At 38.2% G+C, this 72089-nt stretch overlaps 1 protein-coding gene across 1 annotated transcript; it reads left to right on the forward strand.

The window, feature by feature from the left end:
- The first annotated feature begins 38414 nt into the window (after nt 1-38414).
- LOC147621053 (S-adenosylmethionine decarboxylase proenzyme 3-like) lies at nt 38415-40902 on the forward strand. The gene is made up of 2 exons (XM_086825299.1): nt 38415-38865; nt 39353-40902. Exon 2 carries the CDS (start codon nt 39507-39509, stop codon nt 40641-40643), a length of 1137 nt encoding a protein of 378 aa, XP_086681425.1. The 5' UTR covers nt 38415-38865; nt 39353-39506; the 3' UTR covers nt 40644-40902.
- Nucleotides 40903-72089: the final 31187 nt, after the last annotated feature.

Below are 72089 nucleotides of genomic sequence, written 5' to 3' on the forward strand. Positions count from 1 at the left end.
AGATAATGCAAAACTTTGTATGCTCTTTCTGACCATTGCTTATGAGCTACAACCTGTTGTTGCTGTGTAGGTTGTCGGGGTAGTTTCGCTCCGGCTCCGCACCTGTAACAAGGTTCCAAAAACCTTTTCCTTCAAAAAGCTTTTAATCCTGTACTTCCATGTCTGGAAGTTCTTCCTATCCAATTTTTCACCCACAATCTGTATTGGGTTATCTGAAATATTTGCTCAATGATGCAAATGCACCTTCCACACACATCCAAATCTGTAAATGAGCCTTCCTCAGCTCAACCACACTCTAATGAGTGTTCCGGATACTCCAAAGTACTCAACAAACTTCACTTTTGATGTAGAAAATCAAACTGATTGCATCCAAATTGAACTGGGTGATGCAGTCTAAGATACCTTGTTTTGGCGCGCTTTCCAAGGCTTCAAATTGCAATGTAGTGGTTCAATCAAGTGTGGATAACTTGCATTGACACCTAAACAAGCTCAATGTTGTATATCAACACCAACCAAGGTGCGTACATACCAAATTTATCAAATCCCCTTCTCTATTTTGTGAAAAAATAGTAAAACTAGAAAAGACTAGTAGTAAAATTGCTTTACTTCCTTTGATTCTTGTCCAAATTGAGAGACCGGGCATTCATTAGCTTAGCATTTATGTCTACTAACTCCATGTAAAAGGAATTAGACCAATTGTTTAAGATGAGAGAGTAATCAGCCGATTAATCACCCTCTATTTCACTAATCACAGTACACAGCCTGCTTAATCAGCTCATTTCCAGCTCCATAATGCATAATTGCTTCAACCAATCATATAGCAACCTCCTCAAGTACGTGTATCACATAATTGCTAAGCAAGTTTTGGGTTAATCAATCACACAAGTAGTATTTGGCCTCCACTTATCAAAATGGTGAGAAAACTGCTATGTTCCTTCCCTACAGGCTGCGCCGCCTTCTCCTGAGGAGAATTGGTGGGTTCATAAAGGTATTTGAAGATAGATATGGGTGCCCAACACTCCTAGGCATGTATTCAATCCATCAATTGAGTGATTTTTGCAAAAACCTAGCTTTAATTGCATCCACAATGAGCATCACTTCTCTGTTTTTGTGAAGGCTTCAAACCAGTGATTTTTCTCTCACATAAATGCATCAACTTGGCTCCAAATTCAATGTAGGGCTCGCACATGAGTTGCCAATACATTAATCCTTTGCCACATTGCATCTATTTTCACAGTACATATTCCTTTGCCAGATTATATCTATTTTCACAATACATCACTGCTTTCAAGCTACAATGGAAAGCTTGCAAAAAAAAACCAAAATTTTCTTTTGCTTTGGGCAACCCTGATTTGCCTTGTTTGTGCTTGAATCACCTGCAATCCGCTCAAGGGTGTTTAGTAGTCCTTACTCGATAGGCCAAGCTCTCAAATTTGATAGAAATCGGTGTGCTCTAAGCTTCACAGCATCAATGGCAATCTTCACAGCTTCTTCTCCCTCTTCTCTCACTCACTCATAAACCCTAATAGAGAGCACCAAGCTCTGATACCATGATGAAAAACAGGTAGAGGGAGAGGAGAGCCACACACACAGGAGCAAACCCTAATGTATATTGCAAACCCTAACCATAGAGGGAAGCCATCTCCCTTCTCACACAATGCATGAAGCCATCATCCATAATACACAACACACTATGTGTTGTGTCCACACACTACTAACCCTAGCTAATGTCCACACACTATGACCAACTGGACGCGGTCATTTATGTCTCACACATGCTACTACCTAACATGCCAGCACATGGTGCAGCTGGCACAAGCTGACATCGAGCTTGAATCTCAACAGTCTGGACCTCCGTTCTTTAGTTTTCACAGGCATTCACGAGCAGATAAGTTTTGATTCTCTGCATAACTCTATTTTGAGAGCTGCATGAAGGGTGATTGGTTGTGCAAACATTGTGTGTGCTGCAAAGAGGTCTCAAAGTTGCCATTGGGTGTATGTATGCAAATTGAGGTCACTGGTTGTGACAGTTTAGGTGCAGTATAGTACCGCTGGCTGCAGAGAATACAATAGTTTGTGCATGTCAAGAGTGCTGTTTTTGGTAAATTTGTGTTGCAAAAAAGATGAATGATGGAATAAACCAGATTATTTGCAGAGAAGCTTGACAAGAATAGCTTCCATGCTTGGAGGTTTAGATTGACAAATTTCTTATTGGGAAAAGGTTACTGGGACTACATTGAAGGTGAACATGAGGAGGCACTGAAGATACGGGAGATTGATCCAACTGCTACGATAAAAGAGTTCAAGGATTGGAGTCAAGGAGCAAGGAAAGTCATTTATTGGCTTTCTATTAGTATATAAGACACCATGATTGGGCATATATACAGGATGCCAAGTCACCTAAGGAGGCATGGGACACCTTGGTGAAGCTGTATGATGTTGAGATATCGAGCTCAACTAGTGCTACAGTGGACATTGATGACCCGCCTGGGTGATAGCTTTTGCATTTACACCACTAGCATGGTTGGTGAGATTATGAGTGACAGGCTGTGTGTGAAAGCCATTTCGAATTACTAGAGACTGGCATATGCGACCAATGGGATGACAGGCTATGTGTGACAGCCATTTCGGATTACTAGAGACTGGCATAGGTATAGCGCCAGCTCATTTAGTCGGGTTCACATTATGGACCAACCCTTGTGTATGTTATAGTAGTTGATTACGAACCCATATAGTGCGTACTTTATCTTTATGTTATGTTGGTTGAGTAGAGAAGAAGAAGATAGAAGAAAATTCAACTATCCATCTCTCTCTTGTGTCTTGCTCTCTCTTGTGTGTGTGTGTGTGTGTTTGCTTGCTAGGGTTTGAAGCTCTCCCTCTCCCCCACATTCTCTTTATGGTATTAGAGCCTAGTTCATGTGAGAGCAAAGGAGGCAAGCAAGAGGCAAGAACAAGCAAGGAAGGAAGCAGTACTACATGGGTAAGATCACCATCATCTCTTTTCCCTTCTTGGTTTAGATACAACACCCCCTTAGCAGCTCTCTGGGAGCTATACATCTTCGATTGAGGAGCTGTCTTCATGGGAGTGGAGCTATAGGGCAGGTATAATGCCTTATTGCACAAAGTATTTTTGGCTAGATTCATGTTTTTGGTGCATTACAGGCCCCGTTTCGTCTCACTGCAGGGTATTTTCAGTAGTTTTTTGGAAGTTCTGGTAAAGAACTGTTTCTGCTTAAAATCTGGTTATTACAGCGCCGCAATGCATTTTGGAAGTGCAAGCAAGGTTTGCACATATATTGTTGATACTGGGTGTATGTACATGTACTTTGGTCACATTTGGTGAGACAGAGGCTGTGCTGAAGTACAACTGTTGTAGCTGTGTTACAGGAGATACTGCTATATTACAGGTTGCATACAGAAGTTGTCTATTTGCAGGTTATTTGATTGCTGCAGGAAAACATGTCTGACAGAATTAATGAGATTATTAGTGAGAATCTGGATAAGAATAACTTCCATGCCTGGAAGTTCAGAATGACTGAGGATTTTGGGATTATGTAGAAGGAGACAATGAGGAGCCTCTAGAGTTGTCTGAGGAGAATGCCACTCCTACAGATATAAAGGCATTCAAGGATTAGAATCAGAGTGCAAGAAAAGTCGTACTGGCTTTCAATTAGTGTCACAAACACTATGATAGGACACATACATGATGCAAACACTCTAGCAGTTGCATGGCAGAATTTGGTTTAGATGTTCCAGACTAACACAAAGGCAAGGAAGTTGCAATTAAAGCAAGAGTTGCATACTGTGGAAAAGAAAAGCATGTCCATCAATGAATATGCCTTAAAGATCAAGGGCATTATTGAATCCCTTGGGTTTATCAATGTATGAGTGAAGGAGGATGATGATTTGGTGAGTGTCTATCTAAATGGGCTTGGTGAAGAGTACAAGCCATTTAAGACCTCCATTGAAGTTAGAGAGAATATTCCCAACCTTCGAGACTTGATATCTATGCTGATCATAGAAGAAAAGGATTTAGGTGAGGATTCTTCTTCATAAAGCAAGAACACATCGAAACAGGCCTTCTACTCTATGCTCATCATAGAAGAAAAGGCTTTAGGAGAATGCCACTCCGGATATAAAGGCATTCAAGGATTGGAATCAAAGTGCAAGAAAAGTCATGTACTGGATTTCAATTAGTGTCACAAAAACTATGATAGTACACATACATGATGCAAACACTCCAGCAGTTGCATGGCAAAATCTGGTTGTTCAGATGTTCTAGACAAACACAAAGGCAAGGAAGTTGCAATTAAAACAAGAGTTGCATACTGTGGAAAAGAAAAGCATGTCCATCAATGGGCTTGACAAAGAGTACAAGCCATTCAAGACCTCCATTGCAGTTAGGGAGAATATTCCCAACTTTCAAGACTTGATATCTATACTGATCATAAAAGAAAAGGCTTTACGTGAGGATTCTTCTTCATAAAGCAAGAACACATCGGAATAAGCCTTCTACTCTAATTCAGGTAGAGGCAGAGGTAGAGGCCGTGGTCGAGGCGGCCAAAGTGGTGGCTGACAAGGAAATTAGAATTCTGGACAACAAACGTCTAATGATTCACAGCATCAATCATACATAGATGGAAGAGGCCAGCCTAGAGGCAGGGGGAGCCAAAGAGGCCGAGGTGGTTGGGCAAAGAAATCAAAATGCAAATAGCATAGAGTGCTATTACTATGGCAAACCAAGACACATGGCAAAGGACTGCTACAAAAAGCAGAATGACATTAAAAGTGGGAAGTTGTAGAGCAAGGCAACTATGCATCACCTAGCAAACATGGAGGTGATGACAGAAGTGAACACAGCTGTTTGTGATGATATGGTATTCCCGATCTCACCCAGTCACAAGATATGACTGCCTTTGCCTTCGAGCATATCGTCTCTTCTGCTGCTACGACTGGAACGAGCTGAGCCAGACTCGTAAGCCATTTCGATGATTTATATTTCCCAGATCCAGCGGAGAAACGGCAGCACAAGTGGCACATAGGGCAATATGTCCATGCCTCCTGCAATCAGCACATGATGTTGAGGGAGAATATCTCATTGGCCATGGTTCTGTTGAGGTTAAAAGTGATTCATGGTGTTATTCTGTATCACCCCACACCTCGAGATTTCAGACTTTCCTGCCATATCTATAGACTTCTTAGCTGCTTTATTCCAAAGAGTAAGATAGTAGCTCCTTTTGCAGCGAGGGAACATTTGTATTGGGGCATGTCTGTAGCCCAGTATCACTATCTTATGCATTTCCCAAGGAGGTTTTGACTTTATGGAGCCGAGATGCTCTATGTACATATTACAACCTTTATATAAATAAAGAATTTTTTTGTGAAAAATTTCCTGTTACATAAGTGATTGTTTATTATACGACGAATTGATGAAGCAAGATCTGTTACTACTCGGACATATATCATAGATCTCCAATTAAGATCGTTTATCTTGTTTAAGCAATTATTTTTTGAACCTCTTAAGTCTTAGGATCTCGTTGACGAAATCAAAATAAAAATTTAATAATGTATCATTTTTGGCATAATTCATGAGGCGAGCAACAAACCGTTGGCCAACAACCAGATCCTCTCACTGATGAGAGGAAGAGCTTAACCGCAACGTTCGCAAGGCCCTTCACAGAACTCAGCCAGGACCCTTCAAAGGTGAAGAGGAGAACTTAGGCAAGGCTGTGGAGAAGTGGGTTGAGGCCATGGAGGAATATTTTGATATCACCGGATACAACGAGAGGAGAAAAATGGCTCTCGCTAAGCTAAAGATAGTGGAAATAGCCAGGGTGGCATGGAGAAACCATTGCGATACCAACCATCTGGATAGGAACACCCAGTCCTGAAACGATCTCAAAGCTTATCTAAGGAAGAGATTTTGTCCCCTTGGATTTTTAGAAACCAAGATAAATGAATTCTTAGAGCTAAACCAGGGGAGCAAAACTATTGAAGAATATCATCAGGCATTTGCTCTTCTCCTCAAGTACTCACCACCGCTAGATGAAGAGCAACTCATAGCCACGTTCATTCGGGGAATGAACAAACCTTTAGACACCCTAGTCAAGAATGCCAAGCCAGTTTCCATAGCTAAAGCTGTAAGAATGGCGAAGGACTTCGCCAAAGCCTTTATCATTAAAGTCCCGTCAAAGCAGCTCCCTCATCCTTCAAGAGATTCCAAAAACCAGGAAGTTCTTCCAACCTTCCGCCTGTAAAGAGACACCAAGGTCCCAACCAGAATCTGGAGACTGAAAGTTTCAGGAGTGAAGGAAGACCTTTTCCTCGAAGCTCTTTCTCAGGAACTCCGGCTCTTTCAAGAATGCAGAGGCAAGAATGCAGAGGGAAGAGCTTCGAAGTGAAAACATGTGTTTTGGATGTCAAGGGTTTGGAAACCAACTCAAGGATTGCTCATCTCTTTCTGTGGACCAAGGAAACTCTCCTAGCATCTCTTTGTCGTTGTCCTTTGGCTCCTTGTTTGCAAGCCCACTTCACTCTCCTAGCATCTCCTTGTCATTGTCCTTTGGATCCTTATCTGCAAGCCCACTTGACTCTCCTGGCATCTCGCTGACTATAGTAGTTCCATTGATGGTTAGAGATGCCTCAATATTTTGTTTCAAAACACCTTGCATAATGGTTGCAACTTCCCCACCACTTGAAGGATTCAAGTCTATGCTCTCTTCCACACTTGCACTAAAAGATTCTTGCCCTACTTCATCAACACCATTGAAAGATTTGCCAATGATGCTTTGGCCTAGCACTTGATATATTCCATTACAATCTCTAGTTATAGCATTGGTTTCCCTGTTGTTATGGCTCTTTCAAACCCCCTTCGAAACACATTCAACAAGAAGATTACTTGGCAAACCACAACTGTCGTGGAGATCTTTCTATTGGCCGAGCTCGTAACCCTTGAGGTCTCCAAGCTCCACAACTCCTTGAGAAGCAATTCCACCGTGCCTCGCGCGAGCGTTGTTACACTGCCGCGTTGCACTACGTGTGCTCATCCCTCCTCTCAACTCACTTCACTCACACACACTCACTAGCATGGATTAGAGAGAGATTAGCAAGAGGAAGACTCTATGGGAGAGTTTTTTGTATTATGAGAGATTTTCACTTATAGACATGGCCATAAGTGTTTCCACTCACTTAGATTGTAGGCCGACTGGGCACTTTAGGCTCATAAGAAGCCTAAGGCTATTACAATGACTACTCTCACATAATACATCCATGAAGTACATCACTTGGGACTTCATCCTAACTTTCTACCACACGCTCTTGAAGCGAAAATCGTCATAAGTATTCCATCGGACCATACCATTATGGGTACTCGTCCAAGTACATTGAGATTGAGAAAGTGATTCTTTCCATTTTGTGAACATCTCTCTATGAGAAATAGTTTTTGTGTGAGATTTCTTCTAGACACTTAGAAAAGAGAGAGCGATCTCAATCCTTGTGGTGAGCTAACTAAAGGCGAGCATAAATGAGCCCTATGAGAGCTTTTGCGTGGTGAACTATGCAGTTGTGTGCTGCAAGAAGAAAACTTGAAGAAACCGATTGTGTGAGCTTTGAGTATTAAGCACAGAGGCAACCTCATCCTTGGCAAACAGAGGCAACATGTTTTCTATCCTTCATCGATAGCACCTCAAAGCAGCTCTATTGCAACAACTTTAGCATCGGTTGTAGATTGTGTCTGGCTCTAAGTAAGCTGAAGCAAGGTCCTCTGTATATGCCATACCTCTGAGCTAGAGGTAGCTTGGCGCTGCAGAGCAAAAAAGCAGCAGGTGAGCTCTGTACAGCCTCATCCACAGTCGACATCTCTCACGGGCGGCCTCAATAGCAGCAGCTCAAGGTTGAGCTTCCAGCCAGCAACATCAACGGCACAATGATCATCAAGGTGCCTGACATCCAACTGTTTGGTGCGCAGGTTGAGGAGCTAGCGTGAGGTGGCACTGAATTTGAGGCAAGTTTAATGCTCCTTTAAACAAGGGAGAACTCCTTTTTTTTTAATTAAAACCAACACCTTTGTTTTGAAACATGACCTTTGTAATGGCCTAATGCTATAAAGGTCTCCAATGTCATGTGCTAGAAATTAAAGTTAAGTGTGTATCTTTGTGAACATCCAGGCTTGATGACAATGAAAAGTCCTTTATAATGCCCTAAGTGATAAAGGGCTGCTTGACATTGTGTGTGTGGTTTCCCCCAGTGTGTGTGTTTGTCATAATGTCTAGGTCATTACACACTTAATCAAAGCCCAACTTGCATTAGCACAAACATCTAAGATAATTATGAAGAATACATCAAAGCCAACTAATTACCATCATTACAAATTCCTTGGGTGGTTAGAGTTTATGTGTACACATCTTCACTTATTTGGTAAAGGGGTACTTCAGTAGAGCATTTCTGGGTGAAAGACAAGCTCCATTGTAAAGTCCTAGAGCTATAAAGGACTTCCCTATTTGTGTAATTTGGGAACATTGTGTGTGTGTGTGTGTGTGTGTGTGTGTGTGTGTGTATACCATGGAAAATATGGAGGGAAAAATGTTTGATAGACAAATTTGATGGATCCAAGTACCACACTTGGTGCATCAGAATACAAATGTATCTTATAGAGAAAGACAGGGGAGAGTGGTCAATGGCACTGAAAAGAGGCCAAATAGAGATCCAAATCTTATTACCAAATAGACCAATTTAGACTCCAAAGCTTTATCCCTCATCATTTGTGGGCTAGATAATAGCCAAATCCATTAGGTGAGCTTAGAAAAGACTTCTATGAAGCATGGCTTAGGATCAAATCCATTTTTGGGCAAACCAATGCAGCTACTAGGTTCTTCTTAAGGAACAAACTTTACAGGATCAAAAAGGATGACAAAACCAATGTTTCCTCTCATGTCAATGATATGAGATGTATGATTGATCAACTAAGTGAAGCATGTGTTACATTGATGAGTGAAGAGGAGGCCATCTATGTGTTTCTCTCTAGAATGCCTCCTTATTATGAACAGTGTGTTAAATCAAACAAATCTTACTCTTACCTCAGTGACTTCTGCCCTCATTCTAGAGGAAACCCGTATGGAGGGTTCCAAGGCTTCAACTTCTTCAACACAAGTTCTAGTGGAGCATGCCTATTCCACCACAGTCAAGGACAAAGAGAAGAAGACCAAGGCCCCTAGGACTCTTAGGAGAGGTGGAGTGATTCTAGGCCTCTAGGCACCCTCGTCTCATGAGCCTATATAAATAGGGTATTCTACTCATTCACTAGAGAGCTGTGTGGAGAGAGTAGGGTGCATACTTTGTGTACTTGCTTAGTGCTTAATATACTAAGTGGTCCTTTGTGGAAATAATCTCTTCTTTAGCATTTCATTACCATGTGTTTATGGTTATACTTAAGTGGTGACTCTTGAGAACATTCCATTACTCATTGGTCATATCTCATCTTAATCTAAGTGATTGCATGTGTTGCTTCATTGGTGTGAGTTTGCTTATGTGATAATCATCTCCAATGTGTGATTCACTTAATCATTGCCAAGCTTAAGCTCACACCATGTCTTTTAACAAAACTAGCTATACCAGCAGATATACCTTCACGATATGTTTTGTAAAGTTTGTGGGCATGTCCGCTACCCATGTGGGTTCATGACAAGTGTTATGTAGGATGCTTCCTAATCTGTAACTCTTTTGCCCCCTTCAATCAAGCTGCATTTTTTCTCATCATGGTGCACTAATTAAAAACTTCCTTTTATAAAACTTTGCTTTGTGTTTTGTAAAATGGTCTTTGTATAGGTCAATCACCAAACATGGTAATGCCAACAAAGTTGCTAACTTTTTATGTGAACGGTGTGCTTTTAAAGCATTGGTACAACGGAGCACGAGATTGTTACAGAGGGCATGTCTATAAATGTGGAAGGCATGCGGTGTCTTTTTGGACCAGGGCTGATGCAGTTTCTTTCAGAATTGTTGAGAAGACCTTTGAGGTTACAATCTGGTCCTCTATTGAGAGATGTCAACTTGTGGCCTCTTGTCGAGCTTATAAAAAAAGAGTACAATTTTCGAGGGTTTGGCAACGTTGAGTTCGTTTGTTTTTTCACAAGGGCACTGCAGGTAGATGAAAGGCCACACACATTTGAGTTGTCCTTTGGACCTGCTTTTCTTGAAGCCATTTGTAGTGCTAGCTGAGTTTCATATTGCTTAGTTTCATATTTCTTTTCATCCAAGGCACACTTTTTTGGTGGACGACAATGCTCAAAAAGCAGTGCTTAATCGAAAACATACTTGTATATCTCCAAGTAGTTATGAAGGGTAGGTTGATGATAATGAGTTGATGAAATGTGTGTTGTCGTACTTGTTGGTGGACAAAAATGCTCAAAAAGTAGTGCTTAATCCAAAACATACTTCTATATCTCCAAGTAGTTATGAAGAGTAGGTTGATGATGATGAGTTGATGAAATGTGTGTTGCCGTACTTGAGGGTGTTGTCCACTCATACTGGGACTATTCCAAAGTTTGTGGAGAGATACAATTATGCTCAAGTTGTGGAGGCAGTTACTTGTTGTAGCATTATATGGTAGTGATGTCTATAAACACACTTAGGACCGTTGGGGCATTTTTTCCCTCACTAGGAGGTTTTTTCTCCCATGCGTATGTACACCCTCTTATCTACTCATTTTGGGTGTATACTTATCTTTTGTATCTAGCACACATTTGTTCATTCTATTCTAGTGAGTTTGTGTGCTCTCAAGCTTCTCTATCTTGTGTGTGTGCATTGTTAAAACCCTAACCCTTATTCCAACAATTGGTATCAGAGCTAGCTTGCTTGATGCTTGATCTAGTAGTTTGCCTCCCTCCTCTCACAACCCTATTTTTATGTCTCCGATTGAGATACCCTCTTAGGAGAAGAAGGTGTATACTGTAGTGTGTTGTATACAATGTATACAAAACTTTTCGGGGTTTGTTGCGCAATTCGGGTGTGTTTTGGGCACCGCAAGTTTTTCGCGAACGTTCTAGAGAGGCGTCATTTTGGATTGGTTCTGCTTAATTTTGGGTGTTTGGGCTATGTAGAAGCAGCAAAGATTTGGTGTGCAACAGCATCTATAGTGTCTTTAACAACATTGACCATCATACTTTTTCAAATAACACTCTATTCTCTACTTTGTGTGATTTTTCATACACTTTGCAGGTGATTGAGTCAGTTTGGCAGCCATCCAGGGTTGCATCCAGTGATACTGAGTACTTGCAGTGTGTTGAAAGATTTTACATTTGGTAGAAAGTCATGGCTAGCAGTATTGATGTATTCAACATGTTGGGACTAACTACCCATTGTGGTCCTATATGATGAGGCATGTACTGGTTGCTAAAGGCCTTTGGAATGTGGTCAGTGGTATTGAAACTCATCCTATTTCACAACTACTAGTGCAACCAGGTACTGCAGGTACATCTAAAGGAGAATCTGATACAGATGTGGCTCCTCCACATGCACCACCAGTACCTCCCACTGCTGCTCAAACGAGATGGGATGGAAGAGATGCACAGGCACACGCATTGCTTGCACTTTCTGTGAAGCGAAGCATTATTCCTCGTATTCGATCATGTAAGACTTCAAAATAGGCATGGGATGCGCACTTGCTACATTATACCAGGTGTGCAATGAAGCACATGTTGCATATCTGCGCAAACAGTTGGAGTTTGAGCACATGAAAGAGGGAGACTCAATGGATAGCTTCTTGACCAAGATCAAAGATTTTAAGGAGGAGCTTGCTAGTTTGGATGAGATATATCCTGATAGTACATTGGTGTCCACAGTTCTCATTGCATTACTGGATTCTTATCAGAGTTTTGCCTCTACCCTTAGACTCATGATAAAGGGAAATCCAAATGCCCTTACATTTGATGAGCTGATTTCAGTACTCTTGCTGCAAGAAGAGAAGTCTAGGCAAAACAAATCTAATATGCGAGTTGGTGACCAAGATTTTGTTGCCAATCAGAAAGGCAAAGGTAAAGCTTCTTTGCATGGTAAGGATGCAGAGAAAGAAGGTGATAAGCCTAAAAAGAAGGGTAAGTGTCACTATTGTAGGAAACTAGGGCACTACATACATGAGTAAAAGAAAAGGCTAGAGAAGGAGAAAAAGAAAGAATCAGGCATGGTTGTGGGGCTGATGCATCTGCACAAGTGCCAAGTGCAAAAAAGGAATCTGTAAGTTTTACTCAAAATGATTGGGCATGGACTGTACATTGCACTTATGACCCTTCTGTTCACATGATGTATGCATGTCCGTGGTAGAATCGGATGCTTGGTACTTTGACAGTGGTGTTGGTAAGCACATTACTTCACAAAAAGGTTTGTTCTCATCTCTGGAATTTGTCCTCCCAAGAGAAGGAACCGTCACATGTGCAAATGGTTCCTCATATCCTGTCAAAGGAGTTGGTAGAGTTGTGCAGTTCAGGATAGAAATGATGGTTATTCTATCATTGCCTCAAGTACCTTGTGTTCATGGCCTGTATAAGATGGATGTATTTGAGAAGTTACAGCATGATGCTTGCTCACTCTCTACGACTAGTGCTATGAGTGATGCAAAATTATGGCATGCACGATTTGGCCATCTGATTATGGTAGTTTGTTATGCCTTCAAAGGCATGCTATGGTGTCTGAGTTGCCAACTCTTGAGACCCCTACTAGACATGTATGTGAGGGGTGTATTCTTGGTAAAATGCATTGGGCATCATTTCCGAAGGATGGATCTGTGAGAGCTGTTAAGAAATTACAGCTTATACATAGTGATGTATGTTTTCCTATGAGGACACCATCTATTTGGGGATATCTCTACTTCGTCACTTTTATTGATGATTACTCCAGATATAGCTGGGTGTATTCATTAAAGCACAAGTTAGAGGTTTTTATGTGCTTTAAGCACTTCGTATCCATGGCTGAAAATGCATGTGAATGTAAAGTTGGCACCCTTCAAGGGAGGGAGCATATGTCCAAGGAATTTCATGCATATATGGCTGAAAAAGACATAAGGCATCAATGTATAGTGCCATACACACCTCAAAAAAATGGTGTGGCTGAGAGGAAGAACAAGTCTCTCATGGAGATGGCATGATGTATGGTGAATGCCCAAGATTTACCTCATGGGTGAGGCAACTATGTACACAAACTATGTGTTGAACAAATGCCCCACCAAGGCCTTGCAGTCTAAAACTCCTTATGAAGCTTGGCATGGCAGGAAGCCTTCTGTGGCCCATTTGCATGTTTTTGGTTGTCTTGCTTATGCTCTTGTGCCTGAGCAACAACACAGTAAGCTTGATGAGATAAGGCAATTAAATGCATATTTGTGGGATACAATTCCAAAAGCAAGGGATATAGACTCTACCATCTGGCCTCAAAGCGGAATTTAGTAAGTAGAGATGTTGTTTTTGTCAAAAACTAAGTTCAACCCATGCTTTCATGCAAAAAATAGTAAAATGTATGCTCACAGGACATGTTTGATTCACTCCTATCTTTAATGGAGGGCAGCCATATGTAGAGCAATTTAATGCTCAACCAAGTGTTGAAATTCAGTCTTTGCAGGTGCAAAATCAACCTTTTGATGAGGCAATTATTGGATGAGGAGAGAGCAGCCATAGAAGAATCTAGGCGTATGCCAAAATGGCTTGTGTAGACATTGAGGGATAGCAAGTTAGCAACTCCTTTACCTAGCAGAACTCATGTGCAGGTTCTCATCATGTAGATTATTCTCATGTGGATCCTATTCTCATTTCTACTTTATGTAATGAGGAGGAACCTGTTTCCTTTGAGGAAGCACAAGATGATGATCATTGGATGCATGCTATGCAGGGTGAGTATAACTCTATACTCAATAATGACACCTGGTATTTGACAGATCTACCTCATGGCAAGAAGGCCATTGGTACTAAGTGGGTTTACAAGTTAAAATGCAAAGCAGATGATAGCATTGATTGCTACCAGGCCAGACTTGTTGCAAAGGGGTATGCCCAGCAAAAGGGCATTGATTATGAGATGAGACCTTTTGCACCCACATCTCGTATGACTACCATTAGGTGTCTCATTGCTTTGGCAGCACATCATGGGTGGAATGTACATTAGTTGGACATTAAGACTACATTCTTGAATGGTGATTTACATGAGGAGGTGTATGTATCCCAGCCTCCTGGTTTTGATGTAAAAGGGGAAGAGTCTAAAGTATGCAGGTTGAAAAAGGCTCTTTATGGCCTTAAGCAGGCTCCTAGAGCATGGTATGAGAAGATTCATGCATACTTGGTTGCAAATGATTTTTGCAAACAGTCCAACAGAGAGTACCCTCTATGTGAAGAGGAGTAAGGACACATTTTTGGTCATCGTTCTATACATTGATGACATGCTGCTCATGGGACCCAATATAGATCAAATTTTAGCCTTTAAGGCTGATTTGCAGTCATCATTTGAGATGTCAGATTTGGGGCCCTTGCAGAGATCAGCTTGATCTATGTGCCTACACATATTTTTAGAGAATATTTTGCTTGCTTCTTTATCTTAGAAGGAAGCCCCCAACCAATCAATTGGTTTAGCGTGTTGAGAGGAAAGCTCCAAGAATTGTCGAAGAGAGAGAGAAGCTCCAATCTCTCCAAAAGTAGAGGATTTTTAAGGGATAGTAAAAAATATGAGTATTTTAATATAATACTAGCATGGTATAGTTCACATATGAGAATACAAAAGAATGAGGGTCTATTTATAGGTGAGGGAGGCCACTAATTGAGTCCAACTAAGTTCTAGAATTTTTCAACTTTAGTTTGGCTGAATTTGGACAAGATTTGGACCAGTTTGGCTCCCTTTTTATTTAGTTTGATCCAGGAGAGAGGAGATATAAAAATATCTTAATATTTTTGAATTAAAAACCCTCCCACACATGTGAAGGAGGCGCCTACCTCAAAGGTCTCCCCTTCCTTTACCAAGGTGTCAAAAATTCATCATTCCTCTAAAATATCTCATTTTTTTAGTAATATCTCTTAATTTTTAACTAATAACCCTTGTACTCAGTCAACTCTTCATCTTATGTGAGCATTTACTCATTTTTGGGTATTTTCTTTTATTCATTGGATTTATCTCATCCCAACACTTGGATTAATCTTATTGGCCCATAGGAACCTTAATTAGACCATATCCGAAAATTTCTAAAAATCTAGACCCTTAGTAATTGATTCCTAATGCACATTAGAGAGTTTATTTTGTATTTCTATTTCAAGAAAATATATTTTAGATATTAGGAGAATTTTTATATCTAAAAATATCTCAATATTGAATTACCTCTCTCTAGAAATTTTCTTCTCCCTCGACAAAAACAAGGAAAAATAATATTTTCTTGCATTCTGAAATAGGGAATGATAACAGGGGATTGAGGTAAAAGCTTATTCATTATTCAGGCTAAGGAGGAATCTTACATAATGTATGGATGCGTGTCAAGCAAGGTATGTTTACTCTTTTCATTTATCTCCTATGCAAACAAGCTTTCCATGAAAGCTTTCTTATGAGTATTTCCTTTCTCTTTCCTCTCTTTTAAGTTTTTCTTTTCTTTTTTTCCCCTTCTTATTGAAGCTTAACCATACAAGTATTTTTTCCTCTTCTTTTTCCCTAATAAAGAGCTCTCCATTAAAGCTTCATATGGTAAGAGATCTTGTTTTTTCTTAATACTTTTTTTTTCTTGACTTGGTTTAATTTTGTAGGTTTTCAACATATACAAGCTTCACAAGATAAGAGATCTCTTTCTTATATGTTTCTTCTCTTATGTTTTGACATGTTATAGGGTTTGTAATTTTAGGGTTTGTTATTTTTTCCATGCTTCATGCTCCATGCATGTAGGTAGCTTCCAAAATCGTACTAATGTACTAATGAAGAACTATGTATGAATGCCTCATATGTATTATTCTATCTAAATGGTTCTAAGTACTAATAGAGTATAAATATAGTACTAAGCACAATTTGTTGTTGTACTATATCAAAAGTGATACAGTATTATGGACAAATATCTCATCCATGTCTTACACTAGCTAAGTTTTGCATTGACATTGTTTTATATAGTGAATACTAATATAGAACCATGTACTATTATAGTACTATGTACTAACGGAGTATTACACACAACTAAGTCACACATGTACTATTATAGTACTATGTACTAATGGACATGTGTAAAGATGTATGGACAAATGTCTCATCCATGTAAGATGCACTATCTAAGTTTTGCACTGGCATTGTATTATATAGTGAATACTAATATAGAACCTTGTACTATTATAGTACTATGTACTATGTACTAACAGAGTACTACACACAATTGAGTCACACATGTTTAAAGATGTATGGACAAATGTCTCATCCATGTCTTACACTATCTAAGTTTTGCACTTGCATTGTATTATATACTAAATACTAATATAGTACTATGCACTATGTACTATGTACTAAAAGAGTTTTATACATTGTATTTTACTAATAGAGTACTACACACAATTAAGTCATACATTATGTAGTATGTATAGGTAGAGTACTATGTTCAACTACATCCTCCATGTTTGTACTAATTTTTTTACTATGACTTGCTTGCAAGAGAGCAATAGTAATAAAATACTCTGTTAGTACAATACACTATATAAAACTCTTTTTGTACTATGTACTAAAAGAGTTTTATACAATGTACTATACTAACAGAGTACTACTACACACAATTGAGTCATACATGTGTAAAGATGTAGTATGTATAGGTAGAGTACTATGTTCAACTACATCATCCATGTTTGTACTAATTTTTTTACTATGACTTGCTTGCAAGAGAGCAATAGTAATAAAATACTCAGGATAAGTATCAAAATGTAAAGTACTCTAGGCTACTAAACAAACTCAAAATTATACTTTGTCCCATGCACTTCTACTATATGCATATGATAATGAGACACTACTATGGCATGTGAAAAAAGATAACAAAAAAATAGAAAGGATTCAAACATGTGAAAAAAGAGAAAAATTGCTATTGTGTAATGATAGAGTACTATATAGTGTACTAATGGAATACTACACACAATTGAGTCATACATGTGTTGGACTATTAAAGATGTAGTATGTACAGGTAGAGAACTATGTATAACTACATCCTCCATGTTTGTGCTACTTTTTTACTATGACTTGCAAGAGAGCAATAGTAATAGAAAACTTGGGATAAGTATCAAAATGTAAAGTACTCTAGCCTCCTAAACAAACATGAAATTATACTATGTCCCATGCACTTCTACTATATTTATATGATAATGAGATGCTACTATGGCATGTGAAAAAGACAACACAAAAAATAGAAAGGATTCAAACATGTGAAAAAGAGGACAATTGTAACATCAAGGCAAATCATGCATAAGGTTGGAGATATGTACCAATGTCACATCCAAAAAATGGACAGGATGGATTTCATAGTGTTTGCGACCAACCCGCTTTCTCCAAATGTCTTTCTTATTTGGAGATACCCTAGTATTACACTTCCAAAAATCCACCACAAGGTCCGCTACCTCTGGACTCAAGCAGTAAAACCTGTAATAACCACCCCATGCCCATTTGAAATCTACACCATGGATGTCAACCCGGTGTTTCTTCAAACACCAAGCTTGAATGTTAAGAGCCTTTGCAACCTTGCTATCACTTATCTGAGTCTCATGGCTATAGTTTGCAATCATGTGTAGTGTAGCCCTCTTAGCAGCCAACTTATCTTTGCTATGTAGTCCTTTTACATTAGAAAGAGAGCTCTTCAAGTTCTCGACAATTGCACTTTTGACATCCATAATGGGAAGATCGGTAGCTTGCATGACATCTTGCATTTCAGGGTGTTGCAAAACTTTCTTGAGAACTTCATCTTTCATTCCCAAATCAAGGTTAAGTGTAATTTGTTTAAAATCTTACACTACTGATGACAAGCCCAACTGATGCGTTTTCCTTTTAGAGATAGGTGGCTATCGTGAGTTATAGCTTTCATCTACCTCTTAGACACTTGAATTGCTATTGTGAGAATCTTTATAGTGTGGTGCACGCAAATCTTCCTGATCCATGGAACCGGCTTGTAAACAAAAAAAAAAGTAAAGCAAATTAGATCATGCATCTTGGTTGATTCTATCAAGTCCATGGACCTGATCTATCAAGTCCATGGACCTGATTTATTAATTTATAATATAAAGCAGGGTAAAGATAATAATGGAGCACTATACACTCTGGTATAGTACCTATATATTATTGAAATTATTGGTGCAATCTTGAAATTATAATGATTAAAGAATAAAATGGACTTTAATACAAAAGGACTAATTGATTAGACTCTAACATAGTAGAGAATTTCAAGTACAACAATTAACAAGAACACATAGAAAAGTACTTACAAATAGGGCTAAAGAACAACTCTCTCTCTTCGTGCAAAGTAGAGTAGTAATAATTTAATAAGAAATCTCTCTATCTATGTAAAAAAAGGTAGTAGTTGCTTCATAAGTAGTCTCTACTTGTGCATGGAAGAGCACGAATACTTTGGTAGGAAGCTAAACTTGCAGTGCTCTAACATGAAGAAAGAGCGGATGGAACATAGGAAGATAAGCTTCTACTACACACAGAGGAGAGGGAACATGATACGTTCAAACGAAAAAAAGAGCCAAATCAAGGAAGATAATTAGGCAATTACTTCTCAACTACCAAATGGTTGTAAGCACGGTGGCTAGCTTACTAAAAATAAGTTCAATTAAGAAGCATGAAAATACTTTTTTTAGTGATCAAGCGCCAAAATCAAATGAGCTTAACCAAGAGGTGCAAAGAAAAAAACCAGCAACCCCTAAGAGAATTGGTGAATACCCAAATGCTAGAGAAGAGATAAGAAAGCTTGAAGAAGCTAGGGCCCTAGTAGAAGAGTGTCAACAACTTCACAAAGCCAAATTACGAGCTAACCGGGCCAGAGATACAATGTATCCAGGAAACGAACCAGTAAGGGAAAGAGAATTAGACGTGCCTACTCCAAGTCCAAAAGAGTCTAAAGAAGGATCTCAAGGAAACCTTATGTCAAGAATATTTGAGGAGGTTGAGTAAGATGTGTCCATTCATTCATTCCCTAGGGATGGATATGAGACGCACATGTGGAAGGAACCCTCACTTGCCAAAGAGCCCATAGACATAGGCAGTCTCAGTAGCTATACTGTCCACTTTTGTACAAATGCCATTGGGACAACTGCTACTACGCAATTCACCAACATTGTGGGCAGACATAAAAGAATAGGTAGAGGGTGGTTTAAAGCCAAAATCCACTGTAGAGGAGATCTAGACACCTCTAGTACAAAGAAAATTAAAACACGCAGGGGAAAGAACGCCTAGATTCGTTAAGATACCGGTTAATCAATTAGAAAGGTATTACAAAAATGATGACACTAATGTTACAATCCCAATTCATCATAACGGATACCAAACATTGGCTATCCTGGATGGTGGGGCGGGAGTTAGCATCATCACAAAATGATGTTGGGAAAATTAGGAAAAACCAAATCTAAAAAGAGTGGATCTTATCGTTGAAATGACAGACGGAACATCTTTAAGACCCATGAGGCTTTGGAGAATGTGCGACTTAAACTCTTTACATTCCGCTACCATTATACATTTGTAGTAATGGACTTTCTACGCCAACCAGACTCATATGACATAATCTTGGGGAGACCCTTCATGAGGGAATCCAAATTGGTGCACGATTGGGCATTAGATCATGTGTATGTTCGAAGGGACTCACAAATCCTAAAGATAGATATGCGAACGTGGAAAGCACACCCCATGGAAGAGCAACTGTTTGGTAATGATTCGGTCACAACCGAGCAAACCACATTCATACAAGTATGCCAGACCACGATGGAATTTTCAAAGGAAGAAGAGGAAGCAAAAATGTATGCATCACTACCGATTTCCATGAAAACTGGATACATGTGCTAGCCACCATAGATGTTATGCAACCTCGAGGAACCCAATATGTTGAATCTAGGAATGTTCCCACTACCTCTATGTTTGTATGTTCAATTGGCAACCCATTGTGAAGAGGAATCAGAGGAGAAATCTTCAAGCATAGAAGGGACTAGATCACAAGGCCGTACCAATGCCCAATGACTTAGAAGATGGCAAAAGCAAAAATAGTATATCGCTCAATGAAATGCCCTGCTACAAAGAAAACCCATGGATGCCCAATGGCTAAGATACCTCAAAGCTATTGAGGTACATGGTGAGTTTTCTAAGAATTGGGGTGATGAGTTAAGCAAGATATTCCTTGACTCCAGCTGAAGAAAAGGAGCTTGTTGCTCTCCTTAAGAATTGGGGTGACGAGTTAAGCAAGATATTCCTTGACTCCAGCTGCTAAAGAAAAGGAGCTTGTTGCTCTCCTTAAGGAGTTTAAGGATTGTTTCGCTTAGAACTACAAAGAGATGAAGGGTGTACCACCTAAAGTGATACAACACACGATCCCAATCATGGATGGATCAAGACCAACCAGGAAAAAACCATACCACATGAATCCTAAATATGCAGCAATTGTAAAGGAAGAAAATGATAAACTTATTGCTGTGGACTTCATCTACGAGATAGAACATACGGATTGGTTATCACCAATTGTGATAGTGCCAAAGAAGAATAGGAAACTTAGGGTTTGTGTCAATCTCAAAAAGGTCAATGCAACTACTAGGGAGGACCATTACCCAACACTGCCTTATACGGAACACGTTTTGGAGATAGTAGCTGGTGAAGAAGCTTACAACTTCTTAGAAAGTTTTTCAGGTTACAATCAGGTGTCTATAGCACCCGAGGACCAGCATAAAATGACCTTCAATACAATGTGGGGGAGGTTTGCTTACAAAGTCATGCCTTATGCCCCAGCAACGTTCCAATGATTAATGTGCACAACCTTCAAAGACTACTTGTAAAAGTGGTTGGAGGTATTCATTGATGATCTGTGTGCGCACTCCCGATGGTCATACCATTTGGCTTGCTTGAGAAAGGTGTTTGAGCGATTTTGATTGTATCATATATCCTTAAACCCTTTAAAATGCCAATTTTGGGTCAAACACAGTGTGATCTTGGGACGACACATTGTCTCTAAGAACAGTATCTCCACTGACAAAGGCAAAGTCAAATTCATTTTGGAACTACCCCCACCCACTAAATACAAAGGTGTACAGAGGTTTATGGGCCACGTTGGGTACTATTTCCGCTTCATAGTATTTTATGCTGAAATTGCCAGACCATTATATAGGCTACTCATTGTCTTTGAATGGACTGAAGAATGCCAAGAAGCATATAATAAATTGAAGCAAGCACTGGCCAGTGCACCAATTCTGAGAACACCCAACTAGAATCTTATATTCCATGTACACATCAATGTATCGAACTTCGCTATATATAGGATGTGTATTGCACAGCCTGGTGAGTTTAAACTACACTACCCAATCTGCTTCACTAGTCGCCAATTGAATGATGCAGAGGTGAATTATACCACCACAAAACGAGAGGGTTTGGCCATGGTTTATGCTGTTAAGAAGTATTGACATTACCTATTGGACAACAAATTTGTATTCTTTGTGGACCATCAGGCCTTATTATACTTGGTGAATAAGCCTTGCACCATGGAAAGAATCACACACTGGTTGTTATTACTATTAGAATTCAACTTCACGATCACGGTAAGAAAGGGAACACAGCATGTGTTGGCTGATCATATGTCGAAAAGTCCAAATAGGGAACTGGCAACTGGTGTTGATCATGACCTCCCAAATGCTTGTTTGTTCAAACTAGACATGGTGCTTGAATGGAGCAAAGAAATATCAGATTTTCTAGCTTTTGGTTTTTCGCAAGAACGACCCTTGAACAAAGATAAAAATGTGTTGGCTTATTAAGCTAGCTGCACCTTATCAATTGATTGCTGGTGAATTATAGAAGCTAGGTAAGGACAATGTCTTAAGAAGATGTGTGCGAGAAGACAAATTTATCACAATATTAGATGAAGCACACTCAGGAATAGCTGGAGGACACTTCGCTGGGGAAATTACAGCTCACAAGGTACTTCAAGCAAGACTATGGTGGCCAACGTTATTCGGGGATGCCATGGAGTTTGTAAAAAGATGCAAAGAGTGTCAACAATTTGCTATTCCGCAACAAAGAGACAAGATGGCACTTATCCCTATTATTGTAAGACAACCTTTTAATAAATGGGGAATTGATTTGTTAGACCTATTAGTCTAGCTGCACATCCATCACAAGCCCGATATATGACCGTGGCCACACAGACTATTTCACAAAATGGGTAGAGGCCAAACAAAGCCTCTAAGCGAGCTGATACAGGAACAACGGCTAAGTTCTTATACGAACAAATCATTTCGAGATTCAGATGCCCATTGGAATTAGTTAGTGATCGTGGTTCACACTTCATTAATAAGGTGATTCATCACTTACTTTTGCTGGATTCCATGTAGTCCACCAGAAGTCATCCCCTTTTATTATCCACAAGTAAATGGTCAAGCGGAGAGTAAAAATAAGATTTTATGTACTATCTCAACAAAAACATTAGAAGAAAGTCGCATGGATTGGGAACATAAGCTAATTGTAGCTCTATGGGAATATCGAACATCGTATAAGGTAGCGACGACGACGGGATATACTAGTACCCTTTCGTCTAGCTTATGGTGTGTTGAGGCAGTAATGCCTATGGAGTACTTAGTTCCAAGCCTACAAATTGCGATGTAAGAACGATTAACTGAGAATGCATTAGCTAAAAGGTTGGTTGACTTAGGGAAACTTGATGAAACTCGACTAATTGCATCACATGGTCTTATGGTGGTCGAAAAATTACGAAGGAAGCGTTGATTTGACAATAACTTGAAACAAAAAGAACTGAAAATTGGGGACCTCATCCTCATGTATGGTGTCGAAAGCACCAGAAAAAACAAACTCAAGTACAAAGGATTAGGACCCTTTCAAGTGTCCAAAATCACACCTCAAGGGTCAGTCATAATTGAAACAATTGAGGGCGTACAAATGGAGGGTTACATCAATGGAAGCAAGCTTTAAAAATATTACAAACCACTAACCCAAGAGATGCTTGTGTCGTGTGCAAGAGCATCTATTAAAACAACGGAAAGAGCTAGCCAAGGAAAAAATTAAGCAAGCTCAAGAAGAAGCCAAGGCAAGAGAGGCCAAGCCCAAATAGATACTCTAGAAGAGAGTATTGCATGTGAACATGGCTTCAGTAACCCTCCTTGATGAGGATAACTTGGACATTAAGCCAGCACAGCTCAGGGTGAAAGTCTCTCTACAACTAAAAGTCATGCAACGAGCATTGCACTAATAGATAATGAATCAAGTCATAATCTGATCTCCTATGAGACGTGGGAAGCTCTAGACAAACCACACCTAGATGCCACCAATGCACAAGTACAAAGTGTGCACTTGTCAACTACCAAAGCTGTGGGATTTCTAAGTGTTAATATTTCCATCAGAAATAATCCCTTGGTTGAAAAGGTGTTTGTTATGCCTGCAGGATCTATGGAGGAAGAAATGATCCTTGGACAATCTTGGATTTGCACCAGTAATTGTAATATCCAGTGGTGGGAAAAGAGGGCGGCATAACTGGACGAGAACAACAATGTCATTATTGTGCCCTTATGGAGCCCAATAAACAAGGGGCCACCAAAATAAAAGAGCTAGACAATGTTAATGAGAAGAAAAGAGAAAAAGTGCAACCAATTGAGACGGAGACAAATGCAAATCAACAAGATTCAATAGAGGCACTCTTCAGCTGGATGGAGGGAAAAATCAAGCACTCTCACACGGAATTAAAACGATTGCAACAACAAATACCCAGAAGTGCCAAAGTACCACCTTGGTTTCCGTGGGGGCAATAAACAAAAAGGAAGTACAAAGGTATCCATTGCTCAAAAATGGATACAAGGTAAAAATGTTTAATATTTATGCCATGAAATCAAATTCTTTCCTTATTTGTGCAGTCCACGTTTACAAGTCTTTATCATGTGCATCACCAAGCATTGCCTCTCCCCGCTCTCGATGCCCAAGTGCTTGTTTGCTCGCGTATTTGGCATCTTCAAGTTGAGGTGGGAGTTTGTGCCTTGCCTTTATGTTCTTCTTTTTGTTTCTTTCCTTCTTTTAAGTAATCAAATTGTATGTCATGATTAACAACCCAAATTGTGATTGCTACATGCGTGTGTTGATCCTATTTTCTACACTCAAGACTTAATAACTCACCATTTAACTCTCAATGATCAAAAAACACAAGTTACAAGAAGAACTTTGTCATAAACCTGCACTCTCACGGGTTTTGTACCCTACTATCTCACAATGCACAAACCTGCACTCTCACGGATTAACTATTTCACGGTTTTACCCATCTCACAGTTTTACCCTTCTCACAGTTTTACCCATCTCACAGTTTTAACCATTTCACGGTTTTACCCATCTCACGGATTAACTGCCTTGCGGCTGACTCTACTCATGGTTTTAGCCATCTCACGGGTTTCGTATCCTACTATCTCACGGTGCATAAACCTGCACTCTCATGGATTAAGTGTTTCATGGTTTTAACCATTTCATGGTTTCAACCCATCTCACGGTTCACAACTGCCTCACGGTGGCTAACCCTTCTCACGATTTTAGCCGTCTCACAGGTTTCGTAGCCTGCTATCTCACGGTGCATAAATCTGCATTCTCATGGTTTGCACCTTCTCGCCTGTAGACTCGTACCTTGTTATTTCTCACACCACTAACACACTTCTCATCGAATATAACACTCATTTTCACCAAAAAAAAGAAGAAGAAGAAGAAGAGAAAAGGGGTAACAACCGCATGCTCTCACGAGTCAGTATGACTGACATTCTTATCATTATTACAAATGTCGACCTCCGCAACCTCTGAACATGAAGTCGAGGAGACTGCGGTAGTCACACAAGCTAGTGCAATTGGGTCACCTATAAGCAGGAAGAAGAGACCAACCTGTGGCGGCCCAAAACTAAGCTATTTGGGATAGTATGCATAAGCATTCCATGGATCAATCATAAGCAAGGATGTCCATACTACCCATGGGAAGATAGTTCTGCAGTACCATAGCCTGGAGTGCTTGCAAATCTTGGAAGAATCTGAAGTCAAGGACAACTTAGAGAAAGTAGGCCTGGGACAAATGGCACAGGGTCTCCCCCATACATTCAATCCAGAATTGTGTGCAGAGTACCTAAAGTCCTATGACAAGGCCACAAAGAGAGGAAATGTTACCAAAGTAGATGGTATCACAGAACAGGTCCTACTCTCATAGGAATTGATCCAGGAAACCTTACAGTTACCATCACCTATAAAGATCCACTCTCACAACTTTGAGAAGATGCCGTTGGCCACAAAGAGAGGAAATGTTACCAAAGCGGATGGTATCACAGAACAGGTCCTACTCTCAGAGGAATTGATCCGGGAAACCTTACAATTACCACCACCTATATAAAGATCCACTCTCACAACTTCAAGAAGATGCCCTTGGATGCAATGCTGAGGAAAATCTCTTACAATTCCAACGGTGCAGAACATGAAAATATCAGAGATGAGGTGACAAAGAAAGCATGTAGAGCCAAGTCCCTCATGATGCAGGTGAAACTAGTGGACCGCTACAACAGGGTTCCCCTTAACAAGAATCACCAAGGTGCATGAAGAAAAGGAAGATGATTGGGCATGGTACATTCATAGGGAGATGGAAAAATACCTAGAGGCACACCAGACAAAGGTTTGCGATCCTTACTTACTGAACCAAGGTGCTGAATCATGTAGCACAACTCCCTATTCCAGATCTAGTGCACGAAGAATAAGAACATCAAGTAGCACAAGTAGAACCACCAACACTCACCTCTAGAGAGTTACAGGAAAGGTAGACATTATTAAAAGAGACCAAGGAAATCATGAAGGAGCTCAAGAAGATTAGAAAGAAGAAAACTAACAGAAAGATGCGGGGAATAATCCTTGGTGTCATGGAGGAGTCGCAACGCCTAGAAATAGAACTGGCCCAGGAGATAGCTGCCTATCAAGAAGTACTGGAGCAAAGGGAAGCCAAAGGCGTAAGTTTATCAAAAACTCTAGTAAGCACACCAGCAGAAATACATCAACAAACCCCACCTCCTAGCCCAGCATAAACTATTTTCAAAAACCTCTCCCCACTTCGGAATTCCATTATATGAGATCCACATGCATCAGCTGAGTTGGGTACATAAAAAGCCACATAACAAGAGAAGTTGCAAGAAGAAGGGCACCAAAGCCACAAAGAGGCAACCTCAACACCTGTAAAGAAAGACTAAATGCAACCAAGAGAAAGAGAAATGAGGAAGCAACCAGCCCCAACAAACGAAACGGTTGGAGGATGCAGATAGAATTTCAAAAAATTCCTTCTTACATAATCTGAATTATGAGCAATTACTCAACGAGATTGTAGAGGGCCTAGACAGTCTATTACAGTTACCACACTATGAATTGGAAGGCATAGTTGCAACCAGTGCCTCTATGTGGGAACAAGAACAACAGGTGTGGTGTTGTCATCTATTGACCACCCACATACTTCAAGATAGAAATGCAACACTATGGAAACAGGTCTAGGATGCCACAAACCAAGTTCAGACACTCCAGGAACACTTAATAGCAAGCAACCCATCGAGATGTGATCTTAAAAAGCTTAAAGGCTGCCGAAGAGCAAGAAGTAAGGTACCAAACACTGGAAAGCGATAATCTAGTTCTTGGCCAAACACTAGTACAAAGAATTAAAGAAAATACAGAACTAAAGGCACAAATGGAGCAAGCCAAAGAAAAAATTCAAGGAGAAGTTGTGCACACTAAGGAACAAGCCATCATCTATGCTCAAAAGCTTCAAGAGGTCCAAAGTACATTCCAGGCTAAGGAAGAGGAATTACAAAAGAACTTGACATCTATATCTGCAGCCCTCAAAGATGCTGATCACAAAGTGCTCTAGCTTCAGACAGAACGAGAACAAACAAACAAAGCGAATGCAGAGAAAATAAGGGCCCTGAATGAGACAATCAATGGCAAATCTTTGGAGATGGAGACACTGATGAATACCCCACAAATAGAAAATGCTACAGATTACCTAGCAACTCCAAGCCATCCAAGCATTGGTAGCTGAAAGGCTTCAGAAGATTGTAGAGTCTCAAGAGTTGGAAGCCTCGACCAGACGAGCACAAGAAGCTGCCACCAGAAGATTGGATGCAGCAAGAATGGTCTGAGAAATGGCCATTTCAGAACTTCTAACCACCAAAGACTCAAGGATACAAGAATTGGAGCAACAACTAGCGATCCAAGAACGAAGTGAAAGATAGGAGCCTACCGATGAGTTGCGCTTACTTCTTGAGAAAGGTTCATTGTTGCCAGTGACTCCTCAAGCCCCTCCTCAAACTCTTACTCTCTTTTTGTCTACACTAACACTCTCTTTATTTCAATATGAAATAAATATGTCTGAAGATTTAAGCCTAGGAGATTTGACACTAATTAAACAAAATACAGAATGTGATGCTGACCCTACCATTATTATGGGTATCATCTGGGGAGACCTAGTACTAACCGATCCCAAAGATGTATTCTTCTATCCATTGCACCCTATTGTGCTCAACCTATGTAGTTGGTGTTGGGTGCTACAAAATTCAGACATCTTAGACAACAGTGTCGATAAACTTGACCTATTGGTACCAGATAATATTCCTGTTACACTAGCCAATTACAAGGTTGTAGCTAGAAGTGTATAATACACATCAACATTTAAACCTCTGTGAATCTACCCTCTACCATCCCTATGGCATTCTTAAATTGTATCATTATATACATAAACATCTAGAAGCCATGCTGACCACAGTTGTCTATAACTTTGATAAAATACACATTGAATATCATGATATATCTCCTGCGGAAGTCATAGACCTCCAGGAGTTTATGAAGCTCAACAAATGCACCCACCCACCCCCTAGTTCTAGAGAGGGTCAAGAGGAAACACCAAGTTCATCTAATCTTCCAACTTATTCAATGTTTTCATATGTAGCAAGTAAATTACTAAATCCATACCCTAGTATTCCTCCTACTGAAAAATCTAAGGCATATTGTATTTTCTCTCGTCTTCTTTCTCTTCCATTAGAATTTCCCTAGAATTTCCCACTAACACTCTTGCCCCCGAGGAGTTGCCGGCACCCCACCTATCTCACCACGGCCAACTCAAGAGGTTAGTCACACTCTACCACAAGATACTCTTGAGCCTTTTATTAATGATACTGTTCTTGAGTCTTTGTCTCCTACAGAATATGAAGGATTCATCAGAGTAGGGAATCCATTGTTGAAGCCAAAGTTAATGTTCAAGGTGTTAATGCAAATAACACCTTTTGAACCTACCAGGCATATCCAGCCAAAAGCATACTCTAACATTACACCTTTAAAGCAACCTTATGTACCATACCCTCTCCAAGCACCAAAGCCGGAGTTAGAAGAATCATTGCCCTTAGCTAGAGAAGGCACCTTATGTCAAATGTGGCAAGGCATACAAAACTGGCTAACCCGCACTTGGTAGATTTACTTAAAATTAGGATTGTAAAATTAGAAGTTTTGAGCACCCAAGTGTGAATAAAGGCCAATTGTATATAAGGTATTTTCTCATAATGAATGGAAACCATCCCCCTTTGTGCTATGAGAGTTCTTTCCTTGTCTTGAGAGAGAGTGTGAGAGAGTAGTCTAGTACATGTGCCTTATCTATGCTTGTATGCATGCATGCTTGCATGCATGCTTGTGTAGAGAAGTAAGAGAGAGAGATTTCCTTGCGTGGTGATGTGAGTGACTCTACGATAACAGCATGGAGGTGAAGCTTGGAGGATTGGAGCTTCTCAAAGTGAGCTTGGAGACCTCAAGGGACATGAGCTCGAAGCATTGGTAAGTTCCCTATGATGGTTGTGTTCTCTTGATTCTTCCAAAGGTGAATGCATAGAGTTCCTTCTTTGGAGGTGCGGTAGCCCATAACAATATTAGGAACATGAAGTACATCTACTAGGTACTTCATTTTGCCATCCTGCATAAACAATGGAACTTTATCAACATACACGATGGGGTGGACAATATCATCACTTGTTTCCACATACCCTAGATTTTTTTTCTCTACATATCACCATGACTAGTTATATGATTAATCTCTTGATCTTGACACGTCTCCTACCATGGAACTGAGCATGTGCTGCATCATAATTATCTACTCACTTCTTCTTCCCTAGTTTTCCATAGTAATAGCACTCCATACTATCTGTATCTTGATTTCTTTGCCCAATCACCTCAACCTCTTTAGCTCCCCCTGCCTCTAGAGTGGTCTCTTTCACTTGTATAAGATTGATTTGGTTGTTTTTATTGTTACCTTTGGTTTTGATTTCCAAATTGACCACCATTTCCTCTTACCTATATGTGAGTAAAAAACCTACTTAAATATAAATCTTTGAGAATTGTTATGAGACTGACAGGAAACACTAAAAGGTAAGAATAGGAAAGATTATTTATATGTAAAAGGTTTGCATTTAAATAAGGTTCATGGGATTGCAAATAGGAAATACCTAAGAAATGGTTAATAGGCATTAAAGTTAAAGTAAAATAGGAAGTAAATGGTGCATAATGAAATCCCAAGGGACATAGAAGAGGGTGCCCCCTTCTAGCGGTAGTTGAAGAGGCATTGGTTAATGAAAAGTCAATGTCTAGCCAATGAAAGGTTAAGGGGCTAAAGTTGGAAGGTCATGCACCACTTAGGCCTATATACCATGAGTTTAGGGTCCATTTGGGTGGAGAATCAAAGTACTAGTCTTACAAATCCTCAAGCTTATAATGGAAGGAGCATTACATTGGTATCAGAACCAAATTCTTTCTCTTCCATGTTTCCATTGAGCCACTCATTTCTAACTCTAATTCTACTTATACCCATTAATCTCTACACCTTAATCTCTTTTTATTGATCTCCATAAGCTAATCCCTATATTTCCCAAATCCTCTCCATACAAAATACCTCTTGCCTAATAAATTGGATATATCTCTTGCCTAATAAATTGGGCATACTTTGGAGTTCTACATGGAGCAAGTGGAGTATAAGGCAACCTTGAAGGATCATTGAAGAAAATATCAACAAGGAAGAATCAACAGAATTGTTCTTCACATCATTAGGGACAATTTATAATTACCCAACCAAGTAAGGTCATTGTTATGTTTTTTTTTGTTTTCTAAGAAATTTTCTATTTTTCTTAGTGTTAGAGTAAATGGCTTCTCAAGGTGGGAAGGACAAAAATGGTGAGTAGGGAGAAAACCTAATGTCCTCTTTCCACATGGAAGAGGATATTACAAAACCAAATGAAATAGATATGCAAGATTTAGACTTTAACGATTATGAGGATATAAAAATGAAGGAGATGAAAGAAAAAATATCTAGGTTAGAAAACAAACTTGAGAAAATGATGGGTCTTCTTAGCTCCTTGATGGGAGGGGAAGGATTAGGAGTAAAAGAAATATCTAAAAGTAACATTGGTGAGGTAAGGGAAAACACTCTAGAAAAAGGGTTGAATGAAACCATAATTGAAGAGGATCCCAAAACTAGAAACCAAGGTATGGTATTCAAAGATTTGAAGGCACCCACTTTTAGTGGAGAAGAGAAGGAGAGAAATAAAGATGTGGTACATATTTTTCTACAAAAATGGCAAGATTTGCATGCTTGGGATTCATTCAAGGAATTATTCTTATTAAAGGAATATCTTCCTGAAAATGAAGATCAAAATTGGTGGGAGTGGGATAATTATTCTATGGAACAAAATAATTTAAATCTCACTCAATATATAGCTTGCAAAAGAGAAATTGTCTTAAAACTTAAGGGCATAGACAATTCTTAAAAAGTAAGAGGCTTCATTAGAGGCCTGAAAAGGGAGTACAAGAAGGAAGTTCGCTCCAAAGAGCCAAAAAACTTAGATGAGGCTATAGTATTTGCAAAAAAATTTGATGATACCATGGGTAATGGTAATCGTAAAGAAAAAGATTTTTTTTTTTCATATAAACCTTATGGAGGAAATTTTGGCTCTCAAAAAAGAAAGTGTTTTTTATTTAAAAAGAAAGAACCTTCAAAAAAGCAAAAATCCAATCCTAGTAAGTATTTTAAAAAACAAGATTTTGAGAGAGTAGCAAAAATCCAATCCTAGTAAGTATTAAAAAAACAAGATTTTGAGAGAGTCTTGATATCATCAAGTAGGAATTATAATTGAAGATGTGCCAAAAACAACATTTAGGACATCTTTTGGGTACTATAAGTTTTTAGTTATGTCTTTTGGTTTAACTAATGCTCCCGCTACTTGAATTAGAATTGAAGATCTGCCAAAAACAACATTTAGGACATCTTTTGGACACTATAAGTTTTTAGTTTTGCCTTTTGTTCTAACTAATGCTCCCGCTACTTTTATGACCATGATGAACACTATACTTCATCCTTATTTAGGGAAATTTGTGGTGGTTTTTATTGATGATATACTAGTCTTTAGTCAAAATGAACAGAACATATTGAGCACCATAGAAAAGTATTTCAGAAAAATCTAAATGTGATTTCTTCAAAAAAGAAGTGCAATATCTTGGACACATAGTGTCCGAGGAAGGGATTTGTATGAATCCTAATAAAGTTGAAGCTATATTGAGATAGAAGGCCCCATATAATATAGATAAGTTACAAACCTTTTTTGGGACTCGCGGTTCTATCGAAAGTTTATAAGGAATTATGCTAAGATAGCTATTCTAATGGATCAGCTTACAAGAAAAGGAAAACAATTTAGTTAGACTCATGAAACAAACTAGTTTTGAAAAAATGAAAGTGGCAATAGTTACTACTCCTATTTTACAAATAGTGGATCCAAATGAACCATTTGTATTGGAAACAGATGCTAGTAATTTTGATGTAGGAGCAATATTATTGTAGAAGGGAAGGCCAGTTGCATTTGAAAGTAAAAAGTTAGACAAAGCTCAAAGTATTTATTCAACTTATGAAAAAGAACTATTTGCAGATGTGCATGCTCTTAAAAAGTGGAGTCATTATTTGTATGGTGCCAATTTTGAAGTATTATTTGACCATGAAAGTCTTAAATGGTTAAATACTCAAAAGGAGTTAAGAGGTAGGAAGGCTAGATGGGCTGAAATCCTACAAGATTTTGATTTTCAAATCAGATATAGAAAAGGAAAATTTAATGTCGTGGTGGCAAATGCTTTAAGTTGAGCACCCATGATAAATGACATGAGTTTTACTCAACTAGAAAGTAAATTGCTGGCTCACTTAAATGGAAAATGTGCTAATGACCCTAGCTATCAAGTAGTTTAGAATTACTTAATTAAAAAAGATAACTCTCAAATAGAGAGTAAAGAAAATGCAGCTATGCTAGTGATATAAGGGTGTCACTTAAAAAAGATAGTGGTTCACAGGAATCACTTAAAGAAGGGTCAATAAGTGAAAAAGATCGTTGGAATTTTTTTTCCATCGATAATGGGTACTTGTTATATAAAGGTCGCTTGTGTACCTAAAGAAGAAAATATTCATGAGAATATTATACTAGAATGTCAAGACAATCCAAGTGCAGGGTGCAGGGCACCCGGGAATTTCTAAGATCTATGCACTTGTTAAAAAATAGTTTTATTGGGTAGGTTTAAAGAAGGATATCCATAATTATATTATAAAATGCCCTAAGTGCCAAGTCAATAAAGCTGAGCGCCTAAAAGTAGGTGGAATATTACAACTGTTTACTATACCTGAGAGTAAGTGGGAAAGTATTTCTATAGATTTCATAGTGGGACTACCCCGAACAAGTAGAGGGCATGATTTAGTGTAGGTAGTAGTGGATAGGTTAACCAAGTTGGTAAAATTTATACCAACTAAAAAAGAAGTAAAAACATTAGAATTGGCTAGAATGTTTATCCATTATCTATATAGATTGTATGGATCGCCATCACATATAGTAAGCGACCGAGATACAAAGTTTACAAGCCATTTTTTAGAAAGAAATATTCAAAAAATTAGACATCAAACTTAGTATGAGTACATCTAAACATCCACAAAGCGATGGACACATGGAAAGGGTCAGCCAAGTCCTAGAAGATATGCTTCGAGCATATGTTAATCGTAAGCAAATGAGTATCTTCCATTATTAGAATTTGCTTATAATAGTGCTAAACATTCTGCTCTACCACTTTTAGTCCATTTATGCTAATGTATGGATTTCAACATAGAGCACCCATAGCAATTGGGCTACGAAAAGAAAAATTACAGTGTAAAAAGCTTTCTCAAAGACATGTAAGACATGCTAAACATTGCAAGAAGCAATGTTAAGAGAGCGCAGGATCGTTCTATTAGTTATGAGAAAGGCAAAAGAAGACCAATTAATTTTAAGGAAGGTGATTTATTTTATGTAAAAGTTTCTGAAAAGTCAGAAACTTTTAAAAGTGGAAAAGTTCCAAAGTTAATTCCAAGCTATTGTGGTCCTTATACAATACTTAAAAAAATTGGAAGTGTAGCTTTACCTGAAGGTTCCATAGTACATCCTGTCTTTCGTGTTAGTAGAGTGAAACGTAAGATGGGAAACAATGACGTCATTAGAAAAGAAGAAATAGTGGATTTTATAGAACCATCTATTCTTCCAAATGAGCCTAAAAAGATTCTCGAATATCAAGAAAAGAAAAGTAGACATTATATGTTTAAAGAATGTTTAGTAAAGTGGAAAGATAGATCAAAAGAAGGATCAACTTGGGAAAGAGTGGCTACACTGAAGAAAAGGTTTCCTGAGTTTATTTTCGAGCACGAAAACTTTTCTTTTAAGGTGGAAGAAATGTTATGAGACTAATAGGAAACACTAAAAGGTAAGACTAGGAAATATTATTTATATGTAAAAGGTTTGCATATAAATAAGGTTCCTGGGATTTCAAATAGGAAATACCTAAGCAATGGTTAATAGGCATTACAGTTAAAGTAAAATAGGAAGTAAATGGTGCACAATGGAAGCCCAAGGGACAAAGAAGAGGGCGCCCCCTTCTAGGGGTAGTTGAAGAGGCATTGGTTAATGAAAAGGCAATGCCTAGCCAATGAAAGATTAAGGGGCTGAAGTTGGAAGGTCGTGCACCACATAAGCCTATATAACCATGAGTTTAGGGTCCATTTGGGATATGGTTGGGTGGAGAATCAAAGTACTAGTCTTACAAGTCCTCAAGCTTATAATGAAAGGAGTATTACAAGAATGAACCTCCCCTAAGATTCATCTCCTCATGGATGAGGAGACGAATCATGAAAGTTCTCACAAACTCCAATGGAGGTTTGAAACTGTCTGTATTGCTAAGACTATTCAAGGTTTGAAACTATCTGTATTGCTAAGACTATTCAAGGTTATTGATACCTTATCGTCGTCATCTACTAGTGATCCAATAGAAGCAAGGGCATCTGTTAGCCTTCATTGAGTAATCATTTATACTCAACTTCCCATTGGTCACATTATGCAGTTCTTGCTTTAGCTACATCTTTCGAGCTTGAGTGTTTGTATTGTATATCTTCACCAGGTACCAAGCCTCTTTAGGCATTCGTGCATTTTGTACATACATAGTCATAGGGTCTCACATTGACATGTAACTAGTACAAAACCTTTCTGGCTCTTTTATACCATGCTTTATATGCCTACATCTACTACTGCCCACGGGGTGGGATTTTCTTCAACAATCTCTAGCTCCTTTTCATCACATGTGATTCCCAATATTCGTTTCCCATAAGGAAATTGGTCATCTTGAACTTCCATGCTTGGAAGTTATACTTGTCTAGCTTCTCGCCCACAATTTAGGATAGACTATCAGACATGATTACTTGTAAATAGTGCTTACAAAAACCTTCACAATTACATCAAACCTGTAATCTTTAAAATAGCGGTATCGTATACCTATTATACTGCAACTGCATATGGAACAGTCACAAATAAACATCCACCAACAACTTGCAAATCTCAGATTCTTTGCACAAACTATCTTGCAACCAAATTTCTACAACAACTTTGCACCGTACTCGAAATTAGGCATACAAAGTCAAAATAAACACTTTCATAGAGAGTGTGTGTGGAAAACTTATGAAGCCAAGACGTGGCTTGAAATGCACCTGAAATGTTTATGAAAAATTAGTTAACAAAGTAAGTATACACAACAAGGTCTTCTTTCTTCACCCATGAGGATGCCTTAATCTGAGATAGTAACCTCCCTGTCTGCCTTCTCTCACAGCTACCCAAAGGTAATGCTCCAAATTCCAAGAGGGAAAGAGATAGAATTGCCCTTACTAGTGTACCACTTCCTTGCTTGTCTCTTTCTTGCCTCTCAAGATCTTCACACGAATGAGCACTTTGATAACGTGAGAATAATGAGCGGAAGAGGATGACCTTGAGATCCTTACAAAGTAAACACACAAGAGTAGACAAGCACACAAGAGAGATGGATGGCTGAATTTTCTTCAATTTACTTCTCTTCTCTATTGCCATACCATAAAGAGATATACTATAAGGGCAAGTACTCTCTTGCTCTAACATACCAAGGCCGGTCCATAGTGTGAACCCAACTATATGAGGTGGTGCTATAATTATGCCATAACTCTAGTACACCAAAGTGGCTATCACACATCCTATAAACCACTAGAGTGGCATATCGCCCATAATCTCACCAACCCAGCCAGTGGCATAAGTGTCGAATCTATCACCCAGGCAAGTCATCAATGTCTACAACACTAGTTGATATCTCAACAGGCTAGAATTTGAAAGAACAACGCATACACACGTGCCATCACTTGCATAGGAGGACTTGAACCCATTACCTTGGGACTCTCAATGAGCGATATCCTTACCACTGCACTAACATGTGGCCATGTGGACACTAGGTGACTTGGCCCTGGCTGCCCTTGGGCCCCACTCTCCTATCTAAGTAGGTTTAAACTTGTTAGAAGCTTTTATATTCCTAAAATATTTAATATATGCAAACTTTCTCTTATTATTTTTCACTCACTTGACATCAAAACTTGGTTTTTTGTGAGCACAAAAATATACCCTTCAAAAATTGAGTGTATCATCTAAAGTATATATTAGTTATTCTTTATTTCATTGGCTTTAAGTCCCAGCCACTATTGTTCTCTTTGTTGTGATCTTTATGAACTTCTATATTCTCATACTTGATAAATACATTCGAATCTCATGAATTTAAATGTGTGTAAAAAAATGTAGCTATTGCCCATAAGATTGTTAGTCAACCTCTTAACATTTAACAACTATCATCATTAAAGCCAATCGGAAACTTCAAGCTTTTCAAAAGAAGAGGTATATTATAGTGATGCCTCATAAATTGGAAGAATGGGATAAAATTTAGACTTTGAAATGAAGTTTAAAGGCTACCCTTCAAATTTAGCCACTTGTTGGGGCCCTCCCTTATGGTGTTTCAACTTGTCATTAGAATGAAATGAAAATTTAGATCAATGCTGGAAAAACCCCTGTTCAATGTGTTTTTGCCAATAAAAAATGAGAAGTGCAAATTAAAATTTGGCCTTTTCCCTTTTTAAGAATTCTTTTTGGTTATATTGTACATTGGTAGACATTTGTAGCTATACTCATGACATTAGTGTCATTTAGGTTGTTTTAAAGTAGTAAGGGTTATCTTTAAAAATTGGGCTCATTTAAGGGGGGTTGTCTTTAAGTATACCATAGGTATACTTAAAGACATTAGTGTCATTTAGGTTGTTTTAAAGTAGTAAGGGTTATCTTTAAAAATTGGGCTCATTTAAGGGGGGTTGTCTTTAAGTATACCATAGGTATACCATAGGTACGCTAGATGTATAGCTTCAAATATTCCACATGGAAAGGTCACCCTTAAAATTGAACCTTTTGACATCTCCGTTGAGGTGCATTTAATTTAGTCATTTCTTAGAAATGACAAACATTCATTCATTGCTAGAAAATTTAGAGTTTTAGATTCTCAAAACTTTAGACCATCAATCATTGTTAAAATTTAGAGTTTCAATTGAAATATAACCTCTTCTTTATTCAAAGGGATGTATTTTTGTATAGTATAGCTATATTATGGATGTGTAGTAGCATTCTAGTTGTCTATTTGCTCTCTATTTGTAGTGAAATAGCTTATATTGAAAGAATAGTTTTTTTTTTTGGCCGAGGAACTTGATGATTTTATTAAGCGCTAGACATACTGAAAATTTGGATGCACAATCACACTCTTCAGAATCACTTTTTGAGGTGTATCTTCAATCAATGCTAGAATTTAGATATCCCAAATCAAAATATAACCTCTTCTTTGTTCAAAGGGGATATATTCTTAAATGTGGTAGCATAATAATATGTGTGCGTAGTTTTCACTAATGAAATAGCTTATACTTAAAGGTTTAGTATACAATAACCTTCATTGAAAGTGCTTCATTTCTTATAAATTGTTTCTTAAAAATGAAAATAAAAACATTAGACCTTCAATTAGTGCTAGAATTTAGATATCCAAATTAGACTATAACCTCTTCTTTATTCAAGGGGATATATTTTGCATGGTGTTGCTATACTGCAGGTGTATAATAGCGTTATGTTTTTGAATGGTGAAATAGCTTATTCTCAAAAGGTTTAGTATAGAGCATTTTTCTAAGAGCACTTCTTTGAATAAAAAATTAAGGTTTAGTATAGAATAATTCTTTAGAGCACTTCTTTGAATAAAAAGTTAAGCTTTAGTGTAGAAATTTTTTTAAAGCACATCTTTGAATAAAATTTAAGGCCACCCTTGAGATGCTACGTTTGAAGGGAGGAGGAGCCTTCCATTCTAATGGTGACAAGGGGTTGCCTCTTGAAGGTTAGTGGAAGGGGAGCCCGAAGCCCTCCATACTTTGTGAGATGCCGGTAGATTATAGGTTAGTTGTCTTTTCTTGGAAATGGGTGGAGTGTTTGTGCTGTGTTGTATACACACATCTTAACCACCACACATACACACAATGTCGCACATCAGCCCCGTCCACACACACACACACACACACACACACACACACACAGTGTCACACATCAGCCCCACCCCCCCCCACACACAAATTTTTGCACAAAGTGTCATGTAGAAGCCCCATCTACACACACACACACACTCACTCACACTCACACACATCTCACACTCACACTCACACACACACACACACACACAAATAATTGCACAAAGAGTGATTTTTTTCACCGTTGGTTGTGAGAGCTATAATCACAATATATAAAGGTACCCTGTGTAAGGAGACGTCCAGCTAAGGGATGGATGGAAAGAGGATGCAATAAAATAAACCGGTGGGTCATCGGTTAAAGGAAGGCATTCTATGTGCCGCTTTGGTTGTTGGGAACCCTAAAGCTATAAATACCATCTTCCTCTCCCTCGTTCGACCACACACACAGAGTCTCTGTGAATACTCTAGCTGCCTTACTTTCCCTGTGCTGCCTGTTTGTGTAGTTAGCGCTATCCTTCTCGGCGGAGGCGTGGTTGGTGTTTTCTTTCCTTTGAGCGCCCCCCGTTCCCTGTCCTCTCCTTCGCCTCGGTGCTTTTCCAGGGCTCGCGAATGTTGTGATGGAAACCAGCAGCAGTGAGAGCGATCCCTCCAGTAGTAGCAGTTTCCTAACCCTCCTCACCCTCCTCTACGGCATCGAGGACGTCCGACCGCACGGAGGCATCGTCAAGTTTCAGAGCGCTGCCTACTCTAACGTAAGTCTCTTACTTTGATCAGAGCTCAACTATCTTCTGGCGTTTTACGCGCGTCGTGTTGTTAGGGTCTGGGCTATTTTCCCTTGGTTTTTTATTTGTAGATTTGTTGGCCTTCTTAAACCCTACATGTGTAATTTGTTGCACATGGGTTAGCACATGGATTTTGTTTTTTTTTTTTGGTTTTTTGGTTTTTTTTTTTGGGGGCGGGGGGATGATGGGTTTCTGTTCATTAAGTGGCTGCCTGCTGCACTCAAGGCTTAAAAGGGTTGTGAGTCCTTGGTCCTTAAGGCCCTATGAGTGGATGCTCCATCTCATAGGGCCTTAAGGGTGGGCTTCACATCTGTAAAGCAGTGGGGAAATGTAAAGCAGTGGGGAAATCGAAATTAGAACCTAGCTGTATGTGTCTCTTTCCATGTTTCATTGTGCCAGATATATGGTGCTTTACCAGATGTTCATCATGTACTCTGAATTTGTTGATTTTTTGCAGTGCCTAAAGAAACCATCCTGACATCCTTTATTTAAAATTAGCAAAAAGGGCAATTCAGCTCGTGTTTCCTATCTTCTATCTTATTTATTCTACTGTTGGTGCTTAACCTCCACATCTGCCTTCTATCCAACCTGCAAATATTTTCCATCCGGAGATGGCAGTCACTGGGTTTGAGGGCTTTGAAAAGAGGCTTGAAGTTGAGTTCTTCATCCCCTCGGTGTTTGCGGACCCTGAAGGAAGGGGATTGAGGAGCCTGTCTCGCAACCAGTTGGATGAACTCCTCTGTGCTGCACAGTGCACTATAGTCTCGCAGCTGAACAATGACCACTTTGACTCCTTTGTTCTCTCAGAATCGAGCCTCTTTGTGTACCCATACAAACTTATCCTGAAGACATGTGGCACCACCAAGCTCTTAAGCTCCATTCCTATTTTGTTAGAGATGGCGGCTTCCCTATCACTAAATGTCTGTAGGTGCAAGTACACTCGGGGTGCATATCTCTTCCCTAAAGAGCAGCAATCACCACAGGGAAGCTTCTCTGAGGAGGTTTCCTATCTGAACCAGTATTTTGGCCAACTGGGTTCTGGCAGTAAAGCATATGTTTTTGGTGCTGCCACCAAGGAGCATAGGTGGCACATCTACTCAGCATCAGCTATTGAAGATGATATGGTTGTAGATCCAGTATACACTCTTGAGATGTGCATGACTAAGCTGAATACAGAGAGTGCAGTCAAGTTTTACAAAAGCACTTGCTGCACGGCCATGGAAATGACAATCTGCTCGGGGATTGCCAACCTGCTGCCACATTCTAGTATCTGTGATTATGCCTTCGACCCTTGTGGGTACTCTATGAATGGTATCGAGGGGACTTGCCTTTCCACCATTCATGTGACGCCTGAGGAAGGGTTCAGCTATGCAAGTTTTGAGACCATGGGATATGGCTCCAAAGATGTTGATCTGCCGACAATGGTGGATGATGTGCTGGCATGCTTCAAGCCAGCTGTCTTCTCCATAGCTCTACATGCAAGTGGTGCTTCAAAGGGAGCTACAGGATCTTGGGAGTTTGCATTTTGTCCTAGAGGGTATTTCTGTGATGGAAGCAATAAAGAGAATTTACCTGGTGGGTCTGTCGTAGTTTTCCACACTTTCAGAGCTCGCAGCAGTGGGTCTCTTGGAGTTCGACCACTACCCCTTGTTGAGGGGTGGCAGGGGAGGATGATGCTGGATGATGGAGATATGCAGGATGTGGAGGATAAGCAGCCAACAGCAACTAAGTTCATGTTAGTCTCTTGAAGTATAGCTAGGCTACAGTGTCAGTTAGTAAAACCATATGAATAAGCTAATCAGCCTTAATCCTATTAAGCTTGACTAGAATCATTGCTTAATTGTTCCTGAATACATTATTAAACATCACCAGTTAGTATCTGATAATTGTTTCAGATTATGTTCGTTTGATCTTGCATGAACTTTTGTTGACAATAAAATGTCTTGTATTGTGATCTAAGCATATTAAACATCAATCATCAGATCTGTAGACATCTATTTTATTTCACTGTGATCATGGGGGTAGCGCAACACACTTGTTGCTACTGCTTTGGCAGCTCGTTTTTCGTTCCTGCATCTCCCTGTGTAATCAGTAGCTTTATTGTTAGTTGTCAACTTGTCATGCTTGATTGCTGTAGCTTCTCCTGTTTGTTGGCATACATGATTGCTGTATCTGTAGTAATTGTGACTACTTTGTCAGTTTTGTGAATGTCGATCGATGTTTTCTTTTACTGGCCTAGATATACTTGGCCTAAGATCTTCATGGTATAACACTAATCTTCTAAGTTCTGCAAATCCCAATAGAATAGTGGATAATAGTAGGGATTATAGGTGTGGTATAACACTATTCTAAATTATCTAGTGCATCTTTGCGACTGTAAATGCGAACATAAAACCATACCCAATAGATTAGTGTGGTTAATAGGGATTATAGGTGTGGTATAACACTAATCTTCTAAGTTTTGCAATTTCCAATAGAATAGTGTGGATAATAGTAGGGATTATAGGTGTGGTACAACTCTAATCTAAGTTATCTAGTGTAAGTCTTATCTAAATTTTTGTCAGGAAAGGTACCTTGGGACCGTGAATTCAAAACTTCAACACTAGTAGGTTATCTCCACATTGGTCAGGCCTTCTCCCTGCCACATTGCAATTCCCAATAGAATAGTGTGGATTATAGTAGGGATTGTAGGTGCCCCACCCTCTCCGGCTGCATGGTAATACTAATAGAATAATAGTGTGGATAATACTAGGGGTAAGCTCTCCAAGGGTGTAGTAGTTTTTATTTTTATTTTAATCATACCTCTAAGAAGAAGACAACTATCTCTATCTCTCTCTCTCCATCTTTTTCTCTTACCACTCTCTCTCTCTCTCTCTCTCTCTCTCTCTCTCTGAACTCCTTGAAGGCTACACACAGTTGCCACAAGTATTGCTTACAGCCACACCCATTGTTTGGGGGGCATTCCTAGATTCTTCAAACATAGAGAGGAGATTATGCCACTATTGCTTACAGCCACACCCACTGTTTTGGGGGCATTCTTGGACTCTTCAAACATAGAGAGGAGATTATGCCACGCACTAGCTTGCTAGTTTTACCCTTCATAGCAACAGAAGGATGCTGTTTTTTTTTTGTCTTGTACTAGTTTGTTGGTCCCATGGGTCATATTTGGCCCCCAGTGGACGATAATACAATCTCCTCCTCCTCCTCCTCCTCCTTCTCCTTCTCCTTTGATTGTCTCTCTAACTCTATTACTCCCTAATTTTCTCTTTGATTGTCTCTCTAAATCTCTTTTTTTTTTTTGGAACAATAGCCATATATATATATATATATATATATATATATATATATATATATATATATATATATATACGTAAACCAGATACAACCGGGCCTACACCAAGTTACAAAATTATATCCACAGAACTCCATCACTTGCTTTACAAGCCCTTGTTAAGTAAACTACATGTAAGATTCTACCTTTCATCTTCCAACACAAAAGAAGACTATCCCCATGAAATTTGATATTTCAGTTGTTTATATGCTTCAATCATGGCCTTTGAGAGACTGCCTCTCCAATGTATCACCTTTTGTCTAAATTTTTACTACTGGCCTAGTTCCCACAGGGTTTTCAATTAATGTAGCATAAGTGTGGATATGTTGCTTCTCTTTTAGCTACCACCTCTTTGTCTTTGGCCCAAACTTCAATGGCTTTGCTTTCACATCCAGCCCTGTACTATCCTAATTTGCAGAGCGTGGATTAGATGTGCCATCCCATCCTCATTCAACTTGTTCACATAATACACAAACCACCACATGTAACATGTAGATACATTTATGCATCAACTTTGCCACATCAATCCCAAGAGTAGTTTCTTTTTGAAAAATTATGCATTTTCTGGTATTCCATATCTCCCACAAGCAACAAAACCTGATTATATTGAATATCAAATCAATAGCCCCATCACTGGCTGACCATCTCCCTAAAATCTAATCCCCTCATTGGCCTTGGATCCCTATACTACAAGAAACCCACTTCCCAATTTTGCCCCATGCCCCCCTAATAGCAAGGCATTCCCAAAAGGGCATGTTTCCCATCTTCCAGGGCAATCTTGCATCTAGGACATCATCTATTAGTAAAATTTCTTTGTAGCAGCTTGATTCCAATATGTAAGGCCCACATGCATACCCTCCCCAGAGGAAGACCTGAGACTTAATAGAAATACTTGCCTATCGCATTGCCTTCCATCTCCTCCTCTAGTTGTTAGGGTTCCAATTTACCCTCTAACTTTTGTTACAATAGTCTACACTCACCTCACTTTTCCTTAGCTCCTTGTACAAGTCCCTAGTAGCCCCTTTATCCAATTTTACTCCATTATACCAGGCCTAGCCTTTAACCCATCAAGACTTATCAAATGCTGCGGACACCCAATCCTTTTGTACTTCATCCACTTGTCTAACCAATTTCCCTTCCCTTGAAGAAAGTCCTAATTCCTCTTCTAGTTGCTCAAATTCTTTCAATCTCACCAATGACCAATCCCAATAATCTGCCAGTCTTCTTAGCCCTTTATTATTCAATTTCTTAGCTAAGCTGATGTCCTGGAGAGCTAAGGAGGATTGAAATTGTGAGTCCACCATATCCCCAGACTTAATAAAGAATTCCTTGATGCTCTGCAGCATCCATGCCAGACCATTAACCCTAGAGCCTCCTTCCATTTGCTGCATAAGAGCTTACAAAGGGGGTGGGGGGGGGGACTTGTAACTTTTAGGGGGGAATAAGGTAGCAACTTATGCCCTTTATTATTCAATTTCTTAGCTAAGCTGATGTCCTGGAGAGCTAAGGAGGGTTGAAATTGTGAGTCCACCATATCCCTAGACTTAATAAAGAATTCCTTGATGCTCTGCAGCATCCATGCCAGATCATTAACCCCAGAGCCTCCTTCCATTCGTTGCATAAGAGCTTACAAAGGGGGTGGGGGGGGGGACTTGTAACTTTTAGGGGGGCATAAGGTAGCAACTTATCCCTCCATCCTAGTCCCTGCTACTTGCCTTTTGACTGGACATGAGAGTCTTCCACCAGCTCCCTTACTAGCTTGGTCCATATCTCCTTTTGTTAAAGACATTTGGGAAGGAGTAGAGCAAACTTGGATGTAGCCTGAGTGGGTAAGTGAAAAATACAAATACCTCCTTCACTCTTGGGTAGGCGGGCAAGCCAAGGTGATATTTTTTTAATTAGTTTTTCCATTCCTCCATAAGAAATCCCTTATAGGTCCCACAATCTTCTTTTAGTGACATTTACCAAAATCCAATACAAGACATAAGAACATGATGTAAGCATTTAGAATGGTATTACAGATTGCTACCCTATCATGAAAGGGAACTCTAACACCCTTCGACTTCTTCAACTTCTGGCTAAACCTCTCTAAAGCCCAGCCAGTTCAGTTGTTTATTTGTAACCTCCACACCAAAGGGGACTCCTAAATGTCTAACAATTTGACCCCACTTAATGACCTCAGATCCCATCTCTCCAAGTCAAAACCATTCTTCTTAGACAAGCTTATGATCTTGGACTTATGTATGTTACATGTGGATCCAGAGGATTCTGCAAATTCCTAAATAATAGATAAGCCTCAGATTGTCATTATCTGCTTTCAAGAAAAGTAGTGAGTCATCAGTAAAGCATTGAATCACCAATTGCTCACCATTCCTCAATTTCAATCTAGTCACCCTACCTTTTGAATATGCATCTTCCAAAGCCACTATCAGGGGATGGGAGGCAATAGGGTAAGAGGGCAACCCTGCCTCATAGATCTTATAACTTCAAATCCTCCCACAACTTTTCCATTCAGCAACAGTTTAGAGTGACCACCCATGGTAAGAGTGTAAATGCAAGTAGCCATCCTAATTCCAAATCCCAGCCTCTCCATTACCCTAGCCACAAATGACCAATGAACCCTGTCTCACAGGCCTTCTCTAGATCAAGACGCAGCACTATGCATTTTTGATGGGTTTTTAGGGCCACATCCCTCCTAGCATGGTTGCATAAATATTATCATAGATGGACCTTCCTTTTATAAAACCATATTGTCTTTTAGATATAATTTCTTAAAGTACAGGGTAATCCTCAAAGCAATGACTTGAATGATTGAACCTATTGCATACTTCTTGTTTGGGAATAAGTTTCACCAACCCCTCTTTTAGGTCTTTGTCCAGATTACTAGAATTAAAGGCCTCTCTGCATATTTTCCATACTAGGTTCTTTAAGGATGGCCAAAAGGCAATAAAGAATTCAACAGATAATCCATCCCACCTAGGGGATTTCTCTTTCCCCAGGTTTTTTGTATTGGAGGAGAGTGGGAAGAGTGGGCATATGGAGATTTACTCTACACATGTGATGTGCATGATGACATCGTAAGTTAGGCAGGTGCCAATTAACGTGTACATGCATGCTAGTGAGCTAGATAAAGAATGCATGAGCACATGAGATAGTAGAGGGAATATAGAAATTTACTCTACACATGTGATGTGCATGATGACATCATAAGTTAGGCAGGTCTAATTAACGCGTGTATGCACGCTAGTGAGCCAGATGGAGAATGCATGGGCACATGAGATAGTAGAGGGCTCTGGCGGATGGGGGGACTGGGAGCTGGAGGACCCTGACGATATGAAATGTCTGCGGAATGTAGAAGAGACAGGGAGAGGAAAGGAAAGAGGATACTTCTTGATTGGATTGCAGTACGGCTCAACACGCAAAATCAAAAGTCACAACCAATTGCACGTAAGGTATGCACGAGAGTCTCTCTGGAATTGATTAGGAATTAGGTAGGTCTCTTCTCAATGTGTAGCATCATAGTGTTCTGTTATGGCAAGCCGCCATCCAAAGTTGATCTAGGCAAGTGGTTGCAAAAGATATCTTCCGACAAGGTGGTATCTTAGGTTTTCTATCTTGGTAAGGGGTTCTTCAATGTGTTGTTCACTAAAGGACAAGTAGTATTTGAGCTATTCGCGAAAGCGCGGCTGTTCATGGGGCAAAGACTTGTACATGCCATTCCTTTTGATCCTCTTTTTGATGTGAACAAAATCCTGCAAGAGGCTTGTCCAGTCTGGGTAGAGGTAGTGGGCCTGCCACCTTGGCTAAGGCCGGCGTTGAGTGAGCTTGCATGTGCACTTGGACCGGTAGTCTATCTTCCAAAAGATGAAGTGGGAGGCCACTAGGTTAATAGTGTGTGCATAACATGGAATACTCTGATGGAAACCCCCAAAACTCTGGAGGTGAACTTAGGAAAATGTGGAAAGCTATAGTTGAGCTTGAAATTTGGCCCGTTCCTAGGAGCTTACTTTAGGTGCGGTGGCTTTGGGCATATAGCCAAGAACTACAACCGCGGGGGGGGGGGGGGGGGGGGGGGGGGGGGCATGTAAAACCTCAAAACGAGGAGAGAAAAGCAGGAGAACCTAGAGGGGATATCATTGCTGAAAACAAAGAAGCAAACACATACATATTGAAAGAAGGAAAATGGAAAGAAATACTAGAAAACGAGGGGGGTGGTCAGGTTGAAGGAGTCTGGATCAAAACTAGGGGAAAGCTAATCTTAGACAAACCAAGGAAGAGGCAAGAAAGGCCCAAGATAGACATGCTGTCAGAGAAAAGGTACAGGGAGCAAATCCCAAAGTAACCTGAGCTCTTTCAAATCCCTTTAGCCCTCTGGGGGATGTTGATAGTGGAACATCTTCTGTACAAAGGTTCAATTGGCAGGTAGAGGAGGCTTGGAATGATATCTAGAAAGGTGCTGCAAAAAAAGGAGAAGATGAGGAGGTGGATATGGTACCTGAAACAACCTTAAGATGAGTAAGCCAATGGAAGTTAGAGGTTGTACATGGAATGTAAAAGGGATTAAGGATATGAAAAAGAACTCTATTTTTTGGGGATTAATCAAGGATTGGGGGCTCTCCATTATGGCTATCCAGGAGCATAATTTGTTTGGATTAAAATACTTCAGGAAGGATAGGTATAAAGACTGGACTGTGCTGTATAGGGGAGTAAGCGGGGGTTACAGTGGGCTGATGACTATTATTAAGGAAACATTAAACCCTAATATAGTTCCTAACCATGCAAATGGCAGGATTTTAGTGGTTGAGATCCAAGTTAATGGGGAAAGGACAGATGCACGGAGCTAAGTCCTAGGCTAGTCCTGGTCGGCGATGCCAAATATATTTAAGTCAAGAGCGTACCACCTTAGCCTTGTTGAATCATGAGTCATTGGTCCTTGACGTGTGCTAGCTCGTCCGTCGTGTCCTCACTCTGTTGTCACACCAGAATGCTTCTTTTGCCAATTGAGTGAAGAAAGAGCACTCTATGTCTAGATGGAGGCAAAGATATTCGTCTTCATGGTGGTTCTCTCTCAAAAGGTGAGGGAAGAAGAGGAAGCAAATACAAGAGGAAAACTTGCAAACAAACCTATCTGGCATGCATCCATCAAGCAAACAAGATTCCATAGCATACATGCAAGAAGAGGGAATAGAAGAGCTAACAAGTATTCTATTGCAAGGGAACAATTGTGTATTTCTTATTGTCAGAATGGTTTATATACAAGTGATTAGTTTTCACACTAGGTTGAAAAAACTTAAAAACGATCCAACCTCTATTATTAGTCTTAAGAAAGTTTATACACGAAATCTGTAGACATTCCCTATTTGGCATTAAACACAAGGTAAGGCCCATTCGAGTGGGTAAGATGGCAAAGACGGGAAAAGAAGAGTTAGTAAATACAAGAGAAAAACGTACAAACAAACCAATCTAGCATGCATCCATCAATATCCGATAGCATAAATGCAAGAGAAGAGCTCACAAGTGTTCTATTGCAAGGGAATAATTATGTAATAAGCAAATGCAAGAGGAAAACTTTTAAACATATCTAGCATGCATCCATCAAAAGCAAGCAAGATTCAATAGCTTACATGCAAACAACAAGAGGGAAGAGAAGAGCTCACAAGTATTCTATTGCAAGGGAATAATTGTGTATTGCTTATTGTCAAAAATGATTTATATACAAGTCACTAGTTTTCACCCTAGGTAGAGAAAAACTTAAAAATGGTCCAATATCTATTACTACTCTTAAGAAAATATGTACAATAAAATCCTCACACATTCTCTATTTGACATTAAACACAAGGTAAGGCTACTTTATATGTTCCAATGCCATTTTACAAAAGATAAGTGCTCGTTCAAACAGGTGTAAGACAACAAAGTACTTACGGTAAGTTAGGCAAGTGAAACCTTGTTAACCTACAAGGTGGTTAACAAAATTAGAGAGAGAGAGAGAGAGAGAGAGAGAGAGAGAGAGAGAGAGAGAGAGAGAGAGAGAGAGAGAGAGAGAGAGAGAGAGAGAGAGAGAGAGAGAGAGAGAGAGAGCTAACATTCTTTTGCATCCACCTCTCTCTCTAGTCACTTGGCCTTATCTGAATCCACTCTATGATTAATCATTCCTAATAGCTCATTCTCAGCTTGGAACCTTCTTCTTGAGCAATCTTCTCTCAAACTAAGAGTGGAGCCTAGAAATTCTACCCACTTCTTGTTGGCAATCTGATCTATTCCCCCCAATCCTTGGCCATTTTCATTTTTGATCATCCCCACTACTTCCCTGTTTTTTTTTTTTTGCCAACCTAAAGAGATGTTTATCAGGTTTCCTTTTGTTTTTATAGGTTTTCCATTTTAGCCTACTTTCCATTTCCCTAGCAAGTTTATCATCTTCACATTTCAAGCATGTTTGGCACTTAAGATACAGATTAGTTTCGTCTTGTGTGAGTTTTTATCAGGTTTCCTTTTGTTTTTATAGGTTTTCCATTTTAGCCTACTTTCCATTTCCCTAGCAAGTTTATCATCTTCACATTTCAAGCATGTTTGGCACCTAAGATACAGATTAGTTTCGTCTTGTGTGAGTTTTCCTACTTGCCTCTTCTTCTGAAGAGATTCCATCAGTTCACTCAATCTCCTCCTTTCATGTCTTCTTTCCTTAGCTTTCAATTTCCCAACCCACCTAATGATACCCTACATCTCATTGGCAAAGGATCTCCGAGATCCCTCATAAATCCCTCTCTTTTTAAGTTTCCCAATGGCTTCTTCAGTGTTAGTAATAAAAAGCTCATCTCCCTGAGTAACAAATTGCTAACTCTCAATTTCTTTAAGGGAAATTGGTTTAGTTCATCCTCTTCTCAGTCAGTCATGTGTCACTCCCACTTCAAAGGCATATGATTAGAGAGAGAAGTGCTGGAATCAATTACCATCTTCAAAGTGTGAGGAACCCAAGCTACTTGTTGATTAAGAAAAACCCTATCAATCCTCGAAGATGAATCAAAATATTATAGGCTAAAGTAGGTGTGACCAGGATCAGACCCCCAATCTTCCATGTTCCACCCATTAATCAATCCCATTTTTCCTCTCAATTCTTCCCATCTCCTTCTCTCTTGACCCATCAAAATAGTGCTCCCCCCACACCTATCCAGCTGTCTTTTAACCATATTGAAGTCCCCCAAAAGGACACAAGGGCCCTGAATGTTTAGTTTGGCAATCCATTCTCACATCCCACTTCTAACCTTGTGATTGTGAGCTCCATAAACAATTACCACCCACATCCATTTGAAGCTATTGGGATCATCTGATATTGTCTAGTGTTGATTAAGAAGTCACACTCCAAAAACATATGGTTTTGAAGCCTTGGATGTGTTAGTTTTTTTGCTTTTGGTTTGTTTGCATTACGGCATTCTGTTTTCATATCTTGGAAGGGAAAACCATGGTTTTCTGATGATTTGCATGATTTTAGAGCCTAAAAGGCTTCAATTTCATTGCATTGAGCCAAGGATTAGCTTAACAATTATGGTTAGGAGCGGAGTCCACTCCAAAAACATAAGCATAGCATAAACTCAATTAGGTGTGGATTAGAGTGGGATATGTAATTTTTGTTCATGCATTTCATGTTTTTAATGTATTTTTTGAATTGGTATTCCAACAAAAAACACTGAAATACTTCTATGTATAACAATCATTAACTAGGATTAGAACTCTTAAATCACTTCCTGTCAAGTCTAATATACATAAAAAACTCAAAAACCCATACCAAACGAGCTCTTGGGTTGGGAGACGTGAGCCCACAGTCTCGCAAAAAAAGATATGAGTCAACACATGGGATCATGGAGACGTGAGCCCTGAGCCTAGAGACGTGAGCTGTGAGTCTAGACACGTGAGCCACGAGTCTAGAGACGTGAGTCAACATACGTGAGTCTAGAGATAGGTATACCTAATATTGTACCAACAAGACGTGCATCGTGAGCCTAGAGAAGTGAGTTGTGAGTCTACACACGTGAGCCATGAGTCTAGAGACGTGAGCCATGAGTTGAGACGTGAGTCAACATATGTGAGTCGAGATGTTTATACCTAATATTGTACCAACCAGCGCGAGTCTAGAGATAGGTATACCTTATATTGTACCAACCAATTATTACTCTCTTAAAGACTTGTAAAGACGTACCTACTTATGTCCTTTAAGGATTTTCTTGTCATACAATCTGTATCATCTATAATTTCTAAGGAAAATTTTTGTTCTTCACATAATTATTGGAGTATTAAAGTATAATTATTATCCAATTACATGCCAACCCTGTCAGGTCTATTATATAAAAGTATGTGTCCAAGTAGGCCTATTTCAAAAAAATAAAGTTCCTGAGCCACCTAATTCATAATACAAAAAGAGTATGAGCCTACATGCGTGATCTTAGAGACGAAAGCTTGGAGACGTGAACTGGAGATGTGAGCTTGGAGACGTGATCTTAGACACGTGAATCTAGAGGCGTGAACCTAGAGAGGTGAGCTTAGCAAAAAGTTCAAAAAGCCAATACAAAAACATGTTTTTTTATGTTAAAAAATGTTTTTTTGGTAGCTTGAGCAGAACATATGTGATAAGGTCCAGACTCGCTCCAGGAAGCACTAGAGAACATTTCACCAGAGTAAAACCCTTGATGCAAACTCGATTTGGACTAATTGTTGGAAATGACAATAGAATCTGCTATAGTGCATCAAACCACACTTCCTCAAACCCACCTAGCCTTTGTCAGTCCTAAGCAAATGACCAGCACACTCAACAAAGCGTTTCCATGTTAAGAAAGAAAACTCCTTCGGATCCCCCTCTAGAGCGAGAAGATTTGGGACAAACAAATGTGAGTGGAGGATAGCAGAACACCTAGAAAATAGGAGCCATCTCATGGTCCTTTGAGCCCTAGATTAACCAACTGGCTTTGTAAACAACACCATAAACTTCATGAAAAGGGAACCGCCCTAGAACGAGGCTCCAGTGAAGGACATGGAGTAGATTTAGGACCCTCAAGTGTGCTCCCTTAGGAAGTGGTAATACCATGTGTTCTAAACATTTGGTGTTGACCATGAGCTAGGTTTATCCTAGGTAGACCATGATCAAGAAGCACCCCAACAACCATAATTTTCACCATTCTATAGGTTAACATGGTTTCACCTGCCAGACCTACCGTAAGATGCTTTGCCATCTTACCCGCGAATGGGCACTTATATTTTGTAAGGCAGCATTGTAATGTATAAAGTGGCCTTACATCACGCTTAATGTCAAATAGGAAAAGTCTAAGGACTTAGTGTACATAGCTGCTTCAGACTAGTAATAGAGATCGTGTTGCGAATAGACACTTATCTTTTGTAACACGGGGCACTGTAACATATACAGTGGCCTTACCATATGCTTAATGTCAAATAGGAAAATTCTAAGGACTTAGTATACATAGTTACTTCAGACTAGATGTTAAATAGGAAAATTCTAAGGACTTAGTATACATAGGAAAATTCTAAGGGCTTAGTATACATAGGAAAATTCTAAGGACTTAGTATACATAGTTACTTTAGACTAGTAATAGAGACTAGTATACATAGTTACTTCAAACTAGTAATAGAGACCGTACCATTTTAAGTTTGGCCATCCTAGAGTAAAAACTAGTCACAGAATGAATAATCATTCCCTTGCAATAGTTTTCTTGTGAGCTCCTCTTCTTCTGTCTTCTTACTTGCTTGCATGCTATTGAATGTTGCATGCGTTTGATTGTAGGTTTTCTTTTTGCAATAGCTCCTTCTTCTTCCCTCGTATTTTGAGAGAGAGAACCATCCTCATGAAAGGAATAGCTCCTTCTTCTTCTTCTCTCTTCTTGCTTTTGCTATTGAATCTTGCTTGCATGATGGATGCATGCTAGATAGGTTTGAGTGTAGGTTTTCTTCTTGGCAATAACTCCTTATTCTTCCCCCACCTTTTGTGAGAGAGAACCATCGCGAAGGACCATCTCTTCTTGCTTGCATCTAGGCATTGAGAGCTCTATCTTCACCCCATTCGCAAAGGATCATTCCAGTGTGATAAGAGAGCAAGGATACCCACAATGGTATGTTGCATTTTTGGCTCGAAGGAAAGACCTAACGACACATTCTTTGGCAAGGCTAAGGTAAGCTCTTCAACATATTTGGTGCTGTTGCTAGGGACTAGCCTAGGATGTAGCTCTATTTATCCATCCATTCTAAGCTATTGGGACTACCTAATATTGCCCGGTGTTGATTAGGAGGCCACATTTCCAAAAACATATGGCTTTGGAGCCATTATATGTGTTTGTTTGTTGCTTTTAATTTTGATTTAAACTTTACTTTGTATTGGGCATTCTATTTTCATCTTGGTAGGGCAAAACCTTGGTTCTTTGGTGATTTATGTGAAATTAACCCCAAGAGACTTACATTTCATTACTTTAAGTCAAGGATTAGCTTAGAAATTTGTGATTCGAGTGGAATCCACTTTGGAACATGAGCATTGAGCTCCATTAGGTTGAATTAGAGTGGGATTGTCAATTTTTATTTATGCATTTAATAAATTTTTAATAATATGTTCATGCATTGTTTTGAATTGGTAGATTAGATGCATGCAAAACCAAACAAAAACAATCAAAAAATATTTACTTACTTGCATCACAACCATTAATTAAGATTAAGACCATTAATCGCACCTCATCAAGTTTAAAAAATCTCAAAAATCATCAAGCCATGCCAAACCGGCTCTCCAGCGTGAGCCCATAGTTGTGCGCAAAAAGACATGAGCCTAGACACGTGAGTTTTAAGTCTAGATACATGAGCTATGAGTTTGGATACTTGAACCTGCAGATGTGAGCCTAGAGATGTGAGTCTAGAGGTAGGTATAAGATAATGCGGACCAATTATTACTGCCATAGACACTTGTACGAATGTACCTACTCATGTTCTTGGAAGATTTTTTTGTCATACAATTTGTACACCAGCTACAAATTCCAAGAAAAATCCTTGTCCTTTCACATTTATTAGGAGTTAAAGTACGCTTATTATCTAATAATTGCACACCAACCTTGTCATAGGCCCAATTCCTAGATTTTCATGTCCCAAGTAGGCTTATTTCATATGAGGGAAGTACATGATTATTATCCAATAATTGCACATAATTACACTAACCCTGTCATAGGCCCATTTCATGTCCTAGGTAGGCTTATTTCATATAGAGGAAGTACATGAGATGAGTTCATATAAAAAAGATGAGCTAGGATACGTGAGCCTAAAGAGGTGAGTCTAGAGGCATGAACTTGGGCACATGAACCTGCATGCATGAATCTACAAACGTGAACAACATGCATAAATGATCTAATGTGAAACTCAACACGTGAGTCTAGTAGCAAAAAAAAAAACGTGCCTGAAACCATTTTCAGACCTGCACCAGAAACAAATTAGGGACCTTTGATGCAAACTTGATGTGGACTAATTGTTTGAAATAATTTTCAGACGTGCACACTAGGAACACACTAGGAACATTTGATGCAAATTTGATCTGGACTAATTATTGAAACGACAATACAATCAACTATAGCATATCAAACCACACTTCCTCAAAACCTCCAAGCCTTTGATCCTAGCAAATGACCATCACTCAACATGTTGCTCCCCTGTTAAGAAGGCTACTCTTTCAGATCCACCTCCAATGAGGAACTTTGGGAAGAAATAAGCCAATGAAACATAGACGTGAGTGGAGAAACATTGGAGCACCTAGAAACAAGAGCCCCCACGGTGTAAGATTCCTCCCCCACCCCCTTTTTGATGTCTAGTATCTTTCCCTGTAATCAATCCCTCTTCAGAAATATAAAGACCTTGTTTCTATCTGTTTTAGCCTAGAGAGAGAAAAATATTCTAGAGAGAGAATATTCAGATTTTGAATATTTCTGGATAGAAAAATATCTCTTCTAATTCAGATGAGTTCCCCTGAAACAGAAATTCAAAAAAAGAATTTTCCAATGTGCAATTGGAATTAATTGAAAATAGGTATAAAGAACCTTAGCCTAAGGGTCTAGATTTTCAGAAATCTTTAGACTATGGTCCAATTAAGGTTCCTATGGACCAATAGCATCAATCCATGTGTAGGGAGGAGATAAATCCAACTTGTAAAAAGAAAATACCCAAAAATGAGTAAATGCTCACATGAGGTGAAGAGTTGAAAATGTACAAGGTTTATTAGTAAAAAACTATGTGCAATATTAAAAATATGAGATATTTTGGGTATAATGATTTTATTATGACACATATGTAAGGAAGGGGAGTCCCTTAAATGCTCACATAAGATGAAGAGTTGAAAATGTACAAGGTTTATTAGTAAAAAACTATGAGCAATATTAAAATGATTCCATTATGACACATATGTAAGGAAGGGGAGTTCTTTAAAGGAGGTGCACATTTCACATAAGATGAAGAGTTGAAAATGTACAAGGTTTATTAGTAAAAAACTATGAGCAATATTAAAATGATTCCATTATGACACACATGTAAGGAAGGGGAGTTCTTTAAAGGAGGTGCATATTTCACATAAGATGAAGAGTTGAAAATGTACAAGGTTTATTAGTAAAAAAAAACTATGAGCAATATTAAAATGATTCCATTATGACACATATGTAAGGAAGGGGAGTTCTTTAAAGGAGGTGCATATTTCACATGCTTGAATGAGTTTTAAACTCATAAAAATTGAGATATTTCATCTCTCCTCTCTCCTCATTCAAGTCTAGTTCTAAAAAGTTAGCTTAACTGACCTAAAAATGGTCAAAAATTGACCAAACTGATTTGGAAAATTCTAGAGTCAGTTTGTTTGGTTAGGAGCTCAATTTTTCCTATAAATAGAAGCCTCCCCCTTGTTGAAAAATATATAGTGTTTATGCATCGTTACTCTACTCCACCTAAGCCAAGAACTGTGAATTCATTTAATAATTCACTAGTTTTTGGAGCTTCCCTCTTTCTTCAATCCCCATTAGTGGCTCCATCAACATACTTAACCAATTGATTGGTTGGGGGCCTCTACCGTGAACAAAGAATCAAGCAATTTGGAAGGTAATTAGTGAATATTGATCTTTTCTATAATTTCTCAATGTTTCTCTCTTCTCAACCCCTCTCAAGCTTGAGAAGCTTAATTGGTATGGTTTTTTTAAATGCTATTAAAGTTAATTGGTGAATAGTAGTGAAGAGTTACATAATTTAATAAATGCTATTGAAGTTATTTTTCATTTATGTTTAAATTTTAATGGTTTTTATGTAATTTCTCTCTCTCACTCAAGAAATGGTCATACTCATGACCCATTCTCAATCCAAATCAAGCTTTTCATAAAGCTTTTCCTTAACCCAAGATTAAGCTATGCTTGAGGCCAAATTAATGGCTTTTTTCTATACTTTTAGTTTATGCATATTGATGATTCAATCCATTATAGTTTAATGATCCAATTAGAGATCATTTTAATTATTTTCCTTAATGATAAGCTTTATCCCTTAGAAAAATTGAGATTTATCAGTCATAGCAGCGGAGCTATGGCAAAATTTTTATAAAAATTATGCATAAAATAATTTCATTCAAAGCATAAAAAGAGGACTTCCTACCATATTCTAGGAATTATCATCCTAGATTAATTGAAAGAATTTCATTATAATCATGGAGAAATTGAATTTTAATCATGCATAAAGGATAAGTTTTTATATCAAAAGTGTTATTTTTACCATTTTTATTTCATGCATAGAAGTATGCATAATGCTTAAATTTTTATATCAAAAGTGTTACTTTTATTATTTTTATTTTCATGCATAGAAGTATGCATAATGGATAAATTTTTATATCAAAAGTGTTATTTTTATTATTTTTATTTTCATGCATAGAAGTATGCATAAAGGATAATTTTTTATATCAAAAGTGTTACTTTTATCATTTTTATTTCATGCATAAAAGTATATATAATGGATAAATTTTTATATATCAAAAGTGTTACTTTTATCAAATTTGAATTTCATGCATAGAGGTATGCATAAAAAGTTGATTATTTTATTGTAAGGGTGTTACTTTTATCATATTGGATTTCATGCATAGAGGTATGCATAAAAGATATTCTTTTTATACTAAAAGTGTGATTTTTCTCATAAATGGATTTTATGCATAACTTAGATGCATAAGAGAAATTCTTTTATTCTAAAAGTGTAATTCCTACTAAATTGAATTTATGCATAAGAAGATGCATAAAAAAATTGATTTTTAATTCAAAAGTGTCATTCTCATCTAAATTGAATTTATGCATAGGAAGATGCATAAAAGATTGAATTTTAATTCAAAAGTGTCATTTTCATTTAAAATGAATTTATGCATAGGAAGATGCATAAAAGATTGATTTTACTTCGGAAGTATTAATCTCCTTAAATAGAATTTATAAATGTGTAAAGAAATCTTATATCAAATATAAGAATTCTCTTGTATTCTATAAATAGATATGAGATGTGATAGGATGTGATAAGAGGTGTATAAGAGGTGATAAGATGAATTAAGATGTGTATGGGATGAGGTAAGAAGTGTATGTGATAGGATAAGATGTATATGGGTTGTGATAGGGCAAGAATGGATGTGATGTAAAAGATTAGATGTGAAGGCATATGGGGTTATATGAATGGGAATGTGGAAATGGATGTATGTATATGGATGTGTGGATGTGGAGATGGGAGTATGGATGTATGAATGTGAAAATAGATGTATACATGAAGATGTATATGCATAGATGTGAATGTGGATGTAGATGTGGATGTATAGATGTGAATGGGAATGTGGATGTGAATGTGGATGTAGATGTGAATGGGAATGTGGATATGGATGTATGGATGTGAATGTGGATGTATGGATGTGAATGTGGATGTAGATGTGGATGTATAGATGTGAATGGGAATGTGGATGTGAATGTGGATGTAGATGTGGATGAATAGATGTGAATGGGAATGTGGATGTGGATGTATGTATGTATGTATGTGGATGTAGATGTGGATGTATAGATGTGAATGGGAATGTGGATGTGGATGTGGATGTAGATGTGGATGTATAGATGTGAATGGGTATGTGGATGTGGATGTATGTATGTATGTGGATGTGGATGTATGAATGAGAACGTGATAATGAATGTATGCATGTGGATGTGGATATGGATGTGTATGTATGAATACGGATATGGATGTGGATATGGATGTGTATGTATGAATGTGGATATGGGATGTGGATGTATAAATGAGGATGTGAAAATGGAGATAAGCATGTAGATGTGGATGTATGGATGTGAATGTGGATGTGGATGTGGATGTATGGATGTGGATATGGATGTGAATATATGATATGTGATGTGAAGGAATCGGAAGTGAAGAGATGGAAAATGATGTGATTGGATGAGTTCACATATAAATGAAATGTGGAATAAGTAATGTGGATTGTATGAGGGATAATGTGGAAAGACGAGAGTTCGATTTAGAAACTGTATTTTGTGACTGTTTGTAAATGACTGTTTTATGTCAAGAATGCTGGGGAAGCATTTTGACCATCTTGTGGATTAAGGTCATGAAGACCTAACTGTTAAAGTTGCAACTGCTGACGGAGAGTCAATGGAGGACGTCTCGCGTAGCAAGGTCGACCGAGGTCTTGACCAGCCTCGGTTCGATTAAAATGGTGAGCTTCCGGTACGGTGGATGAGGGACCAAGGAAGCGGCCTATGAGTGAAGCGCTAGGTCACCTGCGAAGGATCCTAGAGGGTGCTGACCATACGGTGCTCGGGCTCTGGGTCGCCCAGGATACCCACGCGTGCGTCGAGGAAGATATTGGAACAAGGAGTAAGAGTTGTTTTGTGAAACCGGGCATGGATCTGGTTGATTGACCTTGCTGGTCTTCAATGGATGAGTCCATGGCTCTTTATATGGATCTGTTGGTTGATCTTGCTGATCTTCAACGAGAGTCCATCTTGATTTTTATAAGTGATTATATTGCCGAGTATTATGGGCTAGGAACTATTGAAAAGGCCCCTGTGTGGACAGGTGGTGAGTGTTCTAGTTGCCAATGATGCCATAGATACTCTGATGAAGGAATGACGGGAAATTATGAATCAACTGGATAAATTGGAAGATTGTGATCAGTGGTACTATGGTTTCATTAAAGGATTGTTTTAAAGTTAGTTGATGCTAAGAAAAAGGCAATTTTCATATTGGGTGTGTATGTGGTGTGGCTAGTTTTATGTTTGCATGAACTTCCGGCTACGGGGCCTTGGAACTCTTTTCCTTGGTACCCGGGACAAAACCTAACCAAATTCCAAATTGGATCCCATCACTACAGTGGTTGGGCGGTTGGCTAACCCATGGGATCGGATGGGGTTAGCTGGACTGATGGATCCGTAAATCGAGATTTAATTTCTATTATTACGATAGATGAAGTAAATCCCGGATAGAAATTGTTCTATGGATAGGAATCAACGGCTGTGCCTCTTGATGGGGAAAAAAGCGTTGATCCTAATGATCCAAGTGCAAATTTCTTCCTTGATTTGACCAAGTACCGTTAAAGGTGCAGTCAGATCAGTTGATCCGTAATGATCTTGACTACGCTAGAGTAAAGAGTTATCCTGGTGGAATCGCCCATGCTTTCCGGGTAAAGGAAGTTTTTCCGGTTTCGGTTTTGGACAAACCGACGGATTAGTCTCTTGTCCGGATATCCGTGGGCGAGGCCCCGAGTGTGAGACCCTACCCGCGCATGATGTGTTACTTCCGCTGCCAGTATCCTGAATCCGTTGCTCGGTGGGAACAGGGATCTCACAGTTGGTATCAGAGCCTTTGGTTAATAAAAATCAACTGAGAAGACAAATATGTCAAAAATTTATCAAGAAACACAAAAAGGTTGTAATTGTGTGATATAAGTCATACAATTTGATATTCAAACTAAAATTCGTAATTTGGTAATTGGGTCTTCAGATGGAAGTACCGCAATTATATAGAATCCCTGACTTGCTTGAGGCCTAGACATGATGGTATTTACCTTATAATTCCAAGGGCCGTGACTACCCGTATATACCGAGAGTATACTGCAGCTCTTTACTGACAGTATATACGAGTAAATCTAAGACTTGAAATTTTAAGCATTAATGCTATCCAGATGATGAATTCGAATGTGGTTGATATGATTTTTAATTCTGTTTGAGAACTGATGAAATTGATTTGGATTCTGATTGAAAAATGATGATTTCCGAAATTTAGTTGAAATGTAATAAGCTAAGCGAAACCACATGAGGATGAATGGGACGAGTCCCTGTGATGATATTCATAATTGGAATGATGATAATGATTTCAGCAAATCACTATGAGATTAGTGGATTATGCTGTCAAAGTGCTACTGTTAATACTTGACCGGTAGATCAAGTTAAGGGATGTCAAATTGAGAACTTGCTTGACTGAAATTTTCGTGGAGGAATGTTCCGAAGGAAACTTTTCGGTCTGATGGACCATTATCATGTTAAAGATATGAATGACATGATCTGAATGAATTGTTATTTAATGATGAGTTCTATATAAGGGATATTTATCCTAGTGTTCTGTTGGGTTGACCAGAATATAAGGAACCCCAGAATAAAATTGGATCTTAAGAAAAAGAGCTGTCCTCTACCTTGCGAGATGAGGACATCTCGCACTTTTTAAGTGGGGTAGGATGTAAGATTCCTCCCCAGCCTTCGAGGTATACAGGAGTAAGAATCTCCCTTTTTGATCTTATAATTATTCCCTCTCTAAAATAAAAGAAAGTTCTGTTTAACAAAGGAAGACCCTTTTCCTAGAATACTTCTCAAGAGTCCCACCTGTTTTAAGGATTCAGAACAATGAGTTTAGAAGTGAGAATCGATGTTTTGGGATATCAAGGTTTTGGTCTTCATTCGAGTACGGCCCAAAAGAAGTTCTTTATCTCTTGGGGAGTATACGAAGTTATCCCCCAGATATTGTGAGCCTTATATCTGAATTCAATGAAAGTAGGTGACTTAGCCTACAAGCTTCTTTTATCTCTTCATCTCAAAATTCTTAATGCCTTCTATAGAAAAATGTGTCAAACCCAAATCATGGAAAGACGGTAAAACTTCAGTGGCAAGTTACCGTTGGCTTCTAAGTTACGCTAGCTCCGTCCTTTATATACGTCGTAACTTTTACTTGTCGCTCACAGTAATCTTACTTCCATCGATCTCCTTTCTTTCTTAATCTCCTTCATGGCTTGGCAACAAGAACTAGTTTTATCCATAATGATTCCTCACCTTCAAGACGCAAGTGAATCTGTGAAGAAGGATTTTATAGAGCAGTATGAGCGCTCACTTTTTCCTCACCTAGGAACTTCTGTAGCGCAGACCAAATGGCGGACCTATCAAAACATAACTAGGGTAACACCCTGGGGTCGGCAGCACTTTCGTAACAATGTCCGCTTGGCCATGGTTATCGAAGCCTTGGGTTTGGGTCCCCGATATTACTGTGTCATGAGATCAAGGCATCTTGGGTTTTCTGAGCGGGTCTTCTTACTGGCATGTTTTCTTCCTCATGAGAAGATATGCCTTTATCCCGTTTTTGGCTTGCCTCTCAGAGGTCCTTTTGTTAGATCACCTCATACCTCTGAGATAGGTGCAGCAATAACCAACAGAATTATTCCCATAGATGAGTTACCTTATACTTGTGCAGCTTGTGAGGACTGCTTTTGTGATCATATGATGGACGAGCTTATGGAAGTGTAAAGAGTTCTTCTATCTTTACTGTATAAGTTCCGAGAATGAATAAAGTTTAAATCTTGTTCTTATTTTGAATCTTGCTCTCTTTAAGACGTTTCTTGGTGGTTAATCTTGATTAAAATTTTTCTTTAAGTCTCATATTCGTGCATCTTGCGAAATTATCCCAGTTTGCGAGATGAGGACATCTCGCATTTTTTAAGTGGGATAGAATGTAAGATTCCTCCCCCACCCCCTTTTTGATGTCTAGTATCTTTCCCTGTAATCAATCCCTCTTCAGAAATATAAAGACCTTGTTTCTATCTGTTTTAGCCTAGAGAGAGAAAAATATTCTAGAGAGAGAATATTCAGATTTTGAATATTTCTGGATAGAAAAATATCTCTTCTAATTCAGATGAGTTCCCCTGAAACAGAAATTCAAAAAAAGAATTTTCCAATGTGCAATTGGAATTAATTGAAAATAGGTATAAAGAACCTTAGCCTAAGGGTCTAGATTTTCAGAAATCTTTAGACTATGGTCCAATTAAGGTTTCTATGGACCAATAGCATCAATCCATGTGTAGGGAGGAGATAAATCCAACTTGTAAAAAGAAAATACCCAAAAATGAGTAAATGCTCACATGAGGTGAAGAGTTGAAAATGTACAAGGTTTATTAGTAAAAAACTATGTGCAATATTAAAAATATGAGATATTTTGGGTATAATGATTTTATTATGACACATATGTAAGGAAGGGGAGTCCCTTAAATGCTCACATAAGATGAAGAGTTGAAAATGTACAAGGTTTATTAGTAAAAAACTATGAGCAATATTAAAATGATTCCATTATGACACATATGTAAGGAAGGGGAGTTCTTTAAAGGAGGTGCACATTTCACATAAGATGAAGAGTTGAAAATGTACAAGGTTTATTAGTAAAAAACTATGAGCAATATTAAAATGATTCCATTATGACACACATGTAAGGAAGGGGAGTTCTTTAAAGGAGGTGCATATTTCACATAAGATGAAGAGTTGAAAATGTACAAGGTTTATTAGTAAAAAAAAACTATGAGCAATATTAAAATGATTCCATTATGACACATATGTAAGGAAGGGGAGTTCTTTAAAGGAGGTGCATATTTCACATGCTTGAATGAGTTTTAAACTCATAAAAATTGAGATATTTCATCTCTCCTCTCTCCTCATTCAAGTCTAGTTCTAAAAAGTTAGCTTAACTGACCTAAAAATGGTCAAAAATTGACCAAACTGATTTGGAAAATTCTAGAGTCAGTTTGTTTGGTTAGGAGCTCAATTTTTCCTATAAATAGAAGCCTCCCCCTTGTTGAAAAATATATAGTGTTTATGCATCGTTACTCTACTCCACCTAAGCCAAGAACTGTGAATTCATTTAATAATTCACTAGTTTTTGGAGCTTCCCTCTTTCTTCAATCCCCATTAGTGGCTCCATCAACATACTTAACCAATTGATTGGTTGGGGGCCTCTACCGTGAACAAAGAATCAAGCAATTTGGAAGGTAATTAGTGAATATTGATCTTTTCTATAATTTCTCAATGTTTCTCTCTTCTCAACCCCTCTCAAGCTTGAGAAGCTTAATTGGTATGGTTTTTTTAAATGCTATTAAAGTTAATTGGTGAATAGTAGTGAAGAGTTACATAATTTAATAAATGCTATTGAAGTTATTTTTCATTTATGTTTAAATTTTAATGGTTTTTATGTAATTTCTCTCTCTCACTCAAGAAATGGTCATACTCATGACCCATTCTCAATCCAAATCAAGCTTTTCATAAAGCTTTTCCTTAACCCAAGATTAAGCTATGCTTGAGGCCAAATTAATGGCTTTTTTCTATACTTTTAGTTTATGCATATTGATGATTCAATCCATTATAGTTTAATGATCCAATTAGAGATCATTTTAATTATTTTCCTTAATGATAAGCTTTATCCCTTAGAAAAATTGAGATTTATCAGTCATAGCAGCGGAGCTATGGCAAAATTTTTATAAAAATTATGCATAAAATAATTTCATTCAAAGCATAAAAAGAGGACTTCCTACCATATTCTAGGAATTATCATCCTAGATTAATTGAAAGAATTTCATTATAATCATGGAGAAATTGAATTTTAATCATGCATAAAGGATAAGTTTTTATATCAAAAGTGTTATTTTTACCATTTTTATTTCATGCATAGAAGTATGCATAATGCTTAAATTTTTATATCAAAAGTGTTACTTTTATTATTTTTATTTTCATGCATAGAAGTATGCATAATGGATAAATTTTTATATCAAAAGTGTTATTTTTATTATTTTTATTTTCATGCATAGAAGTATGCATAAAGGATAAATTTTTATATCAAAAGTGTTACTTTTATCATTTTTATTTCATGCATAAAAGTATATATAATGGATAAATTTTTATATATCAAAAGTGTTACTTTTATCAAATTTGAATTTCATGCATAGAGGTATGCATAAAAAGTTGATTATTTTATTGTAAGGGTGTTACTTTTATCATATTGGATTTCATGCATAGAGGTATGCATAAAAGATATTCTTTTTATACTAAAAGTGTGATTTTTCTCATAAATGGATTTTATGCATAACTTAGATGCATAAGAGAAATTCTTTTATTCTAAAAGTGTAATTCCTACTAAATTGAATTTATGCATAAGAAGATGCATAAAAAAATTGATTTTTAATTCAAAAGTGTCATTCTCATCTAAATTGAATTTATGCATAGGAAGATGCATAAAAGATTGAATTTTAATTCAAAAGTGTCATTTTCATTTAAAATGAATTTATGCATAGGAAGATGCATAAAAGATTGATTTTACTTCGGAAGTATTAATCTCCTTAAATAGAATTTATAAATGTGTAAAGAAATCTTATATCAAATATAAGAATTCTCTTGTATTCTATAAATAGATATGAGATGTGATAGGATGTGATAAGAGGTGTATAAGAGGTGATAAGATGAATTAAGATGTGTATGGGATGAGGTAAGAAGTGTATGTGATAGGATAAGATGTATATGGGTTGTGATAGGGCAAGAATGGATGTGATGTAAAAGATTAGATGTGAAGGCATATGGGGTTATATGAATGGGAATGTGGAAATGGATGTATGTATATGGATGTGTGGATGTGGAGATGGGAGTATGGATGTATGAATGTGAAAATAGATGTATACATGAAGATGTATATGCATAGATGTGAATGTGGATGTAGATGTGGATGTATAGATGTGAATGGGAATGTGGATGTGAATGTGGATGTAGATGTGAATGGGAATGTGGATATGGATGTATGGATGTGAATGTGGATGTATGGATGTGAATGTGGATGTAGATGTGGATGTATAGATGTGAATGGGAATGTGGATGTGAATGTGGATGTAGATGTGGATGAATAGATGTGAATGGGAATGTGGATGTGGATGTATGTATGTATGTATGTGGATGTAGATGTGGATGTATAGATGTGAATGGGAATGTGGATGTGGATGTGGATGTAGATGTGGATGTATAGATGTGAATGGGTATGTGGATGTGGATGTATGTATGTATGTGGATGTGGATGTATGAATGAGAACGTGATAATGAATGTATGCATGTGGATGTGGATATGGATGTGTATGTATGAATACGGATATGGATGTGGATATGGATGTGTATGTATGAATGTGGATATGGGATGTGGATGTATAAATGAGGATGTGAAAATGGAGATAAGCATGTAGATGTGGATGTATGGATGTGAATGTGGATGTGGATGTGGATGTATGGATGTGGATATGGATGTGAATATATGATATGTGATGTGAAGGAATCGGAAGTGAAGAGATGGAAAATGATGTGATTGGATGAGTTCACATATAAATGAAATGTGGAATAAGTAATGTGGATTGTATGAGGGATAATGTGGAAAGACGAGAGTTCGATTTAGAAACTGTATTTTGTGACTGTTTGTAAATGACTGTTTTATGTCAAGAATGCTGGGGAAGCATTTTGACCATCTTGTGGATTAAGGTCATGAAGACCTAACTGTTAAAGTTGCAACTGCTGACGGAGAGTCAATGGAGGACGTCTCGCGTAGCAAGGTCGACCGAGGTCTTGACCAGCCTCGGTTCGATTAAAATGGTGAGCTTCCGGTACGGTGGATGAGGGACCAAGGAAGCGGCCTATGAGTGAAGCGCTAGGTCACCTGCGAAGGATCCTAGAGGGTGCTGACCATACGGTGCTCGGGCTCTGGGTCGCCCAGGATACCCACGCGTGCGTCGAGGAAGATATTGGAACAAGGAGTAAGAGTTGTTTTGTGAAACCGGGCATGGATCTGGTTGATTGACCTTGCTGGTCTTCAATGGATGAGTCCATGGCTCTTTATATGGATCTGTTGGTTGATCTTGCTGATCTTCAACGAGAGTCCATCTTGATTTTTATAAGTGATTATATTGCCGAGTATTATGGGCTAGGAACTATTGAAAAGGCCCCTGTGTGGACAGGTGGTGAGTGTTCTAGTTGCCAATGATGCCATAGATACTCTGATGAAGGAATGACGGGAAATTATGAATCAACTGGATAAATTGGAAGATTGTGATCAGTGGTACTATGGTTTCATTAAAGGATTGTTTTAAAGTTAGTTGATGCTAAGAAAAAGGCAATTTTCATATTGGGTGTGTATGTGGTGTGGCTAGTTTTATGTTTGCATGAACTTCCGGCTACGGGGCCTTGGAACTCTTTTCCTTGGTACCCGGGACAAAACCTAACCAAATTCCAAATTGGATCCCATCACTACAGTGGTTGGGCGGTTGGCTAACCCATGGGATCGGATGGGGTTAGCTGGACTGATGGATCCGTAAATCGAGATTTAATTTCTATTATTACGATAGATGAAGTAAATCCCGGATAGAAATTGTTCTATGGATAGGAATCAACGGCTGTGCCTCTTGATGGGGAAAAAAGCGTTGATCCTAATGATCCAAGTGCAAATTTCTTCCTTGATTTGACCAAGTACCGTTAAAGGTGCAGTCAGATCAGTTGATCCGTAATGATCTTGACTACGCTAGAGTAAAGAGTTATCCTGGTGGAATCGCCCATGCTTTCCGGGTAAAGGAAGTTTTTCCGGTTTCGGTTTTGGACAAACCGACGGATTAGTCTCTTGTCCGGATATCCGTGGGCGAGGCCCCGAGTGTGAGACCCTACCCGCGCATGATGTGTTACTTCCGCTGCCAGTATCCTGAATCCGTTGCTCGGTGGGAACAGGGATCTCACAGTTGGTATCAGAGCCTTTGGTTAATAAAAATCAACTGAGAAGACAAATATGTCAAAAATTTATCAAGAAACACAAAAAGGTTGTAATTGTGTGATATAAGTCATACAATTTGATATTCAAACTAAAATTCGTAATTTGGTAATTGGGTCTTCAGATGGAAGTACCGCAATTATATAGAATCCCTGACTTGCTTGAGGCCTAGACATGATGGTATTTACCTTATAATTCCAAGGGCCGTGACTACCCGTATATACCGAGAGTATACTGCAGCTCTTTACTGACAGTATATACGAGTAAATCTAAGACTTGAAATTTTAAGCATTAATGCTATCCAGATGATGAATTCGAATGTGGTTGATATGATTTTTAATTCTGTTTGAGAACTGATGAAATTGATTTGGATTCTGATTGAAAAATGATGATTTCCGAAATTTAGTTGAAATGTAATAAGCTAAGCGAAACCACATGAGGATGAATGGGACGAGTCCCTGTGATGATATTCATAATTGGAATGATGATAATGATTTCAGCAAATCACTATGAGATTAGTGGATTATGCTGTCAAAGTGCTACTGTTAATACTTGACCGGTAGATCAAGTTAAGGGATGTCAAATTGAGAACTTGCTTGACTGAAATTTTCGTGGAGGAATGTTCCGAAGGAAACTTTTCGGTCTGATGGACCATTATCATGTTAAAGATATGAATGACATGATCTGAATGAATTGTTATTTAATGATGAGTTCTATATAAGGGATATTTATCCTAGTGTTCTGTTGGGTTGACCAGAATATAAGGAACCCCAGAATAAAATTGGATCTTAAGAAAAAGAGCTGTCCTCTACCTTGCGAGATGAGGACATCTCGCACTTTTTAAGTGGGGTAGGATGTAAGATTCCTCCCCAGCCTTCGAGGTATACAGGAGTAAGAATCTCCCTTTTTGATCTTATAATTATTCCCTCTCTAAAATAAAAGAAAGTTCTGTTTAACAAAGGAAGACCCTTTTCCTAGAATACTTCTCAAGAGTCCCACCTGTTTTAAGGATTCAGAACAATGAGTTTAGAAGTGAGAATCGATGTTTTGGGATATCAAGGTTTTGGTCTTCATTCGAGTACGGCCCAAAAGAAGTTCTTTATCTCTTGGGGAGTATACGAAGTTATCCCCCAGATATTGTGAGCCTTATATCTGAATTCAATGAAAGTAGGTGACTTAGCCTACAAGCTTCTTTTATCTCTTCATCTCAAAATTCTTAATGCCTTCTATAGAAAAATGTGTCAAACCCAAATCATGGAAAGACGGTAAAACTTCAGTGGCAAGTTACCGTTGGCTTCTAAGTTACGCTAGCTCCGTCCTTTATATACGTCGTAACTTTTACTTGTCGCTCACAGTAATCTTACTTCCATCGATCTCCTTTCTTTCTTAATCTCCTTCATGGCTTGGCAACAAGAACTAGTTTTATCCATAATGATTCCTCACCTTCAAGACGCAAGTGAATCTGTGAAGAAGGATTTTATAGAGCAGTATGAGCGCTCACTTTTTCCTCACCTAGGAACTTCTGTAGCGCAGACCAAATGGCGGACCTATCAAAACATAACTAGGGTAACACCCTGGGGTCGGCAGCACTTTCGTAACAATGTCCGCTTGGCCATGGTTATCGAAGCCTTGGGTTTGGGTCCCCGATATTACTGTGTCATGAGATCAAGGCATCTTGGGTTTTCTGAGCGGGTCTTCTTACTGGCATGTTTTCTTCCTCATGAGAAGATATGCCTTTATCCCGTTTTTGGCTTGCCTCTCAGAGGTCCTTTTGTTAGATCACCTCATACCTCTGAGATAGGTGCAGCAATAACCAACAGAATTATTCCCATAGATGAGTTACCTTATACTTGTGCAGCTTGTGAGGACTGCTTTTGTGATCATATGATGGACGAGCTTATGGAAGTGTAAAGAGTTCTTCTATCTTTACTGTATAAGTTCCGAGAATGAATAAAGTTTAAATCTTGTTCTTATTTTGAATCTTGCTCTCTTTAAGACGTTTCTTGGTGGTTAATCTTGATTAAAATTTTTCTTTAAGTCTCATATTCGTGCATCTTGCGAAATTATCCCAGTTTGCGAGATGAGGACATCTCGCATTTTTTAAGTGGGATAGAATGTAAGATTCCTCCCCCACCCCCTTTTTGATGTCTAGTATCTTTCCCTGTAATCAATCCCTCTTCAGAAATATAAAGACCTTGTTTCTATCTGTTTTAGCCTAGAGAGAGAAAAATATTCTAGAGAGAGAATATTCAGATTTTGAATATTTCTGGATAGAAAAATATCTCTTCTAATTCAGATGAGTTCCCCTGAAACAGAAATTCAAAAAAAGAATTTTCCAATGTGCAATTGGAATTAATTGAAAATAGGTATAAAGAACCTTAGCCTAAGGGTCTAGATTTTCAGAAATCTTTAGACTATGGTCCAATTAAGGTTCCTATGGACCAATAGCATCAATCCATGTGTAGGGAGGAGATAAATCCAACTTGTAAAAAGAAAATACCCAAAAATGAGTAAATGCTCACATGAGGTGAAGAGTTGAAAATGTACAAGGTTTATTAGTAAAAAACTATGTGCAATATTAAAAATATGAGATATTTTGGGTATAATGATTTTATTATGACACATATGTAAGGAAGGGGAGTCCCTTAAATGCTCACATAAGATGAAGAGTTGAAAATGTACAAGGTTTATTAGTAAAAAACTATGAGCAATATTAAAATGATTCCATTATGACACATATGTAAGGAAGGGGAGTTCTTTAAAGGAGGTGCACATTTCACATAAGATGAAGAGTTGAAAATGTACAAGGTTTATTAGTAAAAAACTATGAGCAATATTAAAATGATTCCATTATGACACACATGTAAGGAAGGGGAGTTCTTTAAAGGAGGTGCATATTTCACATAAGATGAAGAGTTGAAAATGTACAAGGTTTATTAGTAAAAAAAAACTATGAGCAATATTAAAATGATTCCATTATGACACATATGTAAGGAAGGGGAGTTCTTTAAAGGAGGTGCATATTTCACATGCTTGAATGAGTTTTAAACTCATAAAAATTGAGATATTTCATCTCTCCTCTCTCCTCATTCAAGTCTAGTTCTAAAAAGTTAGCTTAACTGACCTAAAAATGGTCAAAAATTGACCAAACTGATTTGGAAAATTCTAGAGTCAGTTTGTTTGGTTAGGAGCTCAATTTTTCCTATAAATAGAAGCCTCCCCCTTGTTGAAAAATATATAGTGTTTATGCATCGTTACTCTACTCCACCTAAGCCAAGAACTGTGAATTCATTTAATAATTCACTAGTTTTTGGAGCTTCCCTCTTTCTTCAATCCCCATTAGTGGCTCCATCAACATACTTAACCAATTGATTGGTTGGGGGCCTCTACCGTGAACAAAGAATCAAGCAATTTGGAAGGTAATTAGTGAATATTGATCTTTTCTATAATTTCTCAATGTTTCTCTCTTCTCAACCCCTCTCAAGCTTGAGAAGCTTAATTGGTATGGTTTTTTTAAATGCTATTAAAGTTAATTGGTGAATAGTAGTGAAGAGTTACATAATTTAATAAATGCTATTGAAGTTATTTTTCATTTATGTTTAAATTTTAATGGTTTTTATGTAATTTCTCTCTCTCACTCAAGAAATGGTCATACTCATGACCCATTCTCAATCCAAATCAAGCTTTTCATAAAGCTTTTCCTTAACCCAAGATTAAGCTATGCTTGAGGCCAAATTAATGGCTTTTTTCTATACTTTTAGTTTATGCATATTGATGATTCAATCCATTATAGTTTAATGATCCAATTAGAGATCATTTTAATTATTTTCCTTAATGATAAGCTTTATCCCTTAGAAAAATTGAGATTTATCAGTCATAGCAGCGGAGCTATGGCAAAATTTTTATAAAAATTATGCATAAAATAATTTCATTCAAAGCATAAAAAGAGGACTTCCTACCATATTCTAGGAATTATCATCCTAGATTAATTGAAAGAATTTCATTATAATCATGGAGAAATTGAATTTTAATCATGCATAAAGGATAAGTTTTTATATCAAAAGTGTTATTTTTACCATTTTTATTTCATGCATAGAAGTATGCATAATGCTTAAATTTTTATATCAAAAGTGTTACTTTTATTATTTTTATTTTCATGCATAGAAGTATGCATAATGGATAAATTTTTATATCAAAAGTGTTATTTTTATTATTTTTATTTTCATGCATAGAAGTATGCATAAAGGATAAATTTTTATATCAAAAGTGTTACTTTTATCATTTTTATTTCATGCATAAAAGTATATATAATGGATAAATTTTTATATATCAAAAGTGTTACTTTTATCAAATTTGAATTTCATGCATAGAGGTATGCATAAAAAGTTGATTATTTTATTGTAAGGGTGTTACTTTTATCATATTGGATTTCATGCATAGAGGTATGCATAAAAGATATTCTTTTTATACTAAAAGTGTGATTTTTCTCATAAATGGATTTTATGCATAACTTAGATGCATAAGAGAAATTCTTTTATTCTAAAAGTGTAATTCCTACTAAATTGAATTTATGCATAAGAAGATGCATAAAAAAATTGATTTTTAATTCAAAAGTGTCATTCTCATCTAAATTGAATTTATGCATAGGAAGATGCATAAAAGATTGAATTTTAATTCAAAAGTGTCATTTTCATTTAAAATGAATTTATGCATAGGAAGATGCATAAAAGATTGATTTTACTTCGGAAGTATTAATCTCCTTAAATAGAATTTATAAATGTGTAAAGAAATCTTATATCAAATATAAGAATTCTCTTGTATTCTATAAATAGATATGAGATGTGATAGGATGTGATAAGAGGTGTATAAGAGGTGATAAGATGAATTAAGATGTGTATGGGATGAGGTAAGAAGTGTATGTGATAGGATAAGATGTATATGGGTTGTGATAGGGCAAGAATGGATGTGATGTAAAAGATTAGATGTGAAGGCATATGGGGTTATATGAATGGGAATGTGGAAATGGATGTATGTATATGGATGTGTGGATGTGGAGATGGGAGTATGGATGTATGAATGTGAAAATAGATGTATACATGAAGATGTATATGCATAGATGTGAATGTGGATGTAGATGTGGATGTATAGATGTGAATGGGAATGTGGATGTGAATGTGGATGTAGATGTGAATGGGAATGTGAATATGGATGTATGGATGTGAATGTGGATGTATGGATGTGAATGTGGATGTAGATGTGGATGTATAGATGTGAATGGGAATGTGGATGTGAATGTGGATGTAGATGTGGATGAATAGATGTGAATGGGAATGTGGATGTGGATGTATGTATGTATGTATGTGGATGTAGATGTGGATGTATAGATGTGAATGGGAATGTGGATGTGGATGTGGATGTAGATGTGGATGTATAGATGTGAATGGGTATGTGGATGTGGATGTATGTATGTATGTGGATGTGGATGTATGAATGAGAACGTGATAATGAATGTATGCATGTGGATGTGGATATGGATGTGTATGTATGAATACGGATATGGATGTGGATATGGATGTGTATGTATGAATGTGGATATGGGATGTGGATGTATAAATGAGGATGTGAAAATGGAGATAAGCATGTAGATGTGGATGTATGGATGTGAATGTGGATGTGGATGTGGATGTATGGATGTGGATATGGATGTGAATATATGATATGTGATGTGAAGGAATCGGAAGTGAAGAGATGGAAAATGATGTGA

This window comes from Cibotium barometz, chromosome 31 (genome assembly GCF_041138505.1).
Source record: "Cibotium barometz isolate CiBa-2024 chromosome 31, ASM4113850v1, whole genome shotgun sequence".
Classification (NCBI taxonomy): domain Eukaryota; kingdom Viridiplantae; phylum Streptophyta; class Polypodiopsida; order Cyatheales; family Cibotiaceae; genus Cibotium; species Cibotium barometz.

Excerpts from the sequence above, each read along its gene's own strand:
- LOC147621053 (XM_086825299.1), top strand. The coding sequence starts at position 39,507 with ATGGCAGTCACTGGGTTTGAGGGCTTTGAAAAGAGGCTTGAAGTTGAG.